The sequence below is a fragment of the Cricetulus griseus genome (assembly GCF_003668045.3).
Source record: "Cricetulus griseus strain 17A/GY chromosome 1 unlocalized genomic scaffold, alternate assembly CriGri-PICRH-1.0 chr1_0, whole genome shotgun sequence".
In the NCBI taxonomy this organism is placed as follows: domain Eukaryota; kingdom Metazoa; phylum Chordata; class Mammalia; order Rodentia; family Cricetidae; genus Cricetulus; species Cricetulus griseus.
The window spans coordinates 260,775,444-260,843,338 of record NW_023276806.1 but is presented as its reverse complement, the minus strand read 5'-3'; the positions used below and the strand labels follow the sequence as shown (position 1 = coordinate 260,843,338).

General features: G+C 50.8%; 3 protein-coding genes across 10 annotated transcripts; 2 read left to right on the top strand and 1 right to left on the bottom strand.

Moving 5' to 3' along the window:
- Positions 1-13,478: 13,478 nt before the first annotated feature.
- On the bottom strand, positions 13,479-23,309 carry Aire (autoimmune regulator). 8 transcript variants are annotated; one of them, XM_035451635.1, is made up of 14 exons: positions 23,175-23,309; positions 22,669-22,843; positions 22,292-22,447; positions 21,827-21,901; positions 21,256-21,369; positions 20,089-20,246; positions 19,839-19,919; positions 18,377-18,492; positions 17,387-17,486; positions 16,604-16,759; positions 15,564-15,685; positions 15,376-15,472; positions 14,689-14,757; positions 13,479-13,559 (listed from the first exon to the last, which is right to left on the bottom strand). In XM_035451635.1, the coding sequence occupies exons 1-14, from the start codon at positions 23,307-23,309 to the stop codon at positions 13,479-13,481; spliced, it is 1,635 nt and encodes a 544-aa protein (XP_035307526.1). The 8 variants fall into 8 exon arrangements, with proteins under 8 accessions (XP_035307526.1, XP_035307527.1, XP_035307528.1 ...); XM_035451636.1 differs by having other exon boundaries at positions 18,377-18,489; XM_035451637.1 differs by having other exon boundaries at positions 20,110-20,246.
- Positions 23,310-29,991: 6,682 nt separating this feature from the next.
- On the top strand, positions 29,992-42,348 carry Dnmt3l (DNA methyltransferase 3 like). The gene is made up of 12 exons (XM_027394171.2): positions 29,992-30,109; positions 30,554-30,643; positions 30,875-30,919; positions 31,980-32,059; positions 32,135-32,247; positions 32,866-33,037; positions 34,210-34,297; positions 35,281-35,375; positions 37,374-37,449; positions 37,753-37,892; positions 39,637-39,722; positions 42,180-42,348. Exons 1-12 carry the CDS (start codon positions 29,992-29,994, stop codon positions 42,346-42,348), a joined length of 1,272 nt encoding a protein of 423 aa, XP_027249972.1.
- A 5,628-nt stretch (positions 42,349-47,976) lies between these two features.
- Positions 47,977-57,762, top strand: Icoslg (inducible T cell costimulator ligand). Its single transcript, XM_027394345.2, has 7 exons — positions 47,977-48,147; positions 49,779-49,906; positions 50,504-50,851; positions 52,145-52,438; positions 53,958-54,119; positions 55,118-55,147; positions 55,899-57,762. The coding sequence occupies exons 1-7, from the start codon at positions 48,137-48,139 to the stop codon at positions 55,907-55,909; spliced, it is 984 nt and encodes a 327-aa protein (XP_027250146.1). The 5' UTR covers positions 47,977-48,136; the 3' UTR covers positions 55,910-57,762.
- The last annotated feature ends 10,133 nt before the right edge of the window (positions 57,763-67,895 follow it).

Sequence of the window (67,895 nt, the reverse complement as noted above, 5' to 3'; positions counted from 1 at the left end):
GCTAAATTTGTCCCGCCACCCCTACCCTCGAAGCCCATAAAGAGCTCTTGGTTTTGGGGAGTGGCCTTTGTCTGGGGCACAGAGCAGGGAGCCGGTCCCCAAGACTGGTTAAAAGGATTCAAAGCTGAGGCTGGAGAGATGGCTCAGAGGTTAAGAGCACTGACTGTTCTTCCAGAGGTTCTGAGTTCAATTCCCAGCAACCACATGGTGGCTCACAATATCCGTTATGAGATCTGGTGCCCTCTTCTGGTGTGCAGATATACATTGAAGCAGCATGTTGTATACGTGATAGATAAATAAAATCTTTAAAAAAATGATTCAAAGCTGGGGGTTGGGGTGGCAGATCCAGGACCCTAAGGGAAGAGACCTGCAGTCCAGAGCCCTGGCTTTGGGGTGCCCTAGCTATTTTTTTTTATATTTATTTTCATTACAGAGCAGAGCCTTGGTGGCCCACGACGCCTTTAATCCCAGCTGTACCCTGAACTCTCCAGCCAAGGGGCTGGGCTGACCTTCCCCCAATGTCTCTTTCCTGTGTAACCCAGACATCTTCTTACCTGCCCCTTTTTGGACCCTTGGCCTCCTGGCTTCTGTATGTAGTTCCCTTCTCTTTTCCCTTACCCCTCTCCCAACATGGTCCAGCTCAATCTGGTCATGTTATGGCCACTCTGGACTCTCCCTGTGCCTGCCTCTACCTATGCTCGCCCCACACATCTATAATAAATTTTCTCCTCCACCTTACCTAAAGGCAGTCATGTTCTTTCCTTTCCTTTTTATTTCTTCTTTCGATATGCAGGTTAAAGAGCCCTCACAACATTTGTGATCATTATTTTCTTGTAATCTTAGCAGTTATATGTATATACATGTGAACCCTTCTGGGTTTGTTTGTTTGCTTGCTTGCTTGCTTTTGAGACAGGTCTCTATATGGAGCCTTGGCTGACCTGGAATTCACTCTGTATACTAGGCTGTCTTTGAACTCATAGAGATCCACCTGCCTCTGCAAAAGCATATGCCACCACTCCTGGCTCCCCATTGTATTCTTAAAAATGCAATGAGATTCCACCTCGTACTCTCTAGGACAGTCACTAGGTTGTTGTCAACCTACAAATGACAAGGGCTGACCAGGGATGGTGTAATCGGAGCCCTTAGGCACTGATAAAAGAAAGTGAATGGTCTCATGGAATGTGTGTTCTGTCTCATGGATTTGGGAATCAGTAAAACCTGCAGCCCAAAGTTCAGGGGACTAGAGATTGGGCCTCCTATGTTGCAGTTGGCACCGAGACGCCTATTCTATCCAGAAGGTCATGGGCAGCCTCCTGCGAATCAGCTATCAGCCAATTTTCCAGCAGTCAGGAGCGTGCTATTAAACTCACAAGGGAAAGGATAAACTTCGCCTCTGTGAGAGCCCAGAGTGTGTGGCCCTGTTTCAAAACCAGCAGCAGACCCTTCTGGGGCAGGCTCGTGCCAGGGCTGCTTACATTCTAGGACACAGGCCAATGTCAAAGGACCAGGTCCTTTCGAAAGCCTAGACCGGCTGTGGGGAGGGAGGGGCCAAGAGTGGAGGCAGGGCGTGGTCAAGATGAGAGCTGAGAGCTGGGCTGAGGTGTGGGACTAGGTTTCTGGTGTTCGGAATGTCTAGAGTCAGCCAGCTTGTGGTCAGGGAATGAATGAGTAGTCCTCGTCCTCCTCAACACTGGAAGGACCATCCAACTGCCAGAAAGCCAAAGTCTTGCTCTGAGCAACACCCACGTCCTCACTTCTCGGCAGAACCACGGCAAAGCAAGAGGAATTTCCTCGGACAATTTTACTCCGGGCAAGCCAGGAACAGATTATTTTCTCAAGGTGACCTGGCCTCAAGGTGAAAAGTCGGCTGAAAGAGGTCTCAATGGTTACACCAGCTGTTCTTGCGGAGGACCGGGGCTTGGTTCTTAGCATTCACACCTGGAGGTTCATAACCATCAGTAACTCCAGTTCCAGGGGATCTGACACCCCCCTCTGAGCTCTGAGGGGACCAGGCACACATGTAGGCAAACACTCATACACATAAAATAAATTCCTAAAGGAGGAGGAGATGGAACAATGCCAAGTTCCAAGCCGCCCTCAGTGAGAGTACCAGGCAGGCATAGTAGTATACACCTTTAATCCCAGCACTCGGGAGGCAGAGACAGGATCTCTGTGAGTTCGAGGCCAGCCTGGTCTTCAAATAGAGTTCTAGGACAGTCTCCAAACCCACAAAAAAAACAAAAATCAAAACAGGTAAAACAAAAGTAAGACAAAAAAATTGCCAAAACAAGGCTTCTCTGACATGGGTTGAGTGAGGCCCTGATCTATGGGTAAAGCAATATGTCATGAGCAGACATTCTATTGTTCTTCCTTCCTTCCTTTCTTCCTTCCTTCCTTCCTTCCTTTCTTTCTTTCTTTCTTTTCTGAGACAGGGTTTCTCTGTGGCCCTGGAGCCTGTCCTGGAACTCACTCTGTAGACCAGGCTGGCCTCTAACTCACAGAGATCCACCTGCCTCTGCCTTCCAAGTGCTGGGATTAAAGGTGTGCGACACCAACGCCCTGCCTAATGCTATTTCTTCAGCAGAATAATAGTATTGGGTTTTCCCTAGGCCACAACCTATGTAGTCTCAGGTTTTTGGCCACTTTAGCAATGCAAGGTATGGGTTCCATCTCATGGAATGGGCCTTAAATCATCAAAAATTGGCTGAGAAAAGGAGGCTATGAATTTGGAGGGGAGTGAGGAAGGGGTGTATGGAAGGTCTTGGAAGGAAGAAACGTTAGGGAGAAGAAATGTTTTAATGAATCATAATCTCAATTTTCCGCTTAAGTGTTTGGTTACACCCATAGCATCTGTGCCACTATTGCAGTAGTGTGCTTTGCAGGCAGATTGATGTTGTAGGTTGCAGGGTTTGTCGCTGGGTTGATGATTTCTCTAGTAGTGTTCAGGGTACCTTCCAGTACCATGAATGCTCGGCAGTAGGGGTGAAACTTCTAGTTAGACTTGATCAAAATCTTACCCACTTCTTCCATAGATCCCTCTCTCCTTGCCCTAGTTTGGACTTGGTGCATCCACAGCAGAGTTCTGAGGTAAGGTCTCCTGAGACCCTCAGCTGTCTACCTGGATGCTTCATAGGAACATCCCACACAGACTTATGGGCTAAAGTGGTTTGCCCAAAAGGTTGGAAAAGTTTATTCTAAAACTTCTTGCTCTCAGCCTTGCTGGGAAGGAACCAGTCATTTTAACCCTGTACCTCTGGCAAATGACTTAGGACTTTCTTTCTAAACGTTGTAGAACATCTTCTCCCAGATGTTGTAAATCACACTGGAAGAGGCTGACAGAATGGGTTTGCTTCTCATACCCTCACTGAACACACAGACCTGCCAGGTTTTCTTGACTTCCTGACTGGTAACTTCTCATTTCTGTGCCTTCTCCCTAACCCTTTCTGGATACCTAGTATTTTTGCCTTGGGTTTCTGTCCCGCGCGCTCTGTATTTTCTCGGCAGGCAAGAAATACACGCAGGACACTCGGATCCTTCTGCAGACAAGCTTTAATGCATAAGCTTACCAGAGCGGAGACACTGAACTAAGAAACCCATCCCTTAAAAAGGCTGACAAGCAGCCGCCTGGGACGTGTTACCCTATGAATGGCTTCAGCTCCTCAGGCCAAATGAGCCACGGGATAGGCAGAGATCAAAGGAATGGAGATTACCCAGTGCCTGTTGAAGTAATTTACATCTTGGTGTCTTTAGGCACCATTATTGTAATGGAGGATGCAGGAAACGGCCCCCTACAGGTTTCCTTGGTCAGGGTTTGACGTTTCTTAACAGTCTCTCCTATGTCCTAATCCCCCGAGGCACTGCTTTCAGAGAATGTTCCTCATGAACTGTTCCGGCCTTGCATAATGGTCTCCCTGTCTGCCATCATGGCTTTGCTGGCTGCAGCTCTTTCTGTTTGTTAGTCTATGAATGATCCTTTTTATTGGGCAGGAGGAGCTAGGTAGCCCAGACTGTCCTTGAACTCACTGTGACTCCCAAGATGACCTTGACTTTGTCCCTCCTACCTCAACCTCCTCAGCACGAGGAGTAGGCTTTAGACTGGATCTGATTCAATTCCCCACCCTCCAGTTCCCCAGAGACTGGCTGGGTCAGGGAGGACTCGGGGCTACACCATGCTGGGTGGGAGTCTGTAGAGGGCAAGTTAGCTTGGGAGACCTTCTGGTCTGCTCTTGCCCAATTTGGCCATCTGCTTGACTGCAAAAACATCCAGGGTACCCCTCTGTCACCCACACTTTGTCCACAATGAACCTTGCTTGCACTCCCACCAGAAGCCTGTTTCCAGGCTGCTGGCTCAAGATATGGTTAAGAGTCACCCTGGGGGAGGGGGCTGGAGATGGCTCAGTGGTTAAGATCAGTGGCTGCTCTTCAGAGGTCCTGAGTTCAATTCCCACCAACCACATGGTGGCTCACAACCATCCGTTATGAGATCTGGTGCCCTCTTCTGGCCTGCAAGGGATACACGCAGGCAGAACACTGTATACATACATACATACATACATACATACATACATACATACATACATACATCTTTAAAAAAAAAAAAAAAAAAAAAAAAGGAGTCATCCTGGAAAACAAGCTCTGCATTATCAGTGCAGAACCCAGTGGGGGCAAGGCTCTTCCCAGAAGCAGGCAGATAGGCATGTGTGGTGATATATTATTTATTATTTACTAAAGGTTGCCTGAAGGATCAGAATGCAAAGCCAGTCACACTATATAGCCAGTTAGCTATAGAAGCTGGGTGGTGGTGGCACACACCTTTTATCCCAGGACTCAGGAGACAAAAGGCAAATGGATCTCTCTAAGTTCAAGACCACCCAGACTACATAAGAGTTCATCAGTGTAAAAGAGAAACAGAGCTCACACCTTTAATCCCAGCACTAGGAAGATGGAGACAGGAATGATGTGGCCGGGCAGAGAGAGGAACATAAGGCAGAAGGAGAGAGGAACTCAGGGCAGTCTAGGGTTCTGAGGCTTGGTAGAGAGCAGTGCAGTCTGGAGATGCAATCAGAGGTTTGGTGGATCGACCCTTCTGTCTGAGCATCCATAGACGTGACTCTCTAGTGGCTGGCTGCTTTGCTTCTCTGATCTTCAGCAGCAGCTTTATTAGATCATAAAGAATACATCACCACAGGCATGGTGACTGAGGCAGGCTCCATCTGCATACATCAGCTGCCTGCCATCAGCTACATCAGGGAGACTTTGACCTTGCCCTGCAATTTGGGCAACCTTTGAGATCAGCTAGGTTTGGTTTTGTTCTCGCCTGTCTTCCAGTTTGCTCTGGGAAATGCCAAACATGGTTATCAGAGCCAATGGTAAGATGGCCTGTGCCTTTAGAGAAGCAACTCTGGGAGCATGGGGGGTGGTGGTGTTAGAGGCAGAGGAGCTGGGATGAAGTGGCTGGAGGCTAAGAGGAGGCACATGGGCAGTGATGGTTGTTTCAGGGAAGTGACAGTAAGGACGAAGAGAAAGCAACTGATATGTAAGACCTGTAGGAGGGCTATCCAGTCACCAGACATGCATGAGGGCAGGGTGGCAGAGGGACTGATTCACACCACATGGGACAGCAGGACCCTGGAGGCTCTGTTCTAAAGGCCTGTCACTCAAACAGAGCTGCTCTCTCCACTGCTTTTCAGGCACCTTCCCCAGCCCCTCTGGAGAAGAAGGGGTCTAGTGATAGTGATGAGAGCCAGAGATTCAGGAGTGACTGAATCTGAGCCACCTCCTCACAAAAAGGGATGCTCGAGCCATTCACCAGTCAGAGCTGTGCTAGGGCTGACCTGTGCTGGACAGGTGCTCACATGGGGCTCCAGGCTCCAGAGCACATTGCCCAGTCCATGTGCACGGGTCACTGGCCTGTTAGCCATTTCTCTAAAATTGTGTTTTTAGGGTTGCAAAGATAGTTCCACAGATAAGAGCACTGCCTGCTCTCAAAGAAAACTCGGGGTTAGTCCCCAGCACCCAGGTGCTCACAACCACCTGTAACTCCAGTTCCAAGGGATCAGACATTCTTCTGAATTCCAAGAGCATGAGACATCAGTGTGGTACACAGACAGACACACATGCAGGCAAAACACTCATACATATCAAATAGTAATTTTTTACTTTAAAACCAGTTGTTTTTTGTTTTGTGACATGTTTTCTCTATATCCTGGTTGTCCTGGAACTCACTCTGAAGACCAGGCTGACCTCAAATTCAGAGACCAGCCTATCTCTGCCTCCTGAGTGCTGGGATTAAGGGCACAGTGCCACCACAAATTTATTTTTTTTTTTTAGATTTATTATGTAGACAGTCTTCTGCCTGCATGCCAGCAGAAGGCACCAGATCTCATTCAAGGTGGCTGTGAGACACCAGGTGATTGCCAGGAATTGAACTCAGGACCTCTGGAAGAAGAGTTAGTGCTCTTAACCGCTGAGCCATCTCTCCAGCCCCCTCACCACAAACATTTTCATGAGCTTAGTTTTTATACCTTAGTTAGGGTTTCCAATGCTGTGGTAAAAAACACCATGACTAAAAGCAAATCGAGGAGGAAGGGGTTTGTTTCATCTTATAGTCACACTCCATCGTTGAAGGAATCAGGGCAGGAACTCAAGCAGAAACCTGGAGGTAAGAACTGAAGCAGAGGCCATGGAGGAGCAATGCTCACCCACAGTGTGCTGGGCCCCTCTACATAAACCATTGCCAAGAAAATGCCCCACAGACCACAAGCTGATCTGAGAGTGGCATTTTCCTACTTCCCCAAATGGCTCTAGTTTATGTTGAGTTGACATAAAACCAGCCAGTACACAGGGAAAACATCCAAAACATAACATAAAAATAAACAAAATATTAAAAATCACCAACAAAGCCGGGCGGTGGTGGCGCATGCCTTTTTAATCCCAGCACTCGGGAGGCAGAGGCAGGTGGAGCTCTGTGAGTTCGAGGCCAGCCTGGTCTACAAGAGCTAGTTCCAGGACAGCCTCAGAGAAACCCTGTCTCGATAAACCAAACCAAAGCAAAACAAAACAAAAAAATCACCAACAAAACTCAGTGTTCCTATCAATTTTCCCTACCAAGCTCATGCCTACTTTGTTTTTACTATCTGATAATGCCACAGCCCCCAGCTACAACTCGAGTCCTGCCAGTCGCCCCCTGGTGGCGCTGTGTCTTCACTGCTAGTGCTGCAGCCCCACAGCGGGAGCCAACTTTGAACGCTGTCCCCCCACCACCCACCACCCCCACCCAGGCGCTTACTCTGCGGCTTTCCCCTGTAGTTACTTCTTTGGTAGTGAGGCCAAGGGTGGCTCTCAGCTGGGCTGAATTACCCACATTCGGGAAGCGCCGACTCTGCCACCCTGGGCTCAGAGCTTGGGAAGCTGGGAGTGTTGCAGAAAAGCAACAGGTGGGAATCAAGTGTCTGAGTACGGAAGGCCTGAACCCAGCTCCCCTGAAGTGTCCGTTATTCCAGGGGACCCTTCACGTCCTCACATCACTGACGATTTACAGTTGCTGAGACCTCCTCCAAACAGCCTAAGGCAGGATCTGAGCATTGAAGTCACAAGACTTGTAGGCCTGGCCAGCAGTGCTGTTTCACCCAGGGTCAGGCCTACAAGCCCCAGCCCCACTGTGCAGCCTGTGGGGGTGTGGCTTCCAGAAGGGCTGTCTTCACCAAGACCCAGTTGGCTCAACATCCTCTAGATTTTTTTTTTTTTTTTTAAGTTTTTCGAGACAGGGTTTCTCTGTACTGTTTTGGAGCCTGCCCCAGAATTCGCTCTGTAGACCAGGCTGTCCTCGAACTCACAGAGATCCACTCACCTCTGCCTCCCAAGTGCTGGGATTAAAGGCATGCACCACCACCGCCCAGAATCTCAGCAGGATTCTTGCTAAAACTAGGTGGGCAGTTGATGGTGTATGCCTTTAGTCCCAGCACTCGGGAGGCAGAGGCAGGTGGATCTCTGTGGGTTTGAGGCCAGTCTGGTCTACCAAGTAAGTTACAGGACAGCCAGGGCTATACAGAGAAACCCTGTCTCAAAAAAATAAATAAATAAATAAATAAATATAAATAAATAAATAAATAAATAAATAAATAAAAAAAAAAAACCAACTAGACTAAGTAGAATAAGGAGAGAGGCCAGGGCTGAGGCAAAATCCAGAACCAGAGCCTGACTCCAGTTTGGGAAAATCTGGGCCCTAAACAAATGTGTGGAAATCCTAAACTCAACATTGTTGCACACAGAGGCAGTAGAAAACCACATCTTTGTTACTTTGTTGTTTGTTTCTGACATGGTAGCCAAAGCTGCCCTGGAACACTGGATCCTCCCTTCCCACCTCCCAAGTGGTAGATTACAGGCATGCAACTTCGCCCAGTTTAGAGGTGAAAGTCTTTTAAACAGTTTAGTTTTAACACATTGTCATGAACATCACTCTTACATGATACATTAAGTGATTTTTTAAATGTCTTAAGTCCCTCTGCCCCCTCAGCTGTCAGAGAGTGACAGTCAAGACCCTACCTCACACTGACTGTATAAAACACATTGAATAACTGCTTGGTTAACTCCTAGTTCAGAGCTTTGCATGAGGGAGAAAAATCTTACCCTGGCATAGTGACAAAAGGACAGAAAATGAGTCTACAGACTGCAGGAGCTTCGAGACTAAGAATACTTTGTCATCCACCAGTAAAGAAGCAGACAGGGCTCAGCTGGGGAGAGGGCTCAGCAGCTAAGAGCACCTGTTGCTCTCACCACAGAACTCAGACAGCTCACAACTTTCTGTAACTTCAGTTCTTGGGATCTGACGCCCTCTTCTGACCTCTGCAGGTACCAATACATATGCAGGCAGGCAAAACACTCATACACACAAAATAAAATCAATATGTCTAAAACCATTTCCAAAAGGAATCTGACTCTATATTGGTCCCAGGAGCACATGGCTAAGCAAGCCCATGTCATCCCAATTAACAAGTGGCAGCCGGAAACCTCAGAGTCTCCGGAGGGCAGTAAGCAATGATTCAGTGAACGGGATACAGATGACGAAGTTCAATCTCCCCTGGGCTGAGCTCCACTTATAACTTAACAAATGCAAAACACACTATGCATAAGACTAAGGCAAGAATAGTCAGTCAGTCATCAAGAAACCTACCTGCGCAGGAGTAAGGAGGCTCAGGACTCCCTGGCTAGTCTCCCTAGGCCAGCAGAGGCAGCTGTTTCCCTGGGTGGCCACCAGGTGGCATTGAGGTCACGGACAAGAAGGCTCTTCGAGGCTTCCAGTCTATCGTCACTCACTTGACAGCCTGTGTGTGACGGGCATGTGGCGGCAGGACACCATTCATATCAGAGTCATCCTAGGAACTAGCTTGGGACTCGGGACTGCTTTCTGTAAATTCTGTCTGTCTGTCTGAGGCCTGTAGATTGTTCTTCTCGGAGATTGCCTCCTTCGGAAACTGGAGGGTCTCAAGGATGTAGAGAAATATTTTGGAATCTGATTTGCTGCTCCCAGGGCTGCTGGATGCACTATTTCAGTGCGTCAGGAGTCTCAGGATGGCAGCTTGGCGCCCTGGGTCATAGTGCTCCTCCCATCTTATTGGCCCCGCCCTCCCCTACAATAGCTGTTCTGTGAACATCCTTGTTTTGGAACACGCCATATTATTGTTTTAGTTTTCCTCTGTATCTTGCAATCTTTTTTTGTTAACTTGGGCCCTCATTTGTCTTTTTCACCTGTGCTTGTCCAGGGTGAACATCTAAAATGGACTTAGAGCATCCTGAAACAATACAGCTCTTAGGTTTGGGGTCAGGAGCCTGTGTCCTCAGGTCTCCTTCCTGTCAGCTCTGTGTGTCTGTCTAAGGACCCATCTTGAAGGCGGGCCATCATGGTGGGGGCTCAGTCATTAGTGAAACAGGAGATTGGGCCCAGTGGCACTGCCTGTAATCTCAGCATTCATAATGCAAAGTAAAAGGATGGGAGCCAGAGGCTAGCCTGGGCTACATAGTAAGACACCGTCTCCAACAATACCAACAACAAAAGGAGACCCAGACACACACACTCACACACACACACACACACACACACACACACACACACACACACACACACGGGAGACTCGGGGAGGAGAAGCCAGCAGTAAGCTACAGGGAGTAGACACCTGCCCATACCTTGATCTCCTTCCAGCCACCAGGGTCAGCAGACCTGTGTAAGCCTTGGTCTGCAGTGCTCATCATAGCAACCCCATTACACTCAGGGGAAGGCAGGCTTAACTGCTCTGTAGCCTGGAGCAGTTCACACACCAGCTTGCTTCGCTCACATACCCACCTGCTGCTTGCTCAGCTAAGATCGGGACTATCGGGGCAGTCCTCGTTTGGGTTCTGGATGAACAAGACAAACCACCCACAGACAGACAAGAACAAGAGATGCTTTGACAAACCCATGGGCTGCCCATGAGAGGAGCCAAAGAAAGTGAGGTGAGAGCTACAGGGACAGGGATCTGCCCCACCTAAATGCAGAAAGCCATGTTTCATTACTTTCAAAATACCAGCTAAAAGCCTGGCAGGGTGATGCACATCCTTAATCCCAGCACTTGGGAGGCAGAGGCAGGAGGATCTCTGTGAGTATAAGGCCAGCCTGGTCTACAGAGTGAGTACCAGACAGCCAGAGAAACCCTGCTTCAAAACAAAACAAAACTAAAAAGCTAGACTCAATGACAAAGTGAAGCAGGCATTTGTGGACAGTGGGGGCTGATGACACACAGGAAGAGGACAGAAGGAAGGGGCGGGGCGGCCTGAAAGTGTCCTGCTGCACTTCCTCCCCCAAATAAGTCAAAACAGACTTATCTTTTGTTTCCTCAAAGAGCCTGTCTATGGGTGGCTTCGTGGGGCCAGGACCTGGGTTCAGGTCCCAGGTAGGAGGAAGCTAGAGTAAAAGGAAAGGGCTCAATTTCTGGAGGTCTATGGTCCCCATAAAAGGGGGTGGACCTGGATTTCGATCCTTCTTGGACTTGTCCAGAGAAGTGTTCTGGCGATGCTGGGGGCTCTTTATTGTCCCCCAGGATTCCCAAGTGGAGACACGGGGTACCAGTGCTGCCCTGTGAGGAGCCAGTCCATGGCTGGGAAGGGCTGGGGTTGGACCCCTCCTCCACTTTTGGGGAGGGGTCACCTGGAGAGAATTCTATGGAACTATGTCAGCATGACCATGGCGGTATCCGGGATTCCCTGGGCAGCTTCTTGGCAAATCCCAGCTCCCCCCACACCCCCGCCCCAAGCCACCCCTGCTGTTCCCACCAAGGGTGGTGGTAGTAGACTCATTTTGTCTGTGATCTCCCTCGCCAGAACATCTCACAAGAACAGCAGCTGTGTGCTGCAGTCCCAGCTTCTGGGAACCCCCTCCCCCCCACCATGGTAAACAGGGACAGAGTGTTCACACACAGGCACACACATGCCCACACCCACTCAGGCAGAGCCCTGCTCCGTGTGTCTAAGTTTTACAATGAGCAGTTCTGAACCAATGCTTCTGAGTCCTTCCTGACCGCACCCAGCTTCCACACTGAGAAGGCAAGTGTGTCTGTAGCACTCAACATCATTGACAAGCCACGCCCATCTATGCCAGTTCAAGTGCATCTGTGACACTCAGTTTCCACACTGAGACGTTTGAGTGCAACCGGGTGGTGGTGGCACATCTTCAATCCCAGCACTCGGGAGGCAGAAGCAGGTGGGTCTCTGTGAGTTTGAAGTGCATCCATGGAACTGAGATCCCCCCCTATTCCCCACTGGCCCCTGCCTCTGGTACAGGCAGCTGCTCACTCATGTGTATAACAACAGTGTGGACAATAGTCAGATGCCAGCTATCCTAGGGATAGCCTTCAGGAGTGCTAAGCTGCACTCACCATGGTGCCCAGAACTAGGCATCTTGGTCATCACCTCTAGCTATAGTCTGGACTATTTCAAGACACACATAGGGACACACAAGCCATGCATCTTGGCTAAGGACACTGGCCTAGCTCTGAACCCCATGCCTGGTGAGGTCTGCAGGCACCACCTGCACATGTCGATGTGCCATAGAGGTCCCGTGGGGTGCATCTGAGGGCTCTATCTGGAGATGAGACAGGAGAGAGCTCAAGACTGGGCTTAGCCACACACACTTGGTGAGGGCCTGATTGATATGGGATAGCCACCTATATGCTATGAATATGTGTTGCTTTTATTAGTTGATAAATAAAGCTGATTTGGCCAATGGCCAAGCAGAATATAGCTAGGTGGGAAATCAAAACAGAGATAAGAGAAGAAGACAGAGTCAAAGAGTTGCCATGTAGTAGAAGTTTCCAGAACATTACTGGTAAGCCACAGCCATGTGGTGATACACAGGTTATTAGAAATGGGTCAATTTAAGAAGTAAGAGCTAGCCAATAACAAGCCTGAGCTATTGGCCAAATCATTATAATTAAGCCTTAGAGTGGTTATCTGGGAACTGGTGGGAGGGCTGAGAAGCCTCCAACTACAGCTGACAATCTAGGAAAAGAGTAGAACAGCCCGTATTTCTGATACCAACACAAAACCTCTGCTCTCACTGTGGTTGGCTGGTGACACTGGTGACTCCCATGCCCAGTGTCTGTGCTATGTGAAGGTCAGGCCTTCCTTCCACTGTGCACACAGGCTCCCTGACCTCCTCCAGGCTCCCAAGCCATTACACAGCATACCCCTGTCCCTTCTGCAGTTCCAGCTTCACAGTCATTACTTTGTCTAAGATATGACTGTTTGCAGAAACTGGGCCTCTCACTAGAATAGCCCTCTAGATCCTGCCTGGGAAAACACTCAGTGATAGAAGAGATACAGCAGAGATGGAATTTTAAAAAACTGAGTAAATGAAGTGACACTGGAGGTGACTGAGGTCTCAAGGATGAGAAGCCAGACACATGGCATAGCAAGGACAGAAAATTCCAAGTGTCAAGGACCTGGCATAGAACTGAATGATGGGAGAAGGGGCTGGCACAGGGGGACTGACACAAGGGTGGAGATGGGATAAAGCCACACAGGGTCTTGGGGACCATGACAGGGCCTCAGGCTTTGCTCCAAGGGTACAGGGTGCTGTTCACCCCTCCTTGTGCTTTTTCCTCAAGTGAACCCCTCTTCCATAAGTGAACCCCTTCCACCCGACATAGTGTCAAGCACCAGGAGTATGGATACCCCAATACAACCACTACAGAGCACCTCAAAGCCCACAGAAGTGATTTTAATTTCAGGACACAGGATGGCCTTGTGTTCCCACAAAGACCAGGACCACCTGCAAGCTGGGTACTGACAGCTGGAACCTGCCAGCTCTTGGTCCTAACCAGCCCAGCTGCCGGAGTGACAGAGCACATCCTCTCAGAACAGAGTGGCTGTAAGGCTATTCTGCCTCATCCGATGACATGGCGTGGGGGGCTGGTGCTATGCTGCCCACCCTCCTGGGTCTCCTGGGCTCAGGAGGAGAAGGGTGGTGTCTCAGCTAGCGGGCGTGACATGCTCTGGATGGCCCACTGCAGGATGCCGTCAAAGGAGTGCTGGAAGAGAGTAGCACAGAAGTCCAGACCAGCTGGACCTCCTCAGAGCTGGTGCCCACCCCGCCGTGTCTATGGAATCATCACCACCCTGACATGAAGGTATCACCCACCCTGACCCTCTAACAAGGTGGGGGGCTGAGACCTGAGGCCCCACAGGACATGCCAGTAAAGCACTTCACTGGGTGTTTTTTTACAGCAACATGTAATCTCTTGGCTTGGCTGCCAGGCTGTCCCTTCCTCTTCTTGGTGGCTTTCTGAGCTAGATCCTTCCCCTCTGCTCAGGAGTCAGGAATCCTATCAGGACTAGGAAGTCATGGGGGGCGGGTACTCATTTTTTCAAATGCTCATTCATGCTGGGTCATCCATCTCTCTCTGTACTTCCACAGAAGGAGTTTGTGCCCTTCCAGTAGATGAAGCCCTGAAAAGTCTGGCTTCTCGGTAATTCTACCGCCTCCTCTCCTTTCTTCAAAGTTCTTAGAATTTATTCCTCCTGTTTCTAAATGTGTGATGTTTGCCTGTACAGGTTCCCGAGGAGGACAGAGGCGACAGATCTCCTAAGGTAGAATTATAAACAGTTACAAGCCACCTGACATGATTGCTGGGAACCGTACTTGGCTTTCTGCAAGAGCAAAGTACACTCAGCCATTGAGCCATTTCTCTTGCCCCTCAGGTTTTTGAGATAGGGTTTCACCTAGTCCAGACTAGCATCCACCTCACAATCTTCCGTCTGCCTCCCAAGTGCTGGGAACCAACACATCTGGTCAACCGGGCCATCTTAAGATGCAGAAGCCTGAGTTGGGAGGGGTAAGAGAGAGGTCCCTGAAAGACCACCCTACCAGCTCTCCTTCAAGAGTCAAGAGCTTAAGTCCCCTGGTTCTAAAGTCCTGAGGACAATAGGACTTCCAGGTGCCAGGCTCTTGGGAGGAGGAGGAGGGGAAGGATTACAGGCAGGAGGAAGTCAGCTCATCTCCTGTAGGACTCCACATCCTGGGGCTCCTGCATGGAAATGGTGTCCCACTGTTCTGGGAAGAGCAGCAGTGGGGGTGAGGCGGCACTATACTGCTGGGAGCTGCCTGACTTGAGGCAGCAAAGGAGTTGGGAGCACAGCCAAAGCCAGGTGACACATTACCTCATTCAGGAGGGACTCCAGATCATCCCTTTGCAGAGCAGGCTCATGACCAGCAGAGTCGTCCCCCACCTAGAACCAAAGAGTTAACAGTCAACCCAACCTAGCGGCAGGCTGGGGACCGGAAGCAGGACTCCAGCTTGTAGAAGCAGCAGCCAGTACCCCACCACAGAGCAAACTGACACAGAGATTCTCAGGCTGGGACTGAGGGTCAGCAGGTGAGTGGAGCTGGGTGGACACCTTTGAACCCAGCACTAGTCTTTAAAAAAAAAAAAAAAATGTGACACAAGTCTTTAATCCCAGCATTTGAGAGGCAGAGGCAGGCAGACCACTGCCAATTTGAGGCCAGCCTGGTCTATATCGTGAGTTCCAAGACAGCCAGAGATCTGTAGTGATACTCTGCCTCTAAAAGTCAGAAACAAAGCCCTGTGGTGGTGGCCCACACCTTTAATCCCAGCACTTGGGGGATGCAGAGGCAGGAGGATCTCTGTGAGTTCCAGGCCAGCTTGGCCTACAGAGTGAGTTCCAGGACAGCCAGAGCTGTTACACAGAAAAACCCTGTCTTGAAAAACCAAAAAAAAAAAAAAAGACAAAAACAAAAATAATAAAATGGGACACAAGGTTAGTGGATATGGCTTTAAATTCTCCTCCACTTCCACAGGATTCCACCTCAACTGGCCACACACTGACCTTGGCAAGCACAGGGGCTGGGCGCGCTGAAGTGGGCGCTGCCTCGCCTGGCGTGGGAGTGGGGTCTGCAGAGCAGGACTTGCAGCGAGGGTTCGTCCTAGAGGAGTGGCGAAAGCTTGCTCGCGTCCGAGAACCTTCCAGGTGCATGGGGATGTTGACTACTCTCCCGCCTGCACCGCCTCACTCACCCTGGTCGGGCTGCTGCCATGGGGAAGTGGCAGCGCCAGTGGAAGGCGGCAGCACAGTGTGTACACCGCAGCGTGTCTGCGCCATCCCCGCACACACCACACCGTGCGCCTGGTGCCGGACCCTGCAGGGGTGTGATCGAGCAATGTGGACAGCAACTCAAGGCCTGTGAGGTGCTCGCCATATGCCCCACCAACCTGGTTAACCCGGAAAACTCGTGGTTGCAAATCGCATGAGCGGGACTGTAAGTTCTGATGCTTTGGTGTCCAGGGAAGGCAGGGGTGACCCTAGCAATGGTCATAAAGTGCCTTGCATGCTAGGGTCAGTTCATCCAGCCCTGCTCCCGCCAACTGTCTGGCTCCAGGGGAGCTTGTAGGGAAGGTGGCTGCCGGAAGTGGGCAGGGCTTGGGGGATTCTGAGTCTCCCAAGGAGATTCTGCCTTTGCTGTCCTGCCTCACTGGAGTTGCGTGGAGGGGGTGAGGGGAGGCATGTGTTGCCCAGATAACGAAGCTAGGCCTTTTCCTTCCTTCCTTCCTTCCTTCCTTCCTTCCTTCCTTCCTTCCTTCCTTCCTTCCTTCCTCCCTCCCTCCCTCCCTCCCTCCCTCCCTCTCTCCCTTAATTCACTATTTGTGAGTGTCTGCATGGAGACCAGAGGACAACTTGCAGAGTGAGTCTCTCCTTCCACCATGTGAGTCTTCGGGATCCAACTCAGGTCCTCAGGCTTGGCTTGGCAGCAAGCCCCTTTACCTGCTGAGCCATCTAGAAGACTCGGCTGGATTTTGGGACATCAGAGTTGAGTAGCAGGGTTGAGAGCCATGCAAGAGTCCCTCTAGTGCTTTCCCACAGCCCCTGTGCCTCCTGGTATACCCCCTCCCTTAGTCAAACACATTCCTCCTGGCAGAGTCCTCCTGGACCACTGGAATGTCCTTCTAATTCCTAGCCCCTAGGGGTCCACTAGCTGTTCTGTTTTGGGTTTACCATGCCCTGTAGGTCAAGAGCTCCCAGAAGACAGCACCTAGGTCCCAGGGGTCCCCTCACTCACCTGCTGCCCCTCAATCCCAGCACTCAGCAGAGGCAGGGGGGTTGCAGAAGGTGGGGCCAGCAGGTTCACATAGGTGATGGCAGCGTCTGAGCTGGCTGGGAGCTCTCTGGACAGGCCCCTGGTCCCCTCTGAAGCTGACCTTAGCCCCAGGAGGATCTGGAATTCAAGGGTCAGCACTCAGGGCACTGCTCAGCACCACAGGAGTCATGACTGGACTGCTGTGGTGGGTTTGAGGTTGAAAAGGCTTGGTGCAGATAGTGACTCAGCATCCAATTCCCAGTATCCACATGGCTGCTCACATTGTCTGTAACTCCAGTTCCAGGGGATCTGACACCCTCACACAGACACACATGTAGACAAAACACAAATGCACATAAAATAAATTTTAAAAACAGAAAAGAAGGGCTGGGTGTGTGGCTCCATGGCTCTCAGCAAACTCTTCCATCCTTGCCATGTTCGAGCTGCTGACAGTGGCCCCAGGGCCTGTCAGAGCAAATTGGGTTTCTAACAGGATGTGGGGTGTAACAACAGAAAGTTACCAAAGCTTTTGGGGAATTTTAGGAGTGGTGGGAATGTACCCTGCTCAGGCCCACAGAGCAGGAGGAACTGGGCCATTGTAAGGACAAGCTCCCGAGGCCCAGCAGGGAATTCACCAGAAAGGTTGCTCAGGCTGGAATAGAGCATGGCACTACAGCCAGGACAAGCAGAACTCACAGGAAAAGCCAGAAGGTAGGACTGTCGAGGGACAGAGAAAAGGAAGGGGATGACCCAGGATGGGCATACCGGGGTCTCTGCAGGTGGCTCCAGGGGCCTGGACTCCTCAGGCTGGGACAGGTTCTGCTGGACTCTGCCCTGGAGGCAGCAGGAGCATCTCCAGAGGCCGCTATTCACAAGGCCATCAGTCACAGGCATGCAGGACAGACAAAGCAGAGACCATAGGCACACACACACCCCAGAACTGCATGGCAGGGGCAGCTTGAGGACCCTCCATGTCACCATGGGAAACCAAACCCAGAAATGGTTAAGTCGGTTACCACAAGGGAAGTTCAGTAGGATGAGGGTTATTTAGCCCTGGAGGGTGGCCTGGCCAGAGGGTCAGTGTCCCCTAGACTGTGTCTCAGCTAATCTTTAAGAATTCCCTATGCTCAGTAACCCTCAGTGCCTGTGCCTGTAGGCATGGCCCAGGTGTAGGCCCTCCCTCAACCACATTGATCCATCCTCAGAACATACATGTTCCCGTAGGGATGGCAGTGGGGCAGCAAGGATAGGAGGGGAAGGACTCTGGTGGAAGAGGACCAGAGAGACCTGGTAAAACAAGGGGCACAGCCAAGGCTAGAACACCACAGACTGCTGCACTCCCCAGATCAAAGGCCTGTGTAATCAATGATGGGGTGGAGAGTGTGACTTTGTGGCTTCTGTGTCCCCCACCTTACCTGAGAGGCTTAGGGGGACGTTGGGGAAAAAGACCTGTGCCCAAGGAAGTTTGGGCTAGGAACCTGGGGTGAAAGGCATAATATGCGCACCTTTGCCTTGGGGCACTGTGTTGTGGCTGCCTTTAGGCCTATTGCCCTGAGTGAGCCACGTGGCAGGAGGGAAGGAAGGTGACATGGTAGGAAAATCCTACCGTGCCCATGGCCAGTGTCCTAAAGCACGGCTCTTCCTGCAGGACCCTTACTGTCCATGTGTGGGGCTAGGCTTCTTCAAGGTCAGCAGATAAGGACAGTGATGGATCTGGGGGACCAGGATACAAGTAGCAAGGGGAACTCTGCTCACCTGGGGATCTCCCGCAGAGGTGGGGACAGGCAAGCCAGGTGGAAGGCCCGGGGACAACCATCACAGCAGATGAGCTCACCTCCATCGTGGCACACAGCACACTCATCCTCGTTCTTCTGACCAGGTGAGAGGGGCCCATGCAGACCCAGAAGGGAGCACAGTGCCTGCCTGAGAGCCTGCCCTGGAGAGGCTCCTCCTGCAATGCTCATGGCCAGGGACCGATTCCCAGATTCCCTCCCTGCTCCATGGATGGCCCCTGCCTGGCCTCTGTGCTGCCCAATGTCTTTACAGTACTAGTCCTTGAGGGTGTTCCTCTCTGGAAGAAGCACTGGGTACCAAGCAAGCCCCCTAAGTGGACTCCAACTACCAAATAGGATAGTGGGTAGATGGGTCTGTTGGGTTTCCTGTCAGCCCTGGGTACCTTCTGTCACCCCCAATTCCCCTCCTTATGCTTTTGTCAGGGTAGGTGTAATTTTGAGTCTGGATACCGCCTCCTCAAGAAGCTCCCAGATACCAGGCTATGCTAGCCCTGCACAGAGACCACCAAGTTCATGGGAATACTTCCGTGAACTTCCGTAGGCCCCCAAATACCCAAGGCACATTTGGGAGCAGAACAGAACTAGACCCTTCAACCTTTGATATCCAGGGCCAGCAGAGTGCCTGGCTCTGAGGTGTTGGGACATATAATCAATGATAGCTGGTTCAGGCACAGCCAGCCAGCGGTGCTGGGGAGGAGAGGGTGAGGTTGATGTCCCCAGGGAACCCTTATACTCCAGATTTAGCAGCACTTCTGCCCCAACTCCAGCTAAGATGCTTTTTGTAGGTTGGAGAGATGGCTCAGAGGTTAAGAGCACTGACTGCTCTCCCAGAGGTCCTGAGTTCAATTCCCAGCAACCACATGGTGGCTCACAATATTCGTTATGAGATCTGGTGCCCTCTTCTGGTGTGCAGATATACATGGAAGCAGAATGTTGCATACATAATAAATAAATAAAATCTTTTTTTAAAAAAAGATGCTTTTTGTAGTCTGGAGTGAATGTGTGAAAAAAAATTGTTTTTTGAGACAGGGTTTCTCTGTGTAGTCCTGACCGGCCTGAAACTCATTTCGTAGGCCAGGCTGGCTTCAAACTCAGAGATCGGCCTGCCTCTGCCTCCTGACTGCTGGGACTAAAGGTATGCACCACCACCACCCAGCTGAATGTGTGATTTTAAAAGACTCTGGAAGAACCTCACCTGCTCTGACTAATTTGAAATCGTGGGAAAAAAACCACTTCCAAGAAAGAGCAGAGGGGGAGGGAGTAGGAGGAGAGAGAAGGGAAGGAGGAGGAGGAAGGGAGGAGCCCCTCAAGGGCAGGAACTCAGGCCTCTCTGGGTTCCAGGCAGCTAAATGCCCAGGACAAGGGACAGAAGATCTGGGTGAAAAATGATAGAGAAGCCAGGCTCCCCTGTTCTTGGGGCTTACCTGGTGAACCTGGGGCTCACTGGAAAGGGCTGGAAGGGTAGGGACCCCACACTGTGGGCCCATTCTCTGCTCATCTCTACCCTATGAGACACGCAGGATAATAATGAGGTGGCCAGGGCAGATCCAAGTGGCCACCAGGACTAGGTGCTTCTGGGAAGTAACTCCCAATCCCCAGGAAGAACTCCTGGCTATGTTGTGGGTGAGGGGAAGCTATCCAAGGCCCAGCTCCTCAAAGATGGACATACTAGACAATGCTTTCAGGGATAGTGACCTGGACTCCCTTGGCTCGGACCACTGGCTTTACGCTGCCACTACCACGGGTCTTGTTCTTTGCATTGCCACTGGGGTCTTCAAACTTGCTAGGAGTGTAAAACTCGCCCCCAACCTGGATGCACTTCTTAGAGGAGCCTCCTGGGAAGAGAGGGAAACTGGGCCTGAGCTCACATCAGGGGTCTGGGAGAAACTGAAGCCTGTCATTCCTCCCCATCCCCTAATCACAGCCAAGTCTCAGGCCTGGGTTCTGGATATAGTGAGGGATTCTTTGCTGGAATTTACTAAGATAAATAGTGTCCACTCATCAGCTCAGAGTAGGGCCTTACTGGAAACGGACTTTGGAGATGTAATTGTTTAAGATGATGTAGTTCTAGACCCTAAATCCAATGTTCTAACAAGGAAAGATGAAAACAGAGACACACACAGTCAGACAGGAGAGGCATAGCCACAGCCCAGAAGTGAGCACCACAACAGCACTAGGTGCTAGAGACAAGGAAGGGACCCTCCTTAGCCTCCACCCACATCTTGACTTTGGAATCTGTGGTTATGGTAGCCCCAGCAGAGTCAGACAAGAATCTTGGGGCTGCTCTAATGGGGACAGGCCAGGGCTGGCATCAGCTCCCAGGCCATCCTGGCTGTCTACAGCATCTGGTGCCCAGGACAGAGAAGATGCTGGAGAGCAGATACTGCAATGGTGAGTGGCTCCGTCCTGTCCAGATGACGTGGGTAGTGTATAAGGTGAGACCTGCTAGCCTACCCAGTAGGTAGGCAATTGTGGAAGGAGCCTGGATAAATCATGAGGAGACTGTACAGGACATACATGCCTGGGGCAAGGGCATTTGGATGTGGTGGGCTGTCCTCGGTGGGCACTTGAGAGACCTGGAGAAACTGTCTAGGGATGTCAACTGTGACTCAGCTGCACCCACGAACGAGGGGGTGGACATTCAATGCCTGGATGTGACAATGGCCCAGTGGCCCAACAGAAGGCCTTGCCATGTACGGATGGGCCTTCAGCATCATTGTACCCCAAAGCCAGCAGAGTTTCATAGGGGCACACTAGCTGCCTTGTTCTCAGCCTTGGCCACAGCCACAGTTGCTCCCGAGGGCCTGGGTCTCCCTGGCAGCCTGCTCCCCATGCACTTACCTGCCTCAAACACCTGCTGGATAAGGATCCCTTCCACAGCCCCTCGGGTTCCTGGGACCTCCCCAGAGGACACAGTCACAGCTCTCTGGACGGAAGCCGACATGGCCTGGATTCCTAGAGAAGGTACAGGACAAGAGGATGCCCATGTACAAACACAAGCACGGGTCTGCGGGACGGCAAGTGTTCGCAGAGTTGAGCACAACGATAGATTAATTAGGATCTCATGATGCGGGACCTGCGCTGTTCCAGGACACAGAGTTCCTAGGCCATCTTGGGGGGGGGGGTGAGGACCAGGAAGTACGGGTCTATGTGATACTGGGATTGGTGTGCCGTTGACGGTAACAAGGTTGGGCCCAGCTGAGGAGCAGGAATAGTTTTGTCATGGCTGTTTCTAGGCTGGCCTGAAGGTTGGGAGCACTAAACAGGCAGACATCTGGGAGGAGACACTCAGGGCAGTGTGGGTGGGGTGACTGGCAACATTTTTGGACTTGGCCATCCAGCTGAGGCCAATGGGATCAGATCCCCACCAACCTCGACACACACAGCCCCTTGTTCTCTTGGTCTTACTCACCATTCCCCAGCGGGAGGCGCTGTGACTCCAAGTTGCCCTCTGGCTTCTTAGGGGGCTTGGTCTTTGGATGGGAGCCTGCTGAGGGGAGTTGGAAGCAGCATGAAGGCAATGAATGCCCTTTCTGGGCTGGGGTGGTGTTGGTGGGTCCAGGGTATAAAGTGAGGCGGGGGAGAGCACCTGGTAGGGCCAGACCAAGGGATTTCCTGACCCCCTGAGTGTTCTTAAGCCAGGCTAGGCCGTTTCCTTCTTCAACGGAAATGAAATCAAAACCACCTGCCTGCCTCACCAGCCAGGAACTCAGCCTTCAGAGCAGGAAGAAGCTGAGAGGTACTGAGCCTCCACCAGTGCTCAGAGGTGACTACGGCTCTAGCAGGCTGGCCCTGGGCAGGCATCATTGGGACAGAAGCTCCTGCGAGCCAGTTGGAGAGGGCCCTGAAACCCTGGCTAGCTCCTCTCCCTGAGTACCTGGGCTGGAGGAGCTCTTTGGGGTCAGGGTTGCTGGTGGGGTAGCACGAGGTTCCTCTAGGGCTTTTCTCTTGGTGGGGGGTCTGGGTGGCAGTACAGAGATCTTGGGACCAGCAAGGGGCTTCCTCCCCTTCCTGGGCTGGCTGAGGTCCACATCTGTAGCAGGAACAAAGCCCCCCCCCCCCCATCTTAGAGCCTTTTCCTCAGGGTAGGCTCTAGAACAGGACGCTCTTGAGGAAGGTGAGCCAGACCTTTGCCCCTTGCCTCTTAAGATCCAGCCCAGTTCCAGTGACTCCCTGAAACACTTAGCTTAGACCCATAGCCTCAATGCTACCCACAGGCTGGGATGGCAGGCACCACCGTCAGCACAGGCCCACCTTTTGGGAAGCCGTCCAGGATGGTATGCAGGCGGCTGTACCGTTCCAGATTGTAGTCCTTGAAGAGAACCCTCCAGAAATCCAGGATGGCACCACTGTCCTGGGTCAAGAGCCAGGACAGCAGGGCATGGAAGGCTTGGGGGCAGCCCTCCTTCTCCTTCAGCCGGAGTGTCTCCTGAAGTGACAGTATCAGGCTACCTGTGCACCCGCTACTTCCAATACCTGCTGCCTCTTTTGGAAAGGAGACCTGCCTATTCCTGCCCTTTCCTGGATTCTGGGAAGTGGGGGTGCACAGGATGTGAGGTTAGGGGACTCACCTGAAACTTGTCCTGGAGAGGTCTCCTGAGGAGGGCTGAGGCCGCCCCTTAGCTGGTGTGTGGGCCGGGGGTGGGGTGTGGGGGTGTTGGGGGAGTTATAGCATGGGTGTTGGCAGGGCTTGGGAGGGATCTAGGTTGTGGGGAGAGGCGTGAGGAGACCGAGAGGTGCTAAGGGGGCCAGGAGCCCACCTGGAACTTGTCCTCTGGAACCACGTCGTGGTCAGCCAGAGCGTGCAGCAGCGGAAAGGCGCTGTCTACCGCCACAGCGATCTCGGTGCGGTGCAGTCTCAGCAGGCGGCGCAGCGTCCCGTCCCCGCCAGCCATGGTCTCCACAGGAGTGCGCGTCACCGCCCCCTGCTGGCCTGTGCGAGCTTGCGTTCCCTTCTCTCTACCTTGGGTGTCTTGGGACTATCCGGGGAGGCACCTGTGAGCCAATATACCTACTCCCCAGCTGGGGAAAGGCGACGCCTGCTTTGCTCCATGTCTCTGTTATACGTTCAACCAGAAAAGAGCAGAGGCTGTTGTTCACCCTGGAGCCAATCAGCGCCTGGCTTCTGCAGGTTGGGGACAGAGACTGTTCTAGTGCTGGGTTTAGGAGGCCCTACACAGCTGGTATCCACTTCCTGTGGAGTCCAGGGTAGCTGCCTGGGCTGGAGGTAGAGCCCTGGATTGGGATGGAGGCAAGTCTCCCTGTTTATGGCTAAAACCAGGACGGGCTGGGAAGACGGCTCAGTGGACAATTTGCCTGCCCCAGCAAGCCTGAGGAGCTGAGTTATCCCAGTGCTGGGGAGGCAGAGACAGGAGCCTCGGGACAGCTCACTGCCCAGACAACCTAGCTGAATAGATAAGTTCCAGATCCCACAAGAGAACCTGCCTCAAAAACTTGGGAGGAGAGCAACTGAAGAAAACACCCCAGGCTCACCTCTAGCTCCATATACATGAACACACACACACACACACACACACACACACACACACACACACACACACACACGCACACATGCACACACTCAGGCATGAAAATACAATGAATTAGAAAAGAAAGGGGACTAGAGAAGTGGCTCAGCACTTAAGAGCACTTGTTGCTCTTGCAGAGGGCCCAGGGGGTTTGGTTCTCACTACCCATGTGATGGCTCACGACCTACTCATAACTCCAGTTCCAGAAGATTTAACACCTTCTTTTGGCTTCTACTGGTATGACATGTATGTAGTGACCAAAAACATGCAAGCACATGCACATAGAATAAAATAACTGTGGGTCGGGGAAGGTGAAACAGTGTTTCTAGCCACACGCTGGCTACCCAGATGGGCCAGCACCTCTGAGAGTAGCCACAATAAGAAACCAATGCAAAGGGCTGGACAGTGGACCTGGCTGGGAACCCGTAGCTGTTCCCGACCCAGGGCTGGAGCGATGGAATGAAAGATTCTAGCAGGACAGTGGAGATGGTTCATCCTGTGTGCTGATGCATAGAAACAGCACATGGAATATCTCTGAGCTCAGAAGTGGCCAGCACATTGAACTGTGGGTCTGTCAGGTAGAGTTCAACAGCAAGGGGCAAGAAAGCAGAGAGCCCTAGACAAATGACCCTGGACCATGCAAGTTCCTGTCTGGTTCCCCTCATAGTCTAAGCATTCTCAGGGCTCATGACAGAGGCCAGGGGGGTCTTGTAACCTGAAGGACAGGAGCGCCAAGAAAATCAGGGAGGTGTTCTAGAGGCAGATGGAAACACGTGTAGAGGTGGATACAAATGGAAATGGTGGCCCCAGCAAGGTGAGAAAGCACAGCTGGAAGTGGCCTGGGCCATGACAAGCTATTGGAGCAAAGTGCTATGGTCAGGTTGTGCTGGGGCCTCAGGCCCTGTGAGTGTTCTATTCAACTATCAATTGGTTAGCACAACTATCAACTGGTCAGCACAGCCCTGGGATGTGGTACAGCTGGGGCTATGTGGTACACTGGGAGGAGAGCTCAGGCTGCACGAGTGACTGACTCAGTGTCATTCTCATAATGGTGGCCACCAGGGAGATCTGGGCAGGAAACCATGTGTGGCTAGTCCCAGCCTTGGTCTGTTGGGTTCTCCTATCTCCTAACTCAAGGCCCCTCTGAGAGTTCTGCGTGTGCTGAGACTGCTCTCCAGCAAGTGTGTGTAGAACCAGGCAGGAAGGGAGAAGGAACAATATCAGTGCTGAACATGGGTGAAGCAGTCAGCATAAGATCCAGGTACTGGGGAGAGAGAGAGCATCATTGTGAAGGCCTAGTCACCCCAGAGCGGGGGAGGGGGTGTATAGTAAGACAGGCAGAGATGGAGAATGCCCTAAAGGCTGTGTGCAGGAACCGGGACCCTCTCACTGTCCATCACCAGGCTCCAAGCCATAACCATAGCGCCTTTGCAAGTGGCTATGGAGCCGATGACACCCGTGCTATGCCTCCCACAGGTACTGAGAGGCACCACCCGTCCCTCAGCCCCGAAGGAGGCCGCTCACTGGCCTCTCCTGCTGTCTCCTGTAGGTATGTGTTTACTACAGAAACGTCAACCCCTAACCTCCTGTCAACTCAGCACCAAGCCCCCTCACAGAGCCTCCTCACTGACATGGTGGAGTGGACACAGGCCCCAGGCCCTTGCACCCTGCTCACACCTTGCCAGGGTCGCAAGAGCACCAAGGGCACTGATGGAGCTTCTGAGTCCACCAGCTGCAGAATACGCACATTAAGCACCCAGACGCCAAAGGCAGTGTGTGTACCTTTGGGTGATCAGGTGCTGATCCTGTAGCAGCTTGTTAGCCCCTTGTTTTGCAGGGTTACCATCCTCTTAATATCATGCCTGCAGCCTGGGGGTTTCTTCCCAGCTAGGGGCTTCTCCCTTTGAGGGGGCTTCTCCTCAGATGGGGATTCCTCTGCCAAAGGCAATGGACAAAGAAGAACTAAAAACTGCATCATAGACCAAAGTCTGCACTTTTTCATAAAAAGCCTGAAGCTGTCCCAGAACACCCACCACTGTCTGAGCACTGACTGTTACAGGCAAGCATGCCCCAGCCTCTTGTGGGAGATCAACAGAAAGACTCCTGTAGAATTTTGGACTTTCCGTTGTCACATGTGGGGGTTTCCATGACAGTCCACACCTGCAGGTGGTCTGGAGCAGCTAAACTTAGAAGAGGTGGTCTGGGTGACCCGTATCCACACAGGGGCCTACTGCTTGACTAGGGCCATGCCTTAGGTCTTCAGAGGCCCCAGTATGTGGGCTGCATCCATGATCTTCAATGTCTTTACCACAGAGAAGCTGACTAGAGCAGGGGGCTAGCTATTCCATCCCACAGAGGTGCAGAGAACCAAGGAGAAGATGGCCCGGGTCAGGGCTGGAAGGGGTTCTGACAGTTACAAGCAAAGGGATGGAAAGTACCAAACCATTCTTAGCAGAGGTGGGTTGGATCCAGGTGCTGGGGATGCAGCTTGGGGTGGAGACCTGCTGGGGGCTGTTACAGGCCTGCCAGGTCTGCACACCCAGTGTGCTTTGGATCCCAGTAACACCCATGTGTTAATATTAGGTTAAAATTGGTAATGTAATAGAAAATATTCCCAATACCAACAAAAATACCAAATAGCCAGAAAAAGATAAAAGAACTCTGCACTTCTCACACTGGGGAATTTCTTTTTTTTTTTTCTTTTTTTTTGGTTTTTTGAGGCAGAGTTTCTCTATGGCTTTGGAGGCTGTCGTAGAACTTGCTCTGTAGACCAGCCTGCCTCTGCCTCCCAAGTGCTGGGATTAAAGGCATGCACGGCCACCACCACCTGGCTTTCTTGTTCACTTTTTGTTGATGTTATTTGATTATTCTTTTTTGGTGGGAGGGTTCTCATATAGCCTAGGGAAATCACTATGTAGCCAAGGATGATCTTGAACTTCTGATCCTCCTGCCTCCACCAAGTGCTAGGAAGACAGGCATAGGCTGCCTCACCTGATTTATGCAGTGCTACCTGCTAGCTAGACCAGGACATCTCCAGCTGAGCTGTATCCGCAGTCCTGTTGTTTCAGATGGAATCCTACTGTGTAGTCCAGGCTGGCCCTGACTCCTGGGCCCCAGTTTACATTTTCATAAAAGAGGAAGGAAATGGAAAGGTATGCCACTGTCTGGATTTAACATCTAAATTTAGCTTTCTTTCTTGCTTTTTTTTTTTTTTCGGTTTTTCGAGGCAGGGTTTCTCTGTGGCTTTGGAGGGTATCCTGAAACTAGCTCTTGTAGAACAGGCTGGTCTCGAACTCATAGAGATCTGCCTGCCTCTGCCTCTCGAGTGCTGGGATTAAAGGCATATGCCATCACCGCCTGGCTTAACTCAGCTATTTCTTTCTTTCTTTCTTTTTTTTTTTTTCCAGGGTTGAGAACCAAACCCAGGGCCTTGCGCTTGCTAGGCAAGCGCTCTACCACTGAGCTAAATCCCCAACCCCAACTCAGCTATTTCTTAACCTAGAGATATTAAAAGAGTTGCAGTCAAATTAACACTGAACTCTGGCCCTCTGCAAGAGTAGTAAGTGCTTTTACTGCCAAGCCATTTCTCCAGCCTTCACACAGTATTAAAATCACGAGTGCGTGTCTGCGTGTGTGTGTGTGTGTGTGTGTGTGTGTGTGTGTGTGTTTGAGGTCAGAGGATAACATGTGCCAGTTGGTTCCATGAACTCAGAACTCAGGTCATTAGGCTCAGTGGCAAGCACCTTTCCCCACCGCGCCATCTTGCTGGATCTTTTGTTTGTTGTTTTATTTTTCTTTTTTCAGAACTTGACCTCTATGCACACCATGCCAGGCAAGTACACATGTGTGTGCATTGTACACACACAAATAAATACAGTAACTTAAAAAAAGAGCAACAGGTCTGTCTTAATACACGATCTTCCTACATACAATATCACAAAACATTAAATGACACTGGGTGTGATGGTTTAATCCTATAATACCTACCACTCAGGAAGTAGAGACAGGAAGCTTGCCGTGAGCTTGAGGTCAGTCTAGGTACACAATAAACTACAGGACAGCAGGGGCTACAGAGTGAGACCCAGTCTTAAGAACAAACAAGGTGTGGTGGCGCATACTTTTAATTCCAGCATTAGGACACAGAGACAGGCAGATCTCTGTGAATTCCAGGCCTGGTCTATATAATGAGACATGTATAAAAAAAAAGACATTATTAAGATGAATAAAATATTTCTAACATTTACATGAAAATGTCTTAGTATCTTTAACAAAAAGAACCTCCAAATCAGTAAGAAAAAGACAATGGTGAGGGCTTGCCAACTTCTTTGCAGGGTCTTTTAGAAAATACCCGAATCCCAGCAGAGTCATAGGCAGGCAGATCTCTGAGTATGAGGCCAGCCTGTTGTCTCAAAAACAAAACAAAACAAAAAACAGCCAACCAAACAAAAAACCCAAATGTTAAAAACAATGAAACTGAAATCTGGCAACGTAGTTCAGTCTGGTGGAGGCTTGCTGATTGTATGACAGCACAGAGCCCTGGTTCAATTCGCAGCGCCACACCCCTTCCTAAAAGGAGATAAAAAGAGAAAACGTAGAAGATCAGGAAGGACCAGGACAGAGAGACTTAACCAGTTTATCCCACCGCCTGCAGCTGCAGGCTGGTGACCATGCTGGCTCCTCGATTTGGAGAGAGATCTGTGGAAATGTGTAGCTCCTGCCAAATATCAAAACAGATGTTTTCCCAGTTTCATGCACAGTGTCCATCACTGTGCAGATTTGTGGGGGACATGAGGGGTCATTTAGCAAGTTGGGCAAATGTGGTGTCTCAGGACCCCCATTCCTTAGTCTGAAATACAGACAAGGGACCTGGCTGTCTCCTATAACCTGCCTACTCTCTCATCACAAGACCAGCCACAGTGGCACTGGCCTGGATCACTGGGCTGAGGTGAGCAGTCACGTGTCTCACTGTACAGTGACCTCTATATTGAACCTTTTTTTGTTTTTGTTTTTTTTCTTTTGTTTTTTTGAGTGGCTTTGGAGGCTGTCCTGGAACTAGCTCTTGTAGACCAGGCTGGTTTGGAACTCATACTGAACCTTGTATAAGTCACTGACCTTGTCCCTTGAAGCCTAGAGTCAGGAACCATGTTCCCAGGGTCTCCCCACAACTTTTGCCCTTCATTATAACCAGTGGATTCGATGAGCCACTGTGGTATCCTGGAAGGGACTGGTGGGCGTGAATGAATTCACCCTTTAGGCCAGGTAAAAAGAACAATTCATTAAGCACTCTGAAAGAGCTTGCCAGATCTTCCCTGTACATTACAAACAGTGGCAGTTACAGCATCACACTCGTGGTCCTGTAAGTCCTACTCCGACCCCGACCTTGTCTCAGCCCACGGCTCTCTCTTCTTCCCCCTCCCCCACTCACCAACCCTTTGTCATCCCCACTCCCACCATATCTCCTTGGCCCCACCCATCCCCCCTCTACATAATCAGGAACCCTATCTCCCGGCTCCCTAACCTCAGAGTGTGTGAGGCTTAGTGCCTCCCTTCCCCCACCCCCGCCTTATTTCAGCCCTGAGCTGCCCTCCTACCCCTCCTCCATAACCCCTCCTCTGAAGACTTTCTCCCTCCCCCACCCCTACCCTGGACCCCTCTCCCACTTACAAGGTTCCCTAAGCCCCTTCAGCCCCGCCCCATCCACCCACCCCCACTCCTTCCCTGAATCCCCCCCCCACGTGCTGGGCTCCTCAAGCCCCGCCCCTGAGTGCCTGCCCCCACACCCTCAACCCCACCATCCCAAGCCCTTCACAGGGTCCACACAGCACTTCGCTCTTATCCCTACTTGCCTTAAGGTCCCTTAAACCTTCCTTCTCTCTTCCTCCCCATAAGTCACCACTAGGCCCCAAGAGAACCCAGCCCGGCCCTTTACACCCTCCTCCCATCATCTCTCACCACGTTGCAGGGTTCTGACGACCCTGCGGACACACCTCTTGAAGTCTCCAGCCACCGGCCATTCTTTGGACACAGATCCTTCTCGCAGACAACCTCCATGGGTTCCCGGGAGAATTCTTCTTGCTCCAAGGCCCTTGAAACTTGGGACCTGGAGACGCTGGACAGCTCTAGCCGGGACTCTGCCAGCCACCTGGAAGAGCAATGGCGGAAATTCTGTGAGATCCTCAGGCCTTTTTCTTCCTCTCCATCTCTCCTCCTCTTCCCTGCCCTCCTCTTACTCCACAGGGTCCTTAGCAGAGGGTCTGAACTGTCACCAGAAGGTGGGAACATGCATCCCAGAGGGGTTTACCAGGTATAGAGGGAGGCAGGGCGACATGGACACTGGGAAGTGGCCTACCTGAAAATACATTCAGGCTGGGACTGGATAGGTGAAGGGGATCCCATAGGGCCCACTCTCCCCTACCAATCATTTTGAAGCTGATGCTGCGGCTTTTCTTGTCCCTAATTCCCAGATGGGTGGGGTGGATGTCACCATGGCTTGGCTGGGCAGTCTAGTGGAGCCCTTGGCCAGTGCTGGCTACGGGTAGCCGACCGTTCACTTGCGTCTATCTTGAGTCCCTTATGGGGACACCCTGTGATGGTGCCTTCTCTATCTGAAGCCCCCGTCCTCAATGAAGAGGACAGCACGGATATTGTACTGGAAGACTCCCGGGAGCTGCTGTCCTTAACTTCACCCCCGCCAGGCAGAGGTAAGGCCCCACCCAAGTAATAAACTTATCTTCTGGATGAGGACCGCAGAGTCAGGAAATGCATGGAATGCCCCTGAATCATTCAGGATGCCCCCGCCCCAGACAAGGGCGGCATTCAGTGGGTGTTGGGGGGGGGTATTCCTTGTATCCCAGTCCCCTCAGAAGGCAAGTTTACCATACATGTTCCAATGAGGAGCCAGGAAAGGAAAGAGGCTACTTTTTCTCTTCCAGAGATCATCAGGTATGAAGTCAGTGTGAACCGACGGAACATCGAAGGTGAGTTTGCACGTTTGCCTGTGACCCAGCAAAACAGTGTCGGCCCCACCAGAAAGCTTGCTTCAGCCTCACTCAGCCATCCCAGAAAGTGGGAACAATCCTGGTGCCCACGGGATATTCTCTCCCCTTCCCCCCAACACCAGCACCAGATTTAAGACATGTGGTTGAAACTTTTGTGTATCTGGTCTGGGCATGATGGTGCGCCCCATTAATCCCAGCACTCAGGAGGCAGAGGACAGAAGATCTCTGAGGTTGAGGTCAGCCTGGTCTACAGAGTGAGTTTCGGGACAGCCAGGGCTACAGAGAGAAACCTGTCTTGAACTCTACCCCACCCACAAAGAAAATGTGTGTTTACATCATCCACTACTTAATTAAGACTATGCTGAGTTCTCAGTAGAGTGCCTACTCATTTTGCAGGAAGCTCTAGGTTCTAACACCAGCACCCTATAAACTGGGTGTGGTGACACACCCTGTAACCCAACATTCGGGAGGTGGGAGAACCAGAAGTTCAAGGTCATCCTTAGTGAGGACGAAGCCAGCTTGAGATGTATGTGACCCTGTCAGAAAGAGAAAGGGGGAAAAAGGAAAATGAAAATACATCTAGGAGCTGGAGAGATGGCTCAGCCATTAAGAGCACTGACTGCTCTTCCAGAGGTCTTGAGTAAAGTTCCCAGCACCCACGTGGAGACTCACAACCATCTATAGTGGGATCTGATGCCCTCTGCTGGAATAAAGGAGTATGTGCAGAAAGAGCCCTCACACATAAGTTAATCTTTTTTTTTTTTAATGTGTATCGGTTCATAGGGACTCCAAGCTCTTGAGTCAATGATCTGTTTCTCTGGATTGGCCAATATGGGAGTCCCTGAGTTTCCTTAGGCATTTTAGGATCAACATGTCAGATCTGGGGTTTGGAGATGTCTGCCCTTCATTTAGGGCATCTTGTTTTCCCACCAAGTCTTCCCATTTATGACCCCAACACGTGCTTCTTGGGTCTTTCCTGGTCTCCTTCGGGGTCCTTGGACTGTTTTTGTTAAGTCTGTTCCCTCTCTGCTCTCTCTAGACATCTGCCTAGGTTGTGGAAGTCTCCAGGTGTACACGCAGCACCCCTTATTTGAGGGGGGGATATGTGCCTCGTGTAAGGTAAGCAGGGAGACAATGGTACTCGCTTGGCACTGGAGGGGGAGATGGCATACTCAGTCTTTGCTCCCTGTTCAGGACAATTTCCTGGAAACCCTCTTCCTTTATGATGAGGATGGGCACCAGAGCTACTGTACCATCTGCTGCTCTGGGGACACCCTGTTCATCTGTGAGAGCCCCGACTGTACCAGGTGAGGCAGGGCCCAACTCCGCATTGCTCCTCTCAAAAGAGCCACGCCCAACATGAGACACGGGTACCGAGGGTGTGTAGCTGTGATGCCACTGCATGGCCGTTCCCTCCGTCCTTATGAAATGTAAGGGTGGGTGCTAGCACTCTGCCTCGGAGGCTGCTAGCCATGAGTTGGAACCAAGATTGTTTGGGGCACAGGTGGCACACTCACCGTAAATTGTTAAATCAGCATCCTGAGCTCCATCCATGACGCTCCCTGCCCCGCCCTTCTGGACATCTTCCTCTTTACATCCCTGAAATCAACAGTCCCCTTCCCAGCCAGCTGCTCCTGCACATGGTTTTTCTTAGAACCCTTAAAATGTGTGTGCAGGCTTCAGAGTTGAGGGGGGAAGGCTTAGGGGAATGAGGTCCGCCATTTTGGGTATACCCACCTCACATCTACGGTGTTGAGTCCCCTTCCCAACCTACAGCCAGGCCCACCCACCCAGCACTGAGAGACACGCCTCTGATGAGCCCAGAGAGAAACAGATGGTTCCCTCCAGAACAAGGTGCTGGCTTGCCTTGCGGTCACCCGATGGCAGTATGATTTGGGTCACCGTGGTTTTCGGTTTGACTCTAGATGCTACTGTTTCGAGTGTGTGGATATCCTGGTAGGCCCTGGGACCTCAGAACGAATCAATGCCATGGCCTGCTGGGTTTGCTTCCTGTGCCTGCCTTTCGCTCGTAGCGGACTGCTGCAGAGGCGAAGACAGTGGCGTCACCAGCTGAAGGCCTTCTATGATCTAGAAGGGGTAAGGACAACCAGGGCTGGATCTGCTGCGGCCCTTTATTGGCTGTCAAGTGTGCACATACCCTATCACATGATAAGGCTCTTGCCATAATGCCCCTTTTCTGTCGGAAAGCAAGTGTCACTGGTGTTTTGTTCTGAAGGTCTCAGGTAGCCCAGGATGGCCTTGAACTCAGTGAGCTTCTGCCCCCGAGTACTGAGATTTCAGGTACCACATTTATAAAGACTGAATCCAGGGTTGAAGGCTCCGCAAGCGCTTTACCATGAGTTTCGTCTCTGGTCATCATTTGGTTTCTTCCAAGCCTAGGGATGATTACTGGTCACAAGTAGAACAGGAGCTCTGTCCACAGACATAGAAGTCCATCAAATTGGCTTGAATGCTTAGCCAACATGGTACCCCATATGCGGCCATGGCTGCCATCTCAAGGGTGAAACCCAGAGGGGTTAAATCAGTCACAGGTGCAGAAGACTGGACTGTGTGTCTCCTCTCCCCCAAAACATGTGTCAAGGTCATAAACCGGAGACCTGAAAACACAACCTGGTTTGGAAGTGGTGTCACTTAGCTGAGGTGGAGATAAGAGCAGTTTGGAATGAGGTGGCTTCAGCATGAAGTGGTAGTGTCCTTATAAGAGAAGGAGTTTTGGCGGGGTTGAGAAATGGAGGAAAAAACCTAGTGATGAAGGCAGAGGCAGCACATAGCCTTTAGGAGCCACAGTGTGCTGAGCCCAGCAGCTGGGAAGAGGCCTAGGATGGTGTCCTAAAGCCTCAGAGGCCACCAGCCCTGCCGTCACCTGGGTTACTGGGCTATGGGGATGGTTTTACTCTCCTGGAGTCTTGGAGACCTACAGAGCTATCCTCTACTAGGATCAGTGTCCCCTAACTTCAGAGAAACCATACCCTGATTCCCATTAGATATGTGGGGTCCAGATGAGAGACCTAGACCTGGGGAGTGGATGGGGTTGGCCTCTGGGGCGGGATGGACAGCACTAGTCACTACAGGGACAGCCAGGCCTTGGCAGGGGTGTTCCAGGTGGCTCTCAGTTGAGTCCTGTCCATCCAGGGAATGACAGCTGTAGGAGCCACTTAGCTATGACTCAATCAGCTCTCACTGAGCAGCCAGCACATATCCTTTTGCCTTTTTCTCTTTTTTCCTTTTTTCTTCTATTTCCTTTCCAGGCAAGCCCTCTGGAGATGTACAAGACAGTGTCTGCGTGGAAGAGACAGCCCATGCGGGTGCTGAGCCTTTTTGGGAATATTGATAAAGGTGAGTGTAGTCACATCAAATGACACTCCAGAAGAGCGGACAGGAGGAGCTCAGAGTGGTCTGGTGTCCTCTGCCTGGCTGTTAGGCTGCCTCTGGACACCTGAGGCAGGGAGTAGGGATTGAGAATAGACTACCAGTCCAGTTTCTTCCTCAGACTCCTAGAGCTGAGAGAACTGAGTATCCCAGGAAAGGGTGTGACAAGCAGAGAAACCCCCAACTGTGTGCCCAAGCAGGAGGGAAGGTGAAAAGGCTCAGAGAACTGGAACCCAGGCAAGGACCCAAGAGGAGGAGGCAGGAATGGGGAGGGGCAAGCCTGCAAGGGTAGATGGGAACTACTGCTGGTGAGGAGGCTGGGTTCTGGCAGCTCTGCCCCACTCAAACATAGACTGCCCCAGCCTCCCCGCCTTCCTGAACCCTCCTTTCTATACTTGAATCTCCCAACCTGGCTATGTTTTCTCCTGGAGTCCTGTCCCTTGGACTTCTCTGATCCCCATGTGCCCAGCACGCACTGAAGGTACTCTATTCTCTGGCTAAGTCATATCCCACTAAGGATGCCTCGAGGAGAGTGTCCAGTGACCCCAAAGTGTGTCACAAGGACCCCATGTGATAGTGTATATCACTATACCTTAAGGACATCCAGCAAGGGCTCGACTTGCCCAATCTCTCTTTCTCGGGGGTCTGAAGGAAGTCCACCTACTCTGTATGTCGCCATTCTGGTTCAAAGATGACACCAATATGGATGCCACAGCCCCACTGGTTGCCTAAGCCAGCAAGTGAGAGCATGGTTCAGAAAGAGAGTTTTGCAACACATTTCATGACTTTCATAAATTAACACTCAGGAAGTTTGTCCTTGGGGCTCTGACACTGGAAAAGATCAAGCTGCTGTTCCATGACAGGAAAATTTGCACTGTCATGCCATTCCCACTCTTCGGGGACAGAGCCCACAGTCTGCTCTTTGTCCATCTTGTCTGTCCTCCCTCCAGAGCTAAAGAGTTTGGGCTTTTTGGAAAGTGGCTCTCGCACTGAGGAAGGAAGACTGAAGTACTTGGATGATGTCACAAATGTTGTGAGGAGAGACGTAAGTTGAGGGGGCGGGGGGTGGGCTGCCACGGCCAGGTGTGCCAGTGGAGAGACGGACGGCAGGGCCTGGCGGGAAGGGGCAAGAGGAGAGGGAGGAAGATGGGAGAAAGGGAGCCCTGGAGGGGCAGGAAGGAGCGTACTGAGTGCAAGACACTGCTAGAAGTCTTCAGACCAGCATGGGGTCCTGGGTCTGGCAGGAGCACACACACACACACACACACACACACACACACACACACACACACACACGCACGCACGCACGCACGCACGCACGCACGCACGCCGCAGTGTAGTTACCATTGTTGTATCTCACAGAGGGAGGCAGGAGCAGAATGCTTTTCTGACTTCTGCATGGCCCTCAGTCCTGATGGGGCAAGCAGCCAGACATCTTGAAATCCATGTGGCTGGTTTCTGCTGCCTAGGATGGGGTATATGCATGGGTGGAGGGGCTCCACCCCACCCTACCATCTCATTGCTGCAAGCCTTGAGCTGAGCAGCCAACAGTTGATCATATGATCAACTTCTTCCGAACACAAATCTGGTGCTGTCTTGTCCCTGTGGTGGGAACCCTTTTCCATGCCTCCTGGCAACACGGGCGGCCGGGTTGGAGGAGGGGGGGAAGCAGGGGCAAGTTGCATTTGGGCCTCCTTATATAGACAGTTGGGGTGATGGTCTTTAACCCAGAACCCCGACTACTTCCTCTGGCCAGATCCCAACCAGTCATTGGCCCTGTAGGATTCCAGGTAGAGAAGTTGGGAATATAGGGAGCATAAGAGCCAAGAAGTTAGGGCCTAATTTGGGAGTCATGCTACTACTGAGAAATGAGAAGATCCAAGAAAGAATGGGCCTGTTCTAGATTGGAGAAAGCATGCTTGGACATCTTAGAACTAATTTTTCTTTCTAAGATTTATTTATTATGCATGTAGTGTTCTGTCTGCATGTATGCCTACATGCCGGGAGAGGGCACCAGATCTCATAGATGGTTGTGAGTCTCGTCGTGGGTGCTGGGAATTGAACTCAGGAACTCTGGAGGAATAGCCAGTGTTCTTACCATATCTCCAGCCACTAAATTTTTTGTCCTTGTTTTGTTTTTGTTTTGTTTTTCCAGACAGGGTTTCTCTGTGTAGCCCTGGCTGTCCTGGAACTTGCTCTGCGGACTAGGCTGGCCTCCAACTCAGAGAGACCCACCTACCTCTGCCTCCTGAGTGCTGGGACTAAAGGTGTGTGCCACCACTGCCTGGCTCAGCCCTGGACATTCTTTTAAGAAACAGTTCCTCCTGGCAATCATGGTGCACACCTTTAATCCCAGCCCTCGGGAGGCACAGGCAAAGCAGATCTCAAATTTCGAATCCAGCCTGGTCTACAGAGTGAGTTCCAGGACAGCCAGGGCTACACAGAGACCATGTCTCTTGAAAAACAAACAAACAAAAATGTCCAGGGCTAGAGAGGCCATTGGTGGAGAGGGACCTTGGGCCACTTGTGCAAACGGAGGGCTCCTTGTTTGTCTGCACTTGGCAGGGTTGGGGCTGGCTATTTCATTCTCTTCCTAACTGGCTAGCAAGTGACACCTCACCCCCCACCCCCAGTACTTTGGGAATTGTTTATGGTGGTCAGACCATGTCTACCCTGCTGTCTGTTCCCAGATGCTGGCTCTCAGCACAATCTCAAATTTCCCAGAAAGATATGGAATCCCTCAGACTGAATGAGTACGTGTTTTCCCTCTAGGACTAGTACCCCTTTTAAAAGCAACAGTTTATCCAAAGAATCTCAGATATGGAATGTTCTCAGGCTACCACTGTTTGAGCTTCTCCTGAGAGCCATTGGTATCTGGGTATCTCTCCCAAGGCTTCGCTAGGAGGTCTGTTTGGGTCACTCATAAGGTACATCACTGGGGAGATGAGAGGAATACAAAGGCACTAATGCTGGCCACCAGTGGGGGAAACACTTCGCTTTCAGCCATCATTGTCCCATCAATAATGATGTGTGTGTTCCCTAGGTGGAGAGATGGGGTCCCTTTGACCTTGTGTATGGCTCAACACAGCCCCTAGGCTACTCTTGTGACCACTGCCCTGGTAAGTTTCAAGAAATGGGCTGTTTTCAGCTCCAGTCACCTGAGAATCTTGCCTTCAATCCTGTCACCTCTACCTTGTCCTCGAATCCCTTCACGTCACCTCAGCCTTCAGACAGGGCAGAAATCACACACACTGCTATAACTAACAGGCGAATTTGCACATGCTCAGTGTGCTGTCGGGGGCTGTAGACTAAATGGACATTTGCGTTCCCATCTTCACAATGGGACAGCAGAGGTGCCGTCCTGGCCCTCCCCGCACCCAGCCCTTGCCATCTGAACTGGCCTTCCCCCTGCTTCACCACAGGATGGTACATGTTCCAATTTCACCGGATACTGCAATACGCCCGGCCTCACCCAGGGAGTCAGCAGCCTTTCTTCTGGATATTTGTGGACAATCTGCTGCTGTCTGAGGATGACCAAGTCACAGCAGCCCGCTTCTTTCAGGTGGGTGTATCTGGGGCTAGGAGCTTAGCCTGTACCCAGCTCTGGGACTCTACTCTGCTGCCCTGGTGTGTGCAGGGCCACAAGGACATTGGGCACCTGAGACACAGACTGCAGATTTGCAGGACACTGGCCCCTGTAGGGTCAGCCTTGAAGGGCAATTCCCCTTCCTCTTACACCACTCCTGTTTATGTAGTCACAGCCAGCCAGATCCATGGCCTCTCCTACTCTCACCTTTCAGCCTGCACACATGACCACATCCACTCAAACCAAACACACTAACCACATGGCACGCATGCCCACTCCATGCACTCACACGCTCGTGCGCGCTCATTCTGAACAGCCTGTTTGTCTCCCCTGTTACCTGCAAGGTCAGTGCAGACACCACATGGGGGCCAGTGTGTCAGGGATAGATAGCTGTGGAGGCTGAGGAATGACTGACAGTCTTGGACATAGGAGATGAGAGATGGCGAGAAACGAAGAAGCCCTCACCTCCCAGGAGATACGATGGCAGCGGTGGGGAGTTTGGCCTACTATGGAAGTAGAAAGGATGGGGACTCATAGGCACCAGACAATTGCCCTGAGTACTTAACAGAAAAATCAATCAGGAATGAAAGGCTCTGCTTGTCAAGTGCTGGGCTTCAAGGTGTGCATACCATACCCAGCCTCCTGTGTTCTTTTTTAACATTTGTGAGGTGGCCAGATTATCCCCCTGCTCCACCCATCCATTAATGGGCTATAGTATATGGTTAGAGCTGCTAGGAATGAACTATCCTTGCATTCCTAGGAAAACCGGCTTGACCATGGTGAGTTATTTTAACACAGGGCTAAGACCTGTGGGAAGTGTTATAGGTAGGAGGACTGAGTTGACAAGGCTAAAAGGAGGTTGGTCTGTGGTTTTCTCTTTTGTGGGATCCTTATCAGGTTTTTGTTTCTGTGTTTGAATCTGGTTCACAGAAATGTTTTATATGGTGAAAGAATTCTATGAAATTATATTGCTTGGTACTTAAAACAAACAAACAAAAATTGTGAGCTGGGTGCTTTTACTTTTAGTCCTAGCAGAGGAGGAGGTTATCTGTGAATTGAAGGCCTGTCTGGTCTACATAGTAAGTGCCGGGCCAGCCAGGGCTATATGGTGAGACTCTGTGTCCACCGAGACCCCACCACCACAAAAAAGAGAGAGAGAGAGATCGAGAGAGAGAGAGAGAGAGAGAGAGAGAGAGAGAGAGAGAGAGAGAGAGAGAAGGAAAGAAAGAAAGAAAGAAAGAAAGAAAGAAAGAAAGAAAGAAAGAAAGAAAGAAAGAGAAAGGAAGGAAGGAAAGAAAGAAAGAAGAAAAGAAAAATCTATGACGATGCTGTCTTTTTCTGATTTTTTTGAGACAGCGTTTCTCTGTGTATCCCTGGCTGTCCTGGAACTCACTCTGTAGAGATCCTCCTGCCTCTGCCTCCAGAGTGCTGGGATTAAAGGCGTGTACTGTCACCACTACCCAGAGATTTTTGTCTTTTCAGAAGTCAGTGTTTTGGAAAGTTATCCTAGAACATAACCCATTTCAGTGGTTTTAAAAAGTATTTTTATAGAGTTGATCAAAGTGTTCTCCAGGTTTAGTTCTTCTTAAGTTATGTAAGGAGAAATAAGTACCCTGTCTGTGAGTAGTGCCACAGCCTGCACAGTCTGTTGACTGTGTGTCCCATGGGGAGGATATTACATTTGTGTCCTGCTGACCCACAGCCCCCTCTTTTCCCACAGACGGAGGCTGTGACCCTCCAGGATGTCCGCGGCAGAGTCCTCCAGAATGCTGTGCGGGTATGGAGCAACATCCCAGGCTTGAAGAGGTATCTCTTCAGGGCAGGGACATTACAGACTCAGAGGCAGAGGAAACCGTGCATGCTGGTAGAGTCAGGCCTACACAGTCCCGTGCTCCATCTGACCGTGTCTCAGCAACCACTTGTCCACCACAACCCTAAACACAATGGGGCTCAGGGTGTCTCTGCACTGAGGGACTCTCCCTGTGTTTACTCAATGCCTCCTGATCTTGCCTCAGGCCTAGAGAAGTGTTTCCTCATCCTCAGGAGAAAGTCCAGACTCCTAGCCATGGGCTTCAGGACACATCCTCAACTGTGCAGGCCAGTTACCCCCAGCCTTCTGAAGTTCCTGCCCTACGCACACTCATGCTTACCCACACACTCATTCATATAGACTGACGCAACTCCCTAACACATTCACACACCCACTCGCTCACAGACTTGGGTGTAGATTGAGCCAGTTTGAACTGTCTCTGAGACTGCAAATTCGTGTCCTTTCCTGCCCTATACTGAGTTTCTGGAAACTTCCCACCCACTTCCTCTATCCCAGCATTTTCCTGGCTCCTAGCCGGTATGCCAGTCAGGTACCACCAGGTTCCCTCACCTGGTAGCTTTCTGGACTTGGACTGAGGTGGAGCTGAGGAGACATACACTTTCCCCGAACATTTTTTTTTTTTTTGGATGCTTCTAAGTAAGGTATGGTCTCCTGCCTGATAGTAGGAGAGGGACAGAAAATGAGTTGAACCATTGGCAAAAGAAGTCAAGATCTATTCCTGTCAGCTGTGGGCCTATCAGGCATGTCACACGCAGGCGTAGAAGGAGACTTTTTCCCAACTAGTCTGGATTCTACTGAACCAGTTTCTCTCTGCCCACTGGGTCCTGGAAGCTGCTATGCAATAACCCACTGAGGCTTAATATCAGTTACAATTGTTTGGCCAATAGCTTAGGCTTCTCACTGGCTAGTTCTCTCTTATAAATTAACCCATTTTTATTAATCTGTGTATCACCACATGGCTGTGGCTTACCTAGGTAATGCCCTGGCGTCCTGCCTCCCTGTTGGTTACATGGTGTCTTCTGGACCCTGGCTTCCTTCCTCTGTATCTTTGTTTAGATTGCCTGCCTAGCTAAATTCTGCCTGTCCATTGGCCAAAACAGTTTTATTCATCAACCAATAAGAGAAACACATAGTCACAGCCTCCAGAAGGACATCCCTCCTCACACAGGCCTTATATTCCCTAACAACAAACATGTTTTGGAAGCAATTACATATAGTCCAGCCAACTCTAATACATGTGGCTGTATAAGTGGTACCTGCCTCCCTCCTTTTGAGCTGCCCCTCCCCCCAATGGGGTCTTGCCAGGTTTGGAGTGTAGAGGGACAGCTTCTTTCCTCCTAGACCCCAGCCCCACCTCTTTTCTGATTGAGGGCCCCCAAAGGAAGTTGAGGGCTTGGGTACCCCTGCAGCTAGGGTCACTTGGCTCCTGGAGGAAACTGCAGGCTCTTTGCTTTCAGGGTGGCTTCACAGTGAGGTGAAAGAGTCATCTTGCTCACTGAAGTAAGAATTATCTTGCAAGGTTCACAGGCAGCTCCTCTAATATCTGCCTCCATGTGACCACTGTCATCCCTGGGGGCAGGGGGAAACATGAAGACAGGATAGAATGTAGGGAAAGTGGAGGGCCGGCCTTCTGACATGCCATTCACTGCTTCTGTGTGCCCCCAAAGAGATGGAGATGGGGCTGGGCACACAGAAAGGGGATACTAGGTGTCGTATCTGGGGGTGGGGGCTCCCAGATAAAGCTCACATACTCTAGGAGCCCCTGGCATGGGCTCACCACTTGTGCCAGCTGGGTTTGTCATGTCAGGCCTCCTGGAAAATAGTGTCTGTGCACACTTGAAGGGTCTCACTGATCTTTACCCTTGCTCTGTGTGAGTTACTGCCTGGGATGGCTCACATCCACTTCTAGCAACTTCTAGGCTCCCTCTTCACACCAAAAAGGGGAATATGCTGGGCAGGATCAAAGATGAACAGTCTCAGCTGGGCTGTCGTGGGAAGTGGGACAAATGCGGTTTTGTTGTTTTTTCTTTTGGTTTTTCGAGCTATGGTTTCTCTGTGTAACAGCCCTGGTTGAGTTGGAACTCATTCTGTAGACCAGGCTGGCCTTGAATCCCCCCCCAGCCCAATGCAGCATTACTTTCTTTCTTTCTCTTTCTTTCTTTTTTCCTTTCTTCCTTTCTTCCTTCCTTCCTTCCTTCCTTCCTTCCTTCCTTCCTTCCTTCCTTCCTTCCTTCTCTTTCTCCCCTTTAGTTTTTCAAGACAGGGTTTCTCTGGCTTTGGAGGCTGTCCTGGAACTCACTCTGTAGACCAGGCTGGCCTGGAACTCACAGAGATCCGCCTGCCTCTGCCTCCCGAGTGCTGGGACTAAAGGTGTATGCCACCAATGCTTGGCTCAGAGCAGCATCTCTAACAGGTGATTCTTTCCTTGGTAGCAAACACTCGGCCCTGACACCAAAGGAGGAGCAGTCCCTGGAAGGACACGTTAGAACCAGAGCCAAGGTGGCCGCCCAGAAAACTGACGCCCTGGTGAAGAACTGCCTTCTCCCTCTGAGAGAGTATTTCAAGTATTTTTCTCAGAACCCACTTCCTCTTTACAAATGAATCACGATACAATGAAAGAGGTTTTCCTAGAACCCATAGCAGCCTTCCTCCTGTACCCCTTTCCCTCGGCAGGATTTTCTTCCATTTGCTTAGGGTTTCTCCTGTTTGGGTCCCAAGATGCGATGTCTCCATGCGACTCACTGTGGGGGTGGGTGGTGCCCACTTCTGTGGACAAGATCCTGATGGGTTAGGCCACCGTGCATCTCCAAAAGTGTGTGTGTGTGTGTGTGTGTGTATGTACCTGTTGTGAAGTTTTTCAAATATATTAAAGGCTTGTTACTGGTAGAGTTCTTGTGTGGTGTGTGGGCGGTGTGGCCTTTATCTGTACCTCACAGTGGTGACATTTCCATAGACAATGCCTGATGTCCTGATGTGAGCATATAGCGCCTTCATCACCTGCTATTTGCTTTGATGGCTCAAGTCATTAACCCTCTTGTTGCCACACAAAACAACCCAAACCATTGCCAAAGCTCACACCTAGTGAGAAGACCAGGTAATTTTGGGATCCTCCTAATAGTGGGAGCTTGCAGACGAGGCTTCCCAACAGTTCTTGGCAGTTGGTGTTCCAATGAAGCTGAATCCCCTGGGAAGTGTGGACTGGCCAGTTTTGAAATGCATAGTGGATTCTGATTAGGCATAACCATTCCCACACACCCAGATGTAGACTCTAGCCACTGAAGAGACTCAAACTGCCTGAGCACCACAGCTGGGGTTCAGGACCCTCTGGGGTCTGTGTTGACACTGTCAGTGCTCTGTGAAAGAAAATTGGGCCACTGTTGGACCCTCAAGTAGGAAAGGAGCTAGCTGTCTTGGGTCAGTAGATAGGACACCTCAGTATCTGGAGCAATTCTGGGGCCAGTAAGGTGGCTCTGTTCAGTGGGAACAGATGCTTGCTTCCAAGCCTAATGACGTGCTTGATTCATGGAACCCACTCTGAGTCATCTTCTGTGGCATGTGTGTTGTGAGCACATGCTATAGGAGTTCCTGCTTAGACCAGGAGTCTACCCGCCCAGTTGACCTGATGAGGTAGCATAAGCTCAAAAGTAAATCCATGACCACTACTGATATGAGCAAGAGCTCATGGCAAGAGTGGCAGCTGCTTCCACCCAAGGTTACGATACCATGGATCCCCATAAATTAATGCTACTTCCTCTTTCTGTCCTTTTAAAAAGAAAAGCAGCCAGGCACGCCTTTGATCCCAGCATTCAGGAGGTAGAGGCAGGCAGATCTCCAAGTCTGAGGCTAGCCTGATCTATACAGCGAGTTTCAAGGTAGTCAAGACTACTAGGAGAAACCCTGTCTCAAAAAAACAAAAAACAAACAAAAAAAGACACTTGTTTGTTTTGTATGCAGGAGTAATTAATGTGTGCCACAGTGCTGGTGAGAAAAGAGCCTGTGGGAATCTGTCTTCCTTCTACCACGGAGGTCCTAGGAACCAAATTCAGGTTGTCAGGCTTAGATAACAAGCACCCTTACCTGCTGAGCCACCTCACTGGCTGTTTCTGGTTTGTTTTTCTGAGAAAGGGTGCTATATAGCCCAGGCTAGCCTCAAACAACGTAGCCAAGATGACCTTGAACTGCTGGTCTCTCAACCCCACCTTCCAAATGTTAGGATTACAGGCATGTATCACTATACCTGGCCAGTGTCCACTTTCTATCAGTCAGCCTCTTAAGCAGGGACCAGAGCCACCCATGTGGATCATTCTGCTATCCACCTTACACACACACAGATACACACATACTACTGTCCACATCGAGAGATTTCCCCCTCCAGTATATGCTAATCCTACTCAAGATCCCTTGTGGACAGGTGAACAGTGATCCCCACTCAGCATATCCCTCCAGTGACTTTGAGGCCTATGAATGTCACCTAACGTGTCCCAAAGGGCTTCATTGATGCACTTAGATGGTCAAGCTTTTCTGGATCACCCAGTGTTCTGTACACCTTAAAGTAGGGGCACTTGGCTGTACCAAGTGAACAGCTGTGCAGCCACAGAGGTTGGAACTGAAGAGAGCCTCTACCAAAGGACACCTGAAAATATCAGGAATTAGAGCCAAAGGGGGGCTCTCCTTACAAGGCAGGGATGTTTTTAACCCTTTTTTTTTTTTTTTTTGTTTTTTTTTTTTTGTCTTTTTTTTTTTTTTTCCTTCGAGATAGGGTTTCTCTGTAACTTCGGAGCCTAAACTGGAACTCACTCTGTAGAGCAGGCTGGTCTCAAACTCACGTAGATCCACCTACCTCTGCCTCCTGAGTGCTGGGATTAAAGGTGTGCGCCACCACTGCCACGTGGGTGCTGAGAATCGAACCTGGGTCCTTTGGAACAGCAACAAACACTTTTAACTGATGAATCATCTCTCCAGCACCCAGAGCTGTTTTTTGTTTGCTTGTTTGTTTGTGTGTATGTGTAAGAGAGATACAGAGAGAATTGATTAGTCGGAGCTGTCCCAGGGAATGGACAGACCCTAAGAGAAAAGACAGGAATCACTCAGTATCCACAAATGTCTGTGGTGTTAAAGGCAGTCATTGTCCTGGCCTCCATGGATGTGGCATCTCATGTGTAAAGGCCAAGCTGCCCTGCCAGAAGGTTCCCTGGTCTCTGAGTACCCATCAGACATTTCAGGCTACACATTGCTACATTCTGTCCCACCACACTTGGAAACCTTAGAACCCCACGTCTGCTTGGATATAATGCCTACTGCTTCTCACATCTAACTTCCCGCGCTCTGCTTGCCAGGAACAGACACCGTTAAGGACAAAGTCAAAAGTGCTCCAGCCACAGCCTTCCAGCTCTTGGGTTTGCCTTAAATTACTGTGTGTGAGCAGGGCATGATGGTGTATGGGAGGCAGAGGCAGGAGGATTGAGAACTGCTGGCCAGCCTGGAATGATCCTTTCTCAAATCCAAACCAAAGCAGAGGTCTCTGCAACCCATGTAGTGTCAGAGTGTGCATTCATTCAGGATAACTACTCAATATCTTACAGCAGTGGTTCTCAAGCCTCCTAACGCTGTGACCCTTTAAAACAGTTCCTCTGTGGTAACCCCCAACCATAAAATTATTGTGTTGCTACCTCATAACTGTAATTTTGCTACTGTTAGGAATTGCAGTGCAAATACTAGTGTGTTTGGGTGGTCTTAGGTGAAAGGGTTATTCAATCCCAAGTGGGTGGTAACCCACGGGTTGAGGACCTCTGGCTTACTAGCTTGTGTTATCATTGTTTCACCCATGCTAAGTAACTTACTTAATGGTGCACAGCTCCCAGGAAGCAAAGGTGGGATTTGAGCGCAGCCATACATTTGCCTGCCTTGGTGTTCCCTTCTCCCAGGGGCCCCACCCCTCTAGCTGCCCAGCTTTGCCTCGTATCTACTTCTAGCCAAGGTTCAGTTCTCTTCCTTGCTGTGCTAAGATCCCTCAGCCTAGAGAGTGGCATTTGGCTTTCTGAGATCCCAGGTGTGTGTGTGTGTGTGTGTGTGTGTGTGTGTGTGTGTGTGTGTGCACGCGTGCGTGTTGGGGGGGGCACTCATTTTTGAAGAGCTCCAGTCCCTGCCACTTTGCTAGCTATAGCGTGGTCCAGCTTTCTATAAAAGCCCCATTCAACCACTGCTCCCCACTGCCTGCCAGGAAGAGCTGATGGGTATAGAGAGTTGGTTATCCAGATGGACACAGGGCAAGGAGTGACCTAAGTATCAGCCAATGGGGGTGCTGTTTAGGCCCCTGGACATCAGTGATGGGCCCAGAGTTGATGCCAAGTCAGGCCTATCCAATCAGAGAGAGTCTTGAGATTAGTGATGGGTTGTACTTCTGGAATGGAGTGGAACTGAGGAGCCTCTGGCCAGGGCAATTGGAATATAGAACATGGTGCTACTCCCCCCCCCCAGCAATACCCATCTTCATCTGCAACATAGCACATGGTGCTACCCCCCCCAGCAATACCCATCCTCTTCATCTGCAACATAGGACATGGGTCTACCCTCCAGCAATAACCGTCAGCAGTTTTCTGCTGAGTCTTCCCTCAGCTGCTACCAACTTAGTGGGGGAGATGGGACACGACTGAGGCCACCAACCCAACGTGGTACCAGCAAGACTCCTGGCTCACTCCTGGATTATCTTTGCCGGATCCCCGGGATCGAGTTCTGATACTTCCGTTTCTCCTAGCACAAAAAGAAGGCAGCCCCTCCATGCTGAAGGGCCTCCCAACCTCCCTCCTAGGCTGCTTTCCTCGGCCGCTCTGGTTACTCCTTCCTTCCGACTCTTCTGCTCTTTTGTGCTTGCCCCAGCCTGCCTGCTCCCTGATGTTGACTGCCAAGAGCCCAAGATTTTGGTTTCTTTTTCTTATGGTTTTTCCAGACAGGGTTTCTCTGTGTAGCCAGGCTGTCCTGGAACCCGCTCTGTAGACCAGGCTGGCCTCCAACTCCAGATCTACTCAACTCTGCCTCCTGAGTACTGGGATCAAAGGTGTGCGCTGCTACCACCCCTCTGTGGTCTGTGGTGTTCACCCAGGACTCTGACAGTGTTCACTAAAGCTCTGTTGACCCTGTGACATCCTTCCAAGAGGCACAGGACCAGGGAGTATGCCCTCTGTACCTTAGGACTTGGCTCAGATGGGCTTGTGGCTCCTCCCCCATCAGCAGCTGGCAAGGTACAACCGGGACAGAGCACACACCCTCCCACCTGGTGAGGGACACATCTGTCGACCCCAAGAGGTACACTATGTGTGTGCTTTGGGGAGGTAGGGTTATCCTATTATACAGTGTCCTCTTATCAGTCTTGCCCCATGGGGGGTGGGTTGGGGGGAAACCTGTCCCCTCCTGGCCTCCACATTCCCAACTCACTGGCAGGTGGGGCCGGGGAGAAAGCATGGGATGGAGTCAGGTGGGCGAAAGTCCTCAGACTCAGGCCTCGCTAGGCCTCAGCACCTGTGAACCCTTAGGCCACTCCCGGACTGAGTGCCAGGGAACACAAGTTTGGAAACAGGATTGCCAAGTCTGGCTGGCTTTGGAGGATACAAATCGAAATCCCAACTTAGGCTCTTCAACCTCTTTCTGTGCAAATGTGCGACCTCACCAAACCTTCGAAGATTGGGAAATGGCTGGGTGATGGGAGGGCTGGATCAGAGTGGAGCCCCTGCTTCCCCTCCCTTCCTCCCTCCTGCCTGCCCTTCCACTCATTAACCTTCCTAATCTTTAGGTTCTCTGCTCATCTACGGAGCTTGGCCAACCCCAGGTTTGGGCTCTGAACCCAGGTTCATCCTGTGCAAGATAGGGCCTGACACGGGGCTCCAGAGGAAGGACACAGCGGCCTGACCCGGCTTGTTCTGGAAAACACTGGAGGCCAGTGGCTGAGTGCTGTGTCTCTGCTCACCCGCACCCTCAGCCCCTGCCGGCCTTTGGCGTTCAGTGGGATCTACAAACCACCCTACACCCCGGCACCTGTAACTCAGACCCATGTTTCCACCCCGCCGACAGGAGGGCTCTGTCCCTGGCCAGCATCGGACTGGGCTGCTCTCTGGAGCCTGAGCGAGACCTTCCGCTCCCGCCTCCTCCCGCCCCCGAGGCTGTGGCGGGAGGGACGGGCCGAGGGCGGGGATCTGGGCTGCACCCAACCGGCCAGGCGCGCCGCGTTAGCGAGCGCAGTTACAGCCCATCCTGCGGCCGAAGTCTCGGCAGCCTCAGATCTCCGCGCCCCAAGTCCTAGCAGCGCCAACTCCGTCGCCCCCGAGGCCTCTGGGACCCCGACAGCTGCAGCCCTACTGGCCCCGAGGTCCAGCAGCCCAGAGTCTGCGCTGGCACCATGCTGCTGAAGTGAGTCCGTTCGCGGTTTGTCCCGTGGTGGGTGGGGGTGGAGGGGAGCCGTGGGCTGGAGCCGGGCACCCATCCCGAGACCGGGCTAAGAGCGCCCGACGGTAGGTAGAGCTGGCTGTGGCCCCACCGGCTCACCTGGACCTGCCGGCATGAACAGCAGGGGGCGGCGCGCGGCCAACCCGCTGCACCGGCGACCAGACCCGGCGCGTGGGCGGGCGAGCGGGCGGCTCGTGGGAAGCGGAGGCTGAAGGTGAAGTCTCATACCAGCCCCCGACACAGGCTTACCCGCCGCCGCCCTTCTTCTCCCTGCTGACTTCCCAGAAGGAAGGATGTGCGTTACCTCAAAGACCAGTTGATACATACCCACTGCTTGGGGACAGGGCGCCTTCTCCGTACGCTTGCTTGGCATCCCATAGAATCAGCCTGGCCAGGGGGAAGTGGGAAGGAGGGAGGGTGTGTGTGTGTGTGTGTGTGTGTGTGTGTGTGTGTGTGTGTGTGTGTGTGTGTGTGTGTGTGTGTGTGTGTGTGTGTGTGTGTGTGTGTGTGTGTGTGTGTGTGTGTGTGTGTGTGTGTGTGTGTGTGTGTGTGTGTGTGTGTGTGTGTGTGTGTGTGTGTGTGTGTGTGTGTGTGTGTGTGTGTGTGTGTGTGTGTGTGTGTGTGTGTGTGTGTAGGGTGTGTGTGTGTGTGTGTGTGTGTGTGTTGTGTGTGTGTGTGTTGTGTGTGTGTCAGTTTTGCACTAAAATATCCCCTCAGGCACTCCATCCCCCTTGGCTACTTGGGGAGACCCTCTGTCCGCAGTTGTCCTATCTACAGAGTCTCCAGGGAGAAAAAAAGGGAGCACCTGAAGGTTATGGAGTCCCTGATGGCCAGTGGCTGTCATGATTTGGGTGTGGGATCCCTAGGCTTGAGGCATGATAGGTTGCCCCCTGGCCTAGGGTTTCTCTTGGACAATCTTCTGAGAGTTTTAGGACTGCTGTTTGGGGGAGGGGTGAGATTTCAGATGTCCCACTGCAGGGTCTTACCCAACAGTCTGCATAGAACAGATGGTCTTGGGAGACTGAGCAAGTGCTGGCTAAAGTATTCAAGATCGCTTTAGAGTAGGTTGAAGCACCGCCCCCTTCACCACTCCCTCGTTACCCTCCCCCTCCCCCTACTCACCCCGCCCCTCCATATCCCCCACAAGGCCTCCTGTGTGGCTTGTAAGAGGTGGCAAGGGTGCCCAGGACACGAAGTGACTGTTGTGTCTGGAAGAAGCATTCCAGTCACCAAGGGTCTGCAACATGGGATCCCGCCAGGTTTGGTTTCAGATGGCCCTGTCACTCACCTGAGCCTGCCTCCCTTGGGGCCACTAGGTGTCTTTATGTCTTATTTCCTTAGATGCAGGTTCCTATGGTCTTGTGTTCCTCTTCAGGAAAGTTAGGTCACAGGGAGGGGGCACAAGCCTTGGCAGTGGCTCCCAGTGCCCCCTTTTCATCACACAAATAGACCGTCTTTCAGAGTCTGGGGACTGTCAGGCCCTGGGGCCTTGCCTCGGGTCGGGGAAGGGGAGGCATATGGTCCTGGTTGTATTCTCTGAGGTCTCTGGAACACCAGCCAGGGTCCTCCTAAAGGCGAGTTCACATCTCTGACAGGTGTCACCGTGTCCCAGCCTTGGGAGCCAGCCAGCCAGTTTGGAAGAAGCACCATCTCATTTGTCTCTCAGGAGGGTTCTTTTCCAGTCCCGGTCTGCTCCTGCTGCTCATCAGCTGCCTGCGCGCTGGTAAGTTGGGATGCTCCATGCTGTGCAAAGCATAGATGCTGGGCATTAGCGAGGCCCCGGCCACAGCCCCTCTGGCCTCTCCCGAGGCCCAACTGGAGAGAGCTGGTCCCCACACCTAGGCTGATATGTATAGGGTTGGAGGTTGTAAAGGGAAGGGCTTCCCCAAACTCTTTATAGCTGGTTGTGAGCCACTATGTGGTTCCTGGGAATTGAACTCAGGACCTCTGGAAGAGCAGCCAGTGCTCTATACCTCTGAGCCATCTCTCCAGCCCCAGGCTTCCCCAAACTCCATACTTCTCATTGCATTTCTTGCTTGGGGTCAGTTGAATGTCCCTCCTGGTATCTTTGCATGGTGAACCATAAAAGCCACCTTTGGGAAGGGCTGGGGGTGGGGGGGAGGCAGACACTGCGAAAGCCAGGGAAGGACCAGTGTTGGCACTAGGTGGAAGCTTGTACCTCACACTTGAATTGTTATAAGATCCTCACCCACCCTCCAGATGAACCTCAGTGATAATTCCTTTCTTGCCTTGGTGGGTTGGGATGGGTTTAGTGTTTGGATCTTGAGTAATAAATGGTGCCACTTCTGACTCTCTGCAGAGAGTGAAGTCAAGGAGATCCACGCGATGGTGGGCAGCGATGTGAAGCTCCGCTGTGTCTACCCCAACACAAGCCATTTCAACGTGAATGATCTGTATGTCTATTGGCAAATCGAGAGCACCACAACCGCAGTGACTTACCACCTACCTAATGGGTCTACAAAGGTGTATGTGGGCAACCAGTACAAGAACCGGGCCAATCTGTCACTGGATCGCATGAAGGAGGGTGACTTCTCTCTGTCCCTGCAGAATGTCACCCCCAATGACTCCCAGGAGTTCACGTGCCTTGTATTTAAGTCTGAAGATTTAAGTAATGTCTTAAAAGAGACAGTGAGGCTGCATGTGGCAGGTAAGACCCTCCAAGCAGAGAACTGGCTTTACTCAGCCTGATGCTCCTAAACATCCCTGTGTCTGAGGTGGGCTCCTCTTTACCTCTGCAGATCTGCTCTGAGCAGAGTCCATAATTCAAGACCCCCTGATTTCAGAGAACTAACTGCCTAGCTAGCTATCCCTGTCTTCAGCTGCTCAATTCAACTTAAAGCAGATACCAGAAACTGAGTTCATGGGATGACGGCTCATTCGGTAGAGTGCTCACCATACAAACGTGAGGACTTTAGTTCAATCCCAGCGCCCATATAAAGTCAGGCAGAGTGGCATGCATTTGGTCCTAGCACTGGGGAGGCAGAGATAGGTGGATCCATGGCTTACTGGCTAGATAGTCTTGCCCACTGAGCTCTGCCTCCTAAAAACAGGTGGACAGCTCCTATGGAGGTTCTGCTCTGGCTTCCACGTGCGCTCTTACACACGGGCACATACAGCACCCGCACATCCCCCAGCATGTTCTCAAATGCATGCATATACAAGGAGTAAGGAGTGCTGGAACCCTAAATGAGGACGGCTTTAAGGGGAAGCTTACCCCACCAAGGGTTTGGGGGCCCTTGGTGGGGAAGCAGTATGTCTCCACTGAGGAACATTAGGACCATATGAGGGATCTGGAGTTAGGTGTGGGAGCCGTCACTGCCCACAAGCTCAGTGTCATTCTCCACACTCCTACCCTCCATGGCTAGCTGCTCTAATTACTTTTTTTTTTTTGCAGTACTATAACCAAAACACTTGATATAGACAGACAACAAAGGAACAAAGATGTCCCATAGTTTCAGGTTTCGGGCCATCCTGAAGGGAGAGACATGGCAGCAGAGTAGTGCTGGTGACTGCAGGAGCGTGTGGTACAGGGTGTTCAGCACACAGTAGACCAGGGTGCAGAGAAAAGGGCAGGCTGGCTATCTGCTCTTCTTCTCTTTTTTTAAAAAGATTTATGTGTGTGGGTATTTGCATGTATGTCTGTACACTATGTGCATGCCTGGTGGCCACAGAGGAAATCCAATTTTTTTGGGGGGGGGCGGGGGGATGTCAGTTTTTGAGACAGGGTTTCTCAGTGTAACAGTTCTGGTTGTCCTGGGACTCACTCTGTAGACCAGGCTGGGCTCGAACTCACTGAGGTCCTCTTATCTCTCCTTGGCAAGTGCTGAGATGAAAGACGTGTGCCACCACTGCCGGGCAGCATGGGTTTCTTTGGCTTTGCTGTGGTCAGGCTTCCCCACTGCTCTGAGCCCCCCCTCACCACCACCTCCTTTCCCTACAGCAAACTTTAGCACGCCTGTGATCAGCACTTCTGGTAACCCCACCTCAGGGCAGGAACTCACCTTCACCTGCATGTCCACGAATGGCTACCCCAAGCCCAACCTGTACTGGATCAACAGGACGGACAACAGCCTCATAGCTGAGACTCTGCAGAATAACACTGTCTACTTGAACGAACTGGGCCTGTATGATGTGGTCAGCACCTTGCGGATCCCGTGGACGGCCCATGTGAACGTTAGCTGTTCTATAGAGAATGTGGTTCTCCACCAGAATCTCACCAGCATCAGCCAGGCAGGTGAGGCTCAGGCCATGGAGCAGGGACTCAGGGGGCATCCAGGTTGTAGGATAGGAGAGGCCCAGTCACGCATAGACTCCCTATGGAAAGTAGCCAGGAGGGGGGCTCTTGGTTTCTGAAGGCAAGGATAGAGTCCCGCTCAGGCCTGTCACGGTAACCTTTACTCACTGTCCAGACAAATGATTAGCATGGCTGCCATCCATAGTAGCTGTTTCTTGGGCTCTTAACCAGTAAGGACTGAGGCTCTGCAGGGCCTGGTGCACCTCAAGAGGCACAGAACTTGACCAGGATGGAGGGCAATACCAGGGCACTCCCCCACATTCTCTTCCTTTGAAAACGTGTGCCCCCCCCAGCCCCAGGGCATTCAGCTGGGCTTGGCTGCTGGCTGGGTCCTCTGTAGACCACAAAGATATGACCCTTCCCAGAGGCCATGGCTGCCCCAGTCCAGGTGAGGAACCCAGCCAGTCCAGATAATCAGAAGCGTGGTTCTATTCCTAAGAAGTATCCCAAATAGGTGGTCCACAGAGGGAGTAGGCAGGTGAGAAGAGGCCAGAAACTCGGGTTCAGTGGGGTAAGGAGAGGTCAGTGATGACTGTATTGGCACACTTGGTGCTACAGAACTCTCACACAGTGGGTACTTGTGTATTGTACAAACATCAAAGAGATTCACTCCCAGAAGAGCCTGAATTGAAGGGTGGATTAAGGAAGTCCAGGAATGCCTGAGTAAAAGATAAACAAATATTTATTTAGGGGACACTCACACACTACGTGGGGGCACAGGATGCCGCAATGCAGGATGATAGTCAGGTCTCAGCCTGTCACCCCGAGAGAGAGAGTGCTCACGAGTACGACCCTTCCTCTTCCTTCTAAGGGATCACGTCCAAAGCCACGCCCTAAGATTTTGAAACTATTGGTGGAAATGAATTCCCACTATCCCTTCCTTAAAATTCTTTTCTAATCCTTCCTAAAAAGCACAGGGACCCTCACTTGAAAGAGCACCCCTGTAGCAGCCTGAGGTTTTAAAGCTCACACCGTGATGGCAGCGAAGTTTTTAAAAATCTGCTGCCTCTTCCTTTCCATGGAAAAGACCTCCCCATCAAGGTCCTTTAAGTCTTGGGGATTTTCTCATTTCCTTTTTCTTTTGTGGGGGGAGTGGATGGGTAGGGAGGTTTGAAACAGGGTTCTCTGTGTAGCTCTGGCCATCCTAGAACTCGCTCTGTAGACCAGGCTGGCCTCTGCCTTCCAGTGTTGGGATTAAAGGTGTGAGCCACAACTACCTGGCCACATTTCTTTTCCTTAGACAGGGTTTCATGTAGCCTAGGTTAGTCTCAAACTCACTGTGTAGCTAAGGTGACATTGAACTGGTCCTCTTCCTCCACCACTGGAGTGCTGGGATTACAGGTGTGTTCTGCCACACACAATTTATGTGGTGCTGAGATTGAACCCAGGCCTTAATGTATGCTAAGCAAGCATTGTACCCACTGAGCCACATACCCATCCCATTTCCGCTTTCCTGCAGAAAATTACTCTGGAAACAATTACAAGATCACAGAGGATCCACAGGAGAACCACAGCCAGAAGAAAACTGTGGCCATTTTCATCATCCTTGCTGTACTACTGGTGGCAGGGGTCGTTTTCGCCTGGGTTTGCAGAAGCAGGTGTCCCTGCAGACAATATAAAGGTTTGCATGAGACTCGTTGACCATTTACTCTGTTGCTGTGGATGTTTTGTTTTTCACAGCTTCCTACACTTCACTTTTAAAAGCATAGGCATGCTTAGCAAGAGCCTGAAGCCTCTCAGAAGAAGCTTAGACCCTGTTTCCGAGAGACCCGTACTAGTGGCAAGAAGCTCATATTGCAGGCTCCAGGGCACAATGGAGTCTACACTCAGAGGTGGGATGGGTGGGCTGGAGAGCACTCAGCCTTTAAAGGCCCATGCTCTCACTTATCTTTTAAAGGATACAAGTTCAGTTCCCAGAGACAGGATTTAGTTCATTTCTGTGGAAGCTAACTGATGCTGCTCTAAGACATGGGCAAGGTCATGTGCCTGGAGTTTTGTGCACTTCAAGGACAGGCCCAGAAAGTGGCGAAGTCACCATGTCCTGCACATGGGCTACAGTGCAGTGTCTATGGCCATAGAAAGTCTAGAAATGCTGGAAGGACTCAGGAAGTAGATGAACACACTTGTATTCCCAGTGTGTGGCCAATACCAGCAATGTCTGAACTGTTTACGGCCCCCAATGATCTGGCCAGGCTATGCCGGGATCCCTGAGCTGGAGACACAAAGCACCACTATATATATAAAATTTTACTTATGTGTGTGTGTGTGCCTGAGTGTATGTTATGTGCATCATTTGTATGCAGAAGCCCTTAGAAGTCAGAAGAGAACATGGATCTAAAGTTTTAAGTGGTTGTGGGCCACCATGTGGGTGCTGGGAACTGAACCCAGGTCCTCTGCAAGAGCAGCACTCTTAACTACCTCGCCTCCTCACCAGCCCTGACATAAAGTTTCTGCACAGATGCTCCTTAAAATCCATCTTCCCAAGATTGTCTGGGGAGCCCCCATGGGAGCCCTCTTCTGCCCGGAGTAGAAGCCTTGGGGAGAGGGTGGACAGACGGGGTGATGCTACTGAGAGCCTACTCTCCCACAAAGCCTGAGCCTCTCTGCTTTGACCCACAGGTCCCTGGACTGTAGAGCAGGAACCCACAGGTGAGTGTGCCTTGGGGGCAGCAGGTTGGCTGAGCTGTCATGGCCCTTCATACCTTCACTTGGTAGTTTAAATACCTGATGAGTCCATAGATGTAGAAACCCTGCCCTGTGGTGGAAACTTCTGGACCCTGTACGGCAGAGAACCCTGGCAAAGGTCCCTGGGCCCCTCCTTCTTCTGCTCTGGGGGACCCATTGACTCTGAGACTGGCATGTCAGTCTCTTGGTGGAGGTGTGCCTCCTACAGTCTCCAGCACAGTGGCAGGTGGACCTTTCATGTCTCCAGAGGTGTGGATTCATATCCCAGTACTGGAAAGATATCCGCATGGTGTTGACCACCAGATAGCCCTGACTCTAAGGGCCTTTGCCACCTCAGTGACTATATCTCCTCGAACTTGGCTTTTCCCTCTTAGAGGTGGCAGGGTGTGTGGCCCCTCAATGTAGGAGTGGCGCTTGTTTGCTTACCTAGGTGAGCAGGCTTGGATGGCTGACACCTCCCACTCCAAGCTGGACAAGCTAGTGTCAGGCCACTTTGGAACAAACTTGAAGAGCTCCAGGCCACTTGGTCCCAATCCAATCATGTGACTCTTCTAGTTTTTAGCCCCTTTCCTTTTCACCAGTCCGAGTCCTGGGAAGAATCATTTCAGTGTCTCTAAAATTAAAACACTGAGGGTGACTCAGTAGTAAGTGCTTGCCAGGCAGGCACGAGGAGGCAGGGCCTGCCTTCATCTCCCTTTCTCTCCTTCCTTCCAAGACCATGCCTGACAGGACTCCGCCCAGGATGTAGACGGGGCTTCTGTGAGATGCCACCAGGTAGATGTTGGATGTGTCCTCAGAACTGACTCCCACAGGCCTGGTGGCAGAAGGGGACAATGAGCTGTCTGCTTATTTGCTGTGATGGAGGGCAGGAGTCCCTGGCCTTGAGAGGCACAGAGGACTGATCTCAGAAACCCCGAGGGAAACCTTTCCAGTGGGCAGCAGCCACATCAGAATACGGAGCCCCCAGTGCGTGGCTCCCAACCAGCAGACATCAGCACAGAGAGAAGGCATTTGTGGGGAGGTCCTTCCCCAGCCGGAGCCCCAGAGCACGTGACTCAGCCCCTGATTCTTCCAAAAAGGGCATCTGAGCCATTCTGAAAGCACCTACAAAATCCACTGGTGACCATTTCCCTTCAGGACTTTCAGGAGGGGAGAAAGCCCGACCTTATTTATTTTGGTCTCAATCTACTTGGGCCTCCTGGAGGATGTGTGGGGTTTTTGTCTACAGAGAACCTGCTGTTGGTGATAATGGCTGATTTAGAGGTTTGGGGTCCTTGGCCTTGCAGCATCAAAGGGACATGGCTCAAAGCAAAACATGTGCCACCCATGGGTGCTGCTCACTCATCATCGAAGGCCCTTGAGCCTGACTAGCCTGTGGATACAGAAGCTTCCTGAAAACTTCTAGCTTTTCCAGACTGAACACAAAGCTGGGGGAGATCAGCTCCACTCACCCAGCCTCAGCAGCCCATGAAGACCTATGAAGACTCCCGCCACTCTTGGAGCCACCAGACCCAGCAGCTGGCCACAGCCTCCAGGGTCTCTATGTTGCTGGCCAGAACAGAGCTAGCCATTTTGGTTCTAGATGGTTCCGAAGAGTTGGCTGCTGGGTAAGCTAGGTGTGCACAGGCCCCAGGGAGATGCAGTAGAGGCATGACCCCCAGTGGGACACAGCATCTGACCCTACTTGTGGGCAAACACTCTCCCTCCTTCCTACCCAGAGACCGGAAAGTCCTGGGCGGTAAGGGCCTGCTTGCTATATGGCCACTGCTCAGTGCTGACGGATGTGAGATCTGAGGCCTGGATGGAGCAGGACTGAGTGAGAACCTCGAGGATCGCTATTATGAGGGCCTGGCTATGTCTCTGTGCAGACTCCTCACATGGACTTATTTATTAAATGAGTGTAGAGGCCCATTTCTTCCTGCAGAGCATTACATATCTGTAAAAAAAAGCAATTGTCAGTGTGGGTCTTGAGTTGGCAGCTACAGTAAGGAAGCACAAGGAGCCTGGGGTGCAAGAAGCTGGGGTACAGTGCTTCCAGGAGAGTTGTTTGGGAATTAGTGTCTATCCAAGTTCAAGGACACAGCCATGCCCCAAGAGTCTGGGGGTGGGGGTCTGTGGTAGCCCAGCAGGGAGACCAGTCTACTTTCACTTTTCTGTCAGAAGGTAGTTTTGGTTAGAAAGTGATCAACCCTGCAGCTCAGCTGCCTCGGGGCACCAAAGACACTGTTTCCAACACTTATGTGGGCACTGGGAACCCTCACCATCTAGGCTTCTATGGGCTCTGCCTAGACCTTGGGCTGCTGCTTCTACAGTTGTCATCGCCTGCTGATCCCAGCAGCCCTCCACCTTCCTATGGACCCCTAGGCGTACCCCCCAGCACATCAGCATTCATGAGACCTGCCTGTACCTTCTGCCTCCTTCAGCCCAGAACCTTGCCTGCGTTCTTTATCTGGGCTGTAGACGGGGCTGGCTTTCAATGGTCTTCTAGTGATTTCCAGAACTCTGACAAGGGAATAAATACAAGATGTGCTTTCTGCCTTGTGTCTGGTGGCTTGTGTCATGTGGAGAGTCTGGCTCCATCAGCCCAGCTGTCACTCTTACAATGCTACCACTGCAGGAGGCTCAGTTCCTCAGGAGACATGGGCACTCACCCTTGGGGTTTGTTAAAATGCTGATTCAGAAGCCAGAGGTAACTCTCAGCATCCCATAGAGCCCAGAAGGGTCCCAAGGGGGAAAAGGCCTGACTGCAGTGGTCACCATCTGATAAGTGGACAGGGCAGGTGGCCCCTAGCAAGACTCCTCATTTCATCACTGTGTCCTGTAGAGAGGAGTCTATTGGTCTGTTCAATTCAGACATTCCTGATAGAGACTATCCTGGGATGTGATGGCTGTGGCTCTAGAATGGCCAGCCTCAAGAGAATGTGGCCCTCTCTGCTGCTGCCTGCTCTGCTCTGACCTGGGTCTGAGGATGCTTGTGCTTGCGCTCTTACAGAGTACCCATCCCAGGTCCAGCCCCAGCTTGACTGCTGTATCTCCCGCCCAGCCCAACCTTTTAAAGGGAGGACAAACCCATGCAGCCAACGAGGAGGCAGCGGCTGTGGCAACCTGGGAATGATTTCATCCATTGCAGTCCTTTGTCCCACCCATAGCTCAGAGGATGCCGGGAGCCCAAGGAGGTATAGACTCGTAGAGGCTCTGGCTAAAGCCTCCTTGCCCATCCTAAGGCTCCCACCACGGCCATGGCTGACCATTGGCAGGGAGTCCCTCCTATTCAAAAAAGTAGAGAGAGGCCTTCATGCTGACCCCTTTCTAGACAGTCCCCTCCCAATGTTCTTAACCTGTGAGTTATCTCTTCTCCAGCCGACAGTCCCCTCCCCAAGATCCCTGAATTCCCTCCAGACATTTCCATGACATCTTCCTGGGGACTGGTGGATTTGTGGCTTAATCAGCACAGTCCAAGCCCAGAACAGAGCAGGCTCCTGACTTCACCCCTGCCCCTTTCCAATAAGCCTTTAGTCACATGTGGTCACCACACACTGCTTGTCTTCACCTCCCCTTGACAAACAGGAGCTAAACAGTCCCTCCACCCCCTCCCCTGATCTCCCTTTCCAGGCCCCTGACCTTGGCGCTCTTTCCAGGGGCTCCACCCATCCTCTGAGTGTGTGATTCCAGCAAGCTGTGTTGTTGGAGGGCCTGTTCCCTTCTAAGTGAGCTGCTGTGGGTAGGGAGCAGGCTATGGAAATCGCTTCCCAAAGAACCGGGACCCCTGCCCCCACCCCCAAATGCTCTGAGGTGGCCGCTGAGTTGGGAAGCTGCAGGTTGGAATAAGGACATAACACCTCACTTTTAGCGAGGGGGTCTGGTAGTCACTTAGGCAAACAGACCCCAGTGTTCTACACTCAGCATCATTCCCAGCCCTCCGAGTGCTGCTGCACATAGCAAAAACCCATGAGCTTCATTATCCAGCTGCCCTGTACTTTTTGTTTTGTTTTGTTTTTGTTTTTCAAGACAGGGTTTCTCTGTGTTGCTTTGGAGCCTGTCCCAGAACCGGTTCTTGTAGACCAGGCTGGTCTCGAACTCACAGAGATCCACCCAAGTGCTGGAATAAAAGGTGTGCACCACCACCACCCGACCAGGCTGCCCTGTCCTAACTCCCTATGCTTCATCTGCCCTGTGTTGCCCCTTAGCCAGTCCCTAGCACTAGGACGTTAAGTGTAGTCTTGAACTCACACTGGGTCAGACTCTTTCAGGGTGTATTCAGCAGCCTCATGCAGACACTGCAGACATGGTCAGGCCCTTACAGCTCCAATAAAGGTGTGACATCTGTCCTCAGGGAGGATGGACATGACCACCAAGGTTCTGAGGGAAGCCATAGGGAGAAAGACAACCCTTTGGAAGAGAGTATAGACTGGGAGAGCTGTTTGTGACACCAAGGTGTGACACAGAAGATGCTTGTGGCAGGGAAGAGACACCTTATCATGATCACTCAGGGCCAGAGGGAAATTAATTTGCCAACTAAGACTTTAGACACAGCCACTGAGACAATCCACCACTCCAGATTATAATTCAGAAGGGGAAATGTTACTTTAAAAAGATCACTTGGTAACCTTGTTGCTGATCCTGGGGGTTGGGGAGACCAACAAAGCGGAAAGACAGCCAAGGAACAGCAAGTAACAAAGTCACAGCTTTATCCCTTTGGGATGGGAGGAGCCCTAAGTCTGGGACTGTGGAAATGGAATCTTTCTGGTGTTTGGGTGTTTTATCTGGCCTGGTCCTCTCCTTTCCCCTGTTGATTCTGTTTGGGTACCTACCGGTGCCTTCCCGCTGTTTGTCCTCCTAATGTCTTCTGGGAAAAAGAAGCCACTACCTCAGGGAGCCGGCTTTTGCTTTCTCTGACTAGGTCCCTCTAACTTGCCTTCATTCCCTGGTGCCTCCCTAGAGATAGATACCAACGACTGTGGGGGAATGAGGTAATGACAGCTGTAGCTGCTTCATGCTGAGAGGGGGCCTAGTCTAGGGCGTGTCTGTCCCAGAGAGAGGGGACTCTTAGGAGGCAGACTCCTGGGGCTAGTCCAGGGCACTACAGTCCCAGATCTTGAAGGTTCTCCATGGGATCAGTTCAGGGTTTAAGCTGTGCCTTCTGCCTCTAGCTTCATCCCTAAGTATGTGACTCAAGATTGACAGGCAGTGGCTAGAATCACACTGAGAGGTCCCTCCCAAATAGCTTCTTAAAGAACCAGCTCAGATATTTGTAAGTTGCTGAAGTTTTCTGGCTTTTTCATTCTTGAAAAACATCCAAACACCATGGGAGACATCAACAATCAACAAGCCTTGCTGGGACGATCTTTTGAACATGGGCACAGCTGATGTCATGGCACTGTCTGTGTGATGCCACCTTAATAAAAGAATGTTGATGCCGGGCATTGGTGGTGCACGCCTTAATCCCAGCACTCGGGAGGCCGAGACAGGTGCATCTCTGTGAGTTCAAGGCCAGCCTGGTCTCCAGAGCGAGTGCCAGGCCAAAGCTACACAGAGAAACCCTGTCTCAAAAAACCAAAAAAAAAAAAAAAAAAAAAAAAAAAATGTTGAATCCAAGCTACACACATAAAAAAATTAATACTACTGTGTACATACTATTCAATGATGGGGCTGAACAAGTTCCCAGATAAACCTTATAGAAAACACAGACCACAGAGTAAACTAGTATAGCCATGCTTTTGGTTATAAATGGATGTCGAAAACTCTGGTGCTAGGATTCCCCTCCCCCCATTACCTGCTTTTCTTTATATCATGAGATAAGTAACAGCCAATTTCCTCATTCTTCTCCCTGTTGCAGAATCAGGGGCTAGCCTAACTCAGAAAGGAGGCCTTGGAGGCCATTTGGAGACAAACATGCTTGGGTTTGAAGTAGGATGGCCAAATCCCATCTCCAGAAATAGCTAGTTGGTAAGCTTAAACACATGGCATTTTTCACAAAGGGAGTTTGTCCATCTGTAAAGCTGAACCCACTGGACAAGAGCTTTGCCATTGAGTTCAGAGACTGCTGGCTGGACCCCAAGGCACCAGGCAGGCTTCCTTGTAAACAGTACAGATTTGTCCAGATGAGCCTTATTATCTACTGGATCATGCATTGGAACAGGGATTGACAAGTTTTTTTTTTATTTGTTTGGAATGGGGGGCAGGTACTGTTCAAGACAGGGTTTCTCTATGTAACAGCATTGGCTATCCTGAAACTCTCTTTGTAGACCAGGCTGGCCTTGAACTCACAGAGATCCACCTGCTTCTGCCTCCTGAGTGCTGGGATTAAAGGTGTGCACCACAGTGCTCATCGTTGAGTCTTTCTTTAGAGTTTTTAAATTCATGGGTGAGTAGCAGCGATCATGTCCCATGATGGAGGAGGGTTGAGCTGACCCTCCCTAGCTAGACTTGGGGTGATAAACTGCTTGGAACCCTGTAGCCACAATCAAGTTAGTGTATGCCTGCAAATGGAGGCAGATGGCCTGAAACACCTAACACTGTGTGTTTCTTTAGATTTCTCTAACAAGAAGGCTCTGTGAATGCTGGAGGATCAGAATTCTCCCACCATCTCCTCCATGAAAAACATCCCAGAGGATACTGGAGCCATGCTTCCTGACAAAAGAAAATCAGGCTTTCTAAATTTAAATGTCTAAAAGTCTAATTCTGCCCAGTATTTGAGAAAGCACTTGGGAGGAATCTTAGACCAGTTTGTCCCATCTACAATGAAAGAGATGTTCCCTAGTCCATCTGGAGTCACCTAGTGAAGTCTGCAGTGGGAGAGCCCGGAAGGAGCAGTGGGGCTTTTGCCCCTTGCCCGTGGCTCAGTGTCCTGCTGTCTCCCTGATTCTTTGATCTTTTATCTTTATAAAGACACATGTTTTTATATAAATTGCTCTATTTACCAAAAAGACTCTGGAGTCAGATTTTGGGGTGAAAATCTGCTAATCAGAGAAGCTGAGAAGCAACCAGCTGACTTTCCTTTTTGGCCGGAGACCCAGCAAGAGAGAGCCTCTCCTTCTGCCCCAAACCCAAAATGACAGCAAATGTCTAAGTCCCTCCCAACTCTATCCCATGTGTCTTTTTATGCCTGTCCCTGGCTCCTCTGTCTTCTCTATGGCTAATTCCTGTCAATGAGTCACCGGCTCCACCCCCTGATCCAAGGTTAATTTTATTAATAGTCTCAGAGTTTCACAGTATGATCAAATATCCAGCAACAGTCACTTGGACCCAGGTCCTCTATAGGGACCGTCTGTATCCAAGATATGTGCTGTTACCATTCCTTAAAACACTTGATTTTCCATAAAAGCTGCACTCAATATCTGTTTAGACCACATGAGCTCAGAAAGATGCCAAAAGTCCCATTTCCTGTGACCACTGAGCACAGGCTATGTGGTGGGTCTGCTCTGTTCCAGCCCCACAGGATCCCCACCCCAGGTTAAGACATTTCCCAGTGATCACGAACCCATCCATGTTCACAGAGCTAGAGACCAAGCCAGATGCAGAAGGACCCATGCACACTCCAGCACATTAGCCCATTGTACATTTGAGGCTCTACTGGGGAGATCCTGAAAGCCAAATTCACCAAGGATAGAGTCTAGGAATTCTAGAATTTGGGTTCTTGCCTCATCCTGGGACCCTCATCTACCTACCAATTCAGAAATTCTCCTAGTGTTAGTCATTTGCAGAAATCCCAGAAAACAATTAGAATTTAGTTATTAGCCCGTTATCATGCACAGCTGATGGGGGGTGTGTGTGATTGCCCTCCCTCACAGGTGTGTTCTCTGCAACACCCTATCCGGTTCTCAGATGAGCAGGGTGGGGGTCTTTTGGGGGAGACAACTCATGGTTATACAAGTGTCACATCTGTGACCTGGCTCTGGGACTGCTGAGACCCAGCTGCCTTTCACACTCAGCCAGGTTCCAGAGCTTTGCTGGGCTAGCATTCTGGCTACTGCTATTTGATCGCCACTCTGCCTGTATTGTATTCTTTCCTTTCCTCCCCCCCCCCCCCCCCGAGACAGGGTTTCTCTATGTAGCCTGGGCTGTCCTGGAACTCACTCTGTAGCCCTGGCTAACCTTGAACTCACAAGGATCCACCTGCCTCTGCCTCCCGAGTGCTGGGATTAAAGGTGTGTGCCAATGCTGCTGGCTTCTTTTTTTTCAATAGGAACTGGCTATTCAAATCCACCTACCCTGCGGTCAGTTTTACAACATTAATGCTAAATTCTGAGTCACCAGTAATATGCCAGTGTTGCATCACAGCGCTTCCTGGTGTCATTTAACTAAGAGAAGGTCCAGGTTTAAACTCTCTCCTTCACTCTTCCGGAGTCTTACAGCCTCTGTCTGTTGTATGGCTCTGAATCTGTGGCTGTGGTTCTCTCACAAGGGGCTTTATTATTTATTTGTTCTGTATTTTGTTTACTTTATTTTTTAAAGATTTATTTATTTCATGTTTTGGCTGCATGTGTGTCTGTGTGAGGGTGTCAGACTGGAGTTACAGAAGGTTGTGAGCTGCAAGTGGGTGCCGGGAATTGAAGCTGGGTCCTCTGGAAGAGCAGCTAGTGCTCTTAACCACTGAGCCATCTCTCCAGCCTCTTGTTCTGTATTTATTAAATAGCACAGAAAGTATCACACAGGGAAGCAATGAGGGACACTTTACAAAAATTTTAACAGAATTTTACAAGGGATTAAGTCACTGGCTCCAACTGACCTCAAATGACCCAGACAACAAAGAGCACTATAAACATTTTTTTTTTGTCAACCAATATCCAAATGTTGTATGCAACATTTATGGTGGATGTTCATTTTCTAAACTTGTTTTCAACCTCTATTGCCGTTTTCAGCAAATGATACACACACACAGACACAGACACACAGACACAGACACAGACACACACACACAGACACACAGACACACAGACACACACACAGACACAGAGACACAGAGACACAGACACACACACACACACACAGACAGACAGACACACACACACACACACACACACACACAGACACACACACACACACACACACACACACACACACACAGCTCTGGATCAGGGGCATTAAGGGGGAACTTAAGATTACAGGTATGTATTAGTATAGGTTGTAAAGGTTGATTACATGGGAAACCTTAGGCAAGGAAGACTTACTACATTGTTCTCTTAAAGGTTAAATCTCAGATTGACTACACAGTAGGGAAACCATCTTAAGTGACCTCAAGGTATATTATTAGCTCTAGCTGTTAAGACCAGCAAAAATTGTAGTCTCTTAGAATATGAGACATCAGATGGGCAGCGGTGGTGCACACCTTTAATGCCAGCACCCAGGAGGCAGAGGCAGGTGGATCTCTGAGTTCAAGGCCAGCTTGGTCTACAGGCTAGTTCAGGACAGCTTGGCTACACAGAGAAACCCTGCCTGTGGCCATATCAGAACAGCAGCAGTTGGCAATTGAAGTTCCGGAGGTCTGCCCAAGAAGCAAAGTTCTGATGGGTGAATCTCAGGTACCAAGTCCCCGAGAGCTTTGTCTCTTGCTGCTGTCGTGCCCTTACATGTTGCCGCTGCCATTTTTTCTGATATCTGGCCTGCTGTAAATGGGCATAGGGAGATCCCCATGGCCTTTAATGTAATGTCCTCTTCTACTGGGCATTTTTACCTATGGATTATTATGAAGATGACTTCCTCCTAAGATGTACTGTTTTACTGAAGCAATGATTTTATACAATAATAGTTTAGACAATATTAGTTTAAATAGGATTTTGATGACTGAGGGTCTTTAATAATATAGTAAGGGATTATGATAGAGGTTAGCTTAGTGGGAAAATTAATGTAGAGAAAAGCAAGACATGGTGTTGCCTCCACCCCTGATAAAGCAGGGGCCGCAGAGGATAGAAAGTAAGAATGAGGAAATGTCACACAGCTAGTTTCTCTTGAGGCTGTGGCTGAGGTTAATGATTAAGAAAAATTATTGTGTCCCAGACGCTAAATTAGCTCAAGTTCTTTTCATCTTAATGTTGAGAGATGTGTTCACAGGTTTCAGTGCGCATCACAGCGGAAAACTAAGCTTTAAACTGACTTGAGCGGAAAACTAAGCTTTAAACTGACTTGAGGTTAGGTTAAGGTGTTTTTGTTAATGGCTCTGATGTGGAAAATCTTGGAAAACAATTTAGAGGCACACTTTTAATAGCTGAGTGAGGGACTCGTTGAGGTCAGGGAGCAGGAACAATGGCAGCCTGGCTATTGAGGGTTGATGTGCCTCTCTTGCTAGGATGGGTTGGTGACCAAAGACAAAGATTAATTCCTTTTACCCATTTCTGCCCTTAACTTCCTGATATAAAAAAAAAAACTGTTGATGAGTGGGTGTGTGAACCCATTTAAAACAGAGATGACTGTTTTTTCATACATAAAAGCTTAGATTTGTGATTCTTCTAAGATTTCTTATGACTACCTTTTGAGATAAGTATTAACATGATTGATCCTTTCTTTGTAACTGCAGCCTGCCAGTAAAAGAACTGGCTGAGAAAAACGCCTTGCTTGCTTACACTTTAATAATCTAGAACCACTCTTCCCGATTCCATCTCATCACGCAACCGAGAGGCCAAGGTTTATGGTGGAAAGCAGCCACAGAGAAGATTGATCCTCAGCAAAGCAATCTATAGCCATCCCTAATGGAGAAGGGTATCTAACAGAGGGATGTTGGGTAAGAGCTTCAGGTCATGAGAAATTGAGTCAGGCTGTATTGACCCAAGCCATGAAGAATTGCTTAACCCTAGCTTGACCATTCAGCTCAAAAACAATATGCCATTATCAAAAACAACTCTTCCTGCTCCCAGTCAAACCACAAAAATACAGCTGTAACTTCCTGGTAGCTATACACACATGTGTGTATACATATATATGCATATACATATCTACCTATATACACATATGTGTGTGTGTGTGTGTGTGTGTCCCTCAGCCTCCCTATATGCCCACAACCTTTGTCCTCAGAAAGGTTGAGGCCCCTTGCTGTTCCAATAACTGGTCTTTTTTTTTTTTTTTTTTTAAGATTGTACTTATTTATCATGTATACAACATTCTGCTTCCATGTATATCTGCACACCAGAAGAGGGCACCAGATCTCATAACGGATGGTTGTGAGCCACCATGTGGTTGCTGGGAATTGAACTCAGGACCTCTGGAAGACCAGTCAGTGCTCTTAACCTCTGAGCCCCCCCCCCCATAACTGGTCTTAGCCCATTCAGCTCCAGAGTCTGTCTCTTGTCTCCCTCACTTTTCCTACAGAGATCATCAGGACAGAAGGGTCCACGGCACTGATGGTAGACATCCACAAGGACTCTCTTGGCCACTAGGATAACGATATCATTCCGCCTCTGGAGGTCCCCTGCCCTTATAGGGTGGTAATGACATTATACTCCCTGTTCACCATGGGAAGCTAGAATCTGAAGAAAGAGCCACCCCCAGGTGCTTTAAACATGGCAGTCTGACTTTGGAGCCCCAACATGTAATGTCTTCTGTTCTCCTGATCCTGCAGAAGTGAATGGATTCTGCTACATCTAAATAGGGCCCCTGCTGCTTCCAGAGGCTTCCCTGAAGGTGCTTCCTTCATTGCCAACACTTTGCAGACATTGTGAGGCACATAGGAAACACAAGGAGCGTGCTACTTACTGCCTCTTAAGCTTCACTCAGCAAGAAACCAGTCTACCCAGCTCTCAACCCACACCAGGATCTGCTTCCAGCTACAGCGACATTCTATCCTGTTGTTTTTTACATACACGAGGCCACCCTTTAAATCCTCCACTTTATATTTAGGCCAGGCCATGCACAGAAAGAAAGATAACAAGCATTCCTTTCTTAAGGTCTATGGGTCGAAGAGATACCAGTAAGGACAGAGTCTTGGGAATCTGCCCTTCTGTAAGACAGAGAGATATGGGGATATCTTCAGGGCTGTCTCCCTGGCAGAGCACCCACAGGAGAATCAGTAACTTCTCTACTGACATGGTGTGAGTGTCTGCAGCCTTTCCTTCCTTGTTAGCAGCCATGAAAGACAGGAAGCCTGTTTGGATTGCTTGAGTTGTTTTTTGGTTTTTTGTTTTTTTGTTTTTTTGTTTTTTTTTTCCCTCGAGACAGGGTTTCTCTGTGTAGCCCTGGCTGTCCTGGAGCTCTCTCTGTAGACTAGTCTGGCCTTGAACTCAGAGATCTGTCCTCCTCTGCCTCACAAGTCCTGGCTGGGATCAAAGGTGTGCGCCACCACTTCCCAGTCCTGTCTATGCCACAGTGACCCACAAAGACCCCGAGTGCTCAGAGCTCGATGGGGCAGAAACAAGAGCAGGCAGGAAGGAGCATATATGGAAACTCAGGCTTAGTCTGTTGTACAGAAGGCAGGCATGAAGACCTGCAGAGCCCTCTCTCCAGCCTCCACAGCTGCTCCTCTTTCAATTCCAGTTGTCATTGGCAGCAGCTGGCCTAACCCCCCCCCCCCAGCACAAGCTCTCCAGGTCTCACTATCTCAATGCTGGATGCATCTGAGTGGAAAAACTCTTAAGTCCTCTTTGGAAGCCAGTAAGCATACAAATGTATGAGGCTGGGGCCAAGAATCCCCTCTCTCTTCTCTATGGACTGACTGTTGCTAAGTTTCTATGCTAGTAGAGGACCCAGGACCTAGAGTTTATGCAAACTGTCCACAACTGCCATG

Bases quoted from the DNA above. Each gene is read 5' to 3' on its own strand.
- Icoslg (XM_027394345.2), top strand. The intron at 50,852-52,144 runs GTAAGACCCTCC...CTTTCCCTACAG, and splicing joins AGTGAGGCTGCATGTGGCAG to CAAACTTTAGCACGCCTGTG. The intron at 52,439-53,957 runs GTGAGGCTCAGG...GCTTTCCTGCAG, and splicing joins CACCAGCATCAGCCAGGCAG to AAAATTACTCTGGAAACAAT.
- Aire (XM_035451635.1), bottom strand. From the start codon at position 23,309: ATGGCTGGCGGGGACGGGACGCTGCGCCGCCTGCTGAGACTGCACCGC. The intron at 21,902-22,291 runs GTACTCAGGGAG...TCCCCTCAGCAG, and splicing joins AAAGAGCTCCTCCAGCCCAG to GCTCCCATCCAAAGACCAAG. The intron at 17,487-18,376 runs GTGAGCAGAGTT...CCTTGTGAATAG, and splicing joins CCTCTGCGGGAGATCCCCAG to CGGCCTCTGGAGATGCTCCT.
- Dnmt3l (XM_027394171.2), top strand. From the start codon at position 29,992: ATGGGTTCCCGGGAGAATTCTTCTTGCTCCAAGGCCCTTGAAACTTGG. The intron at 30,644-30,874 runs GTAAGGCCCCAC...TTTCTCTTCCAG, and splicing joins TTCACCCCCGCCAGGCAGAG to AGATCATCAGGTATGAAGTC. The intron at 39,723-42,179 runs GTATCTCTTCAG...TTTCCTTGGTAG, and splicing joins AACATCCCAGGCTTGAAGAG to CAAACACTCGGCCCTGACAC.